The sequence below is a fragment of the Mercenaria mercenaria genome, unplaced genomic scaffold, assembly GCF_021730395.1.
Source record: "Mercenaria mercenaria strain notata unplaced genomic scaffold, MADL_Memer_1 contig_4359, whole genome shotgun sequence".
In the NCBI taxonomy this organism is placed as follows: domain Eukaryota; kingdom Metazoa; phylum Mollusca; class Bivalvia; order Venerida; family Veneridae; genus Mercenaria; species Mercenaria mercenaria.
Window position 1 is genome coordinate 1 of NW_026462580.1, and position 60,350 is coordinate 60,350.

Below are 60,350 nucleotides of genomic sequence, written 5' to 3' on the forward strand. Positions count from 1 at the left end.
ATTCGTTGCTACAAAACCACACATTTTTGTCATTTGAAAGTCAAACTTTTGCGTATAACACCAGTTAATGCGATACAGGTGCTGGTTTCCTTATACACTTAACAAAATTCCTAATTGGTCAGTTTATATTGTATTACTATTTTGTTAATATTGCATGTATTTACAAGAAATTTCACATACCGACATTTGAATAGGTACTGCAGCTAATTATTGATTTATTTTTGGCCGACTCACGGCCAGCGTAACCGCATTAGGCGTTCTGACCGATATTGCATATTTTGCACGTGCAGGGAATGCGCACCAGTATGCACTTGTTAGTGAACATTTTTGGCATTACTGACGAAAGTCCTACTAGAAAAACACATATCATTGTGAAATTGACACAAGAGCAACGCGCCCGGACTGTCGGATTTTTAAAACAAAACTCAAAATCGGTCACTTCAATGAATTGTCCTTGGGTTAAATTTTGCCAAAAGAGCGCAGATGATAGATAACCAACGACTGAAGGTTCTTGTAAACGGAAATAAGGTTAAAAATGGAAATAACCATCAAAGTAACAGCTACAAACAAATTATATCAAAATTCCTTTGAAATAGCAAAAATAATTATACACGTGTCGTAAATGTGTCCCGGCTAGCAACATTCCGACAGCTCGATCGCGTTGCTTTTGTGTCAATTTCACCATGATATGTGTTTTTCTAGTAGGACTTTCGTCAGTAATGTCAAAAGTGTAAACGAACACGTGCATGTTGGTGCACATGCCCTGCACGTGCAAAATATGTAATGTTAGTCAAAACGCCTAATGCGGTTACTTTGGCTGTGAGTCGGCCAAAAATAAATCAATTATTAGCTGCCGTACCTATTCAAATGTCGGTATGTGAAATTTCTTGTAAATACATGCATTATTAACAAAATAGTAACACAATATAAACTGACTAATTAGGAATTTTGTTGAGTGTAGGTCTTTGCCATCTAAATTGAAAATTAGATTAATGATAACTGACAAGTTACATGAATGACTCCTTTACAATCCTGCAAAGCTTTATTTAAAACTATCCTACCGTTTCGGTATCATATACACTAAGCAAAATGCATGCACATAAATTAAAGTATGTTGTTCTTGCAACGCATTTACTCAATGAACTGCATACTTATGGAAAGTCTGCAGTATCAGAAAACAAGAGGATCATGATGACCCTGGATCGCTCACCTGAGTAATATGAACTTAGTCTACGTGTTTCAAATGTAAATGTAATGCTAAAATGTAAGAAACTAGGTTAGTATGTTACATTCATGGTCACTGAAAGTCAGTTTTAAGATCCGTGTACAAAACAGTATATGTCATTCAAATTTGAAGGCTGTATCTTACGAAACAAGAAAGTAGGTCAGTAGGTCAAGGTCACAGTAAACTGATCCTTTTTTACTTGGATTCATCAGGTAATTATAATTAAAGAGTCTAGGAAATATGATCAGATAATTTTTGAAGCATTTTTTCCTATTTAACTCATATAAAAACTAAATGACCCTCGGTCGGGGCCTCTTTTCACCCAAGGTGCATAATTTGAACAATCTTGGTAGAGGACCATAAGGCAATGCTACATACCAAATATCAAAAGCCGAGGCCTTAAACTTTCAGTCAAGAGGATTATTAATTGTTTTCCTATGTAAGTCTATGTAAAACTTGGGATCCCAAGGGCATGGCCTCTTTTTACCCCTGGGCAAAATTTGAACAATCTTGGTAGAGGACCACCAGGTTATGCAACATACCAAATATCAAAAGATTAGGCCTTCTTGCAGTTTCAGAAAAGAAGATTTTAAAATATTTTCCTATATTAGTCTATGTAAAACTTTGGACACCCGGAGCGGGCCCTCCTTTCGCCCTAGGGACATAATTTGACCAATCTTGGCAGGACCCTACAATGCAATGCTACATACCAATTATCAAAGGCCTAAGTCTTTTATGTCGGACAAGAAGACTTTTAAGATTTTTCCTATATAAATCTATATGAGCCTTGGGACCCCTGGGGCGGGGCCTCTTTTCATCCCAGAGGCATAATTTGAAAAATCTTTATAGAGGATAATTAGATGCTATCACACGCTAAATATTGAGGCTCTACGTCTTGTGGTTTCGGACAAAAAGATTTTCAAGGGGTATCTATGTAAGTATATGTAAACCATGTGGCCCCAAGGGCGTAGTCAAATTTAACCCTAGGGGTAAAATTTGAAGAGTCTTGGTAGAAGACCTTGAGATGATGCTACATTTCAAATATAAAAGCCGTATGACCTGTGATCAAGAAGATTTTTTAAACCTTTCCCTTTCGGTTGCCATGGCAACTAGTTCTGCAAGGAATTCAATTCTTTGTTCAATTTTGAAAGGGGAGCTTCCACGGATCATTCTGTGAGGTTTGGTGTAATTCTGCCCAGTGGTGTCCAAGAAGATTTTTTATATAAAATGTTGCTAGCGGGTCAGTTTTAAAAATGATCAGGCAGTCCTTAAAGACAGGCTTGTCCTGGTGGGCCCGAAACAGCATTAACGTAAAAAACACGGTGTCCGAGATAGCGTCTTTTATTTGCGTGTCTCAACGCGGGAACTCATGAGATTCCCGCCAAGCACTTTGGTTTATGAAAGGTTTTTGCCCGACCGTTGCCTACCTCACATGTTAACCGAGGAACAAAAAGGCCAATAGAGTCATACGTGCTAAAGATACGCTGAAAATGTTTTCAAATGCGAAAAGATAACAGTGGTCCAGAAATTGCAAAAAGAACTAAAAGTGGTCATAAGGTTTTTTACTCCATCTTTTTTAACTCAAAGGGTATTTTTGCACAAATTCCTACACCGCCAGGAAAGTCAGTCACTGGAAAGTTTTATAGAGACGAAGTTTTGAAAGTTGTAAATAGTAAATACAAAAAAAAGCTTCCAAGGCCTGGTATCGGTTTTTTGAAACACTAAATAAAGAATCATAAATTCGATTTATTTGTAAAAATAATATCTTTTTAATTGTTTGCTTCGGCGGCCAAAAATTGTTTTAGTTTCCTCTAAATAATGATATAACTTCAGAAACTGTAAGTTTATTATTTCACTTACCCTTTGAACATTTTAAACGACCACCGTTGTTTTCCATTGAAGTCAATATTAAAAGATTTATTTCGGGCAAAATTTACTGCTGCGGACGTATGTGGAAGTCAAGGGAAATACAAGGGAGATAATCTAAATTTTAAGTCTGTACACAGACTGTGAATCATATTCTAGCACGATTGGCATTATGTCTAGAATGGTCCTCATAATAAAGTCTCTCCAAAAGAAGTAAATGATGCGTAATGTCTTTAAATAAAGCGTTGGAAACACGTCTTGAAGTTCTGCAAGGTCGCGACAACGTCGAGTTCAGCTTCAGAGGGTAAAATTATATATCATTCGTAAAATTCAAAATTCAGAAATATACTTTTAGAAACAAATGAGGAAATATAAAAGGTTTTTGATTTTAATCAGAATTACGTAAACGAAAATCTTAATGCACGAATTTACTACTAACATAAATGTAGTCCGTAAGACGTCATTCATGATCACAGCACGAAAGTCATCTTGCACTCCGACTCTTTCAAGTACTGTCTGACATCTTCTGAAAAATAGTCAATTCAAGTTTTTCACTTTCCTAAAGCAGTGTAAAAGCCTCAACGTACACGAGCATCGTACTTGGCTCATTAGAATGCTTTTTAGCTCATTATAGTGTGAGACTTGACGAGGGTGAATTTTATTAACCGAACAAAATTGATAGAATACACATTTTAAGAGTATATGAGACAAAACACACGTGATATTTTAAACGTATTCGAACTGAAGAGAAAAAAAACTGTAAAGATTTCTTTAACATTGAATATTTTCCATCTTCCATATTAGGTAGGAAAATCGAACCAAATCCGTTTCCCCTTTATGAGAACATTCCATTATCAAAGTGAGCATATTATTTGTTCAACACTATATTTTCGCTTTAATAAATATTAACACATTTGTTTTCATACTGGTGTATAGAAGATAATAAAATCAAGTCCGCTATGCTATTAAGTCATACATTGTGGCTGAAATACTAGTTATAATTAAGCAACTCTCTTTAACAATTCGATTAGCAGGCCTATACAGCTGGTCTATTTATCACATATTTTGCGAAGTGGGTGCGTACAGTACGTTACGGCTTGTGAATATCCAATAGTAAAGCTTTTTTTCTCTCCAGGCAAAATCAATCGATTGCAGCTCACGCAAGGTCACCTTGAGTGCGGTTTTCAATGTGATAACACCTTGAAACGTCATTGTGGTAGTTTATGTGTAGGTTGAGGTTGGACAAGGGCTAGATCATTGCAAATAACATCCTGAAAAGAAATTTAAAACATTCTTAAACTTAAACCGGTATAAACTTACAAAACGCATAAATAAACCACTGTAAAAATAACGTAACGATTGTAAGTTCAAGGTAGGCTAAAAAAAGCGTTTTGATTTTATTTTTAGAATTTATGTAATAGAATTACTAGTACATGGTCATGCAATTAGAACATGTTCTCTAATGTGGACCGTGCAAGAATTTACATGGTTGTAATCAATAACAATAAAGAGAAACAATGTGTGTATATATCTTTTACAGATTCGGAAAATGCTTTTTGCCGATTGATCCACTGTGCTTAAAGAGAGTTCACTAATATCGATCGATTAATTTAGCAATACGGAAGGAATCTTTCACCAGTTAGTTTCAAGAGACGGTGGTTTTAGTCACGTCTTAGAAATTCGTGTGGTATATTTCATCACGGTCATCAGGAGTGGAACTATATAATAGATATTAATTTACACTATCGATATTAACGTTTAAAGGAAAACATACTTGACGTTCACGCCTATGTGAATAAAAAATATTTTTATTCTCTCGATATTTTTTTTTTCGAAATTAACATGTGTATTCAAAGAAAAGTGTTCGTTACACGGAGGGTTCCGCAACCCGGGATCGAACTTCTGGAAGGGGCTGGATGTAAGGTTGAATTCTGGGACAGCGATGAAGCGATTCCAAGGGAGGAGCTTATACGGGGGATATCCGGTGCCCACGCTCTGTTCTGTATGTTGACGGACACAATTGATGGCGAGGTGCTGGATGCTGCAGGTATTTATCGGACTTAGTTTAATATGTCGTCGATAGGGCTATGCGGGAGTTTACCAGACCTTATTATTTAATTAATTTTGATTAAAAAGCAAGAAAATAATTAACAAACCTGTATGATTTTTGTATATAATTTCATTTCTATATATTATAAGATCTTAATAACATATCTGCATATATCATGGCAGATCCTGGTTTGTAAGAAACGACGTAATTAAATTTAATACTATAGAAATGATTTCGACGAGCCATGAGACAAGTGGTTTTCAGCTTTCAGGTAACTAAGTTAAAAATCTCGTACCCCATCTGATCCCTAGTTGCCGATCATCATCTCTCAAATCAAATACGAAGGAAAACTATTTATAATGGGTGTATTTATCCGTATGATGATTTTTAATGCATTCATGAAGATAGAAAAAGTAGTTTCTCTATTTGTTCTAATGAAAAATAAAAGTAAGACAAATAACGTAACGAAGAAATAGGGGTACACCTCGAATTGGGCCTGTCTTTTTGTTTTATATACAATTGAGAATTTGATGTCTTAAAATTTTTCAAGGAATGGGTCTGTCTCCTTTTACAAGTTCAATTTAGAGTGTATGAAATTTATCAACCATTCATGTGTGTAACTCTCAGAGTTCTCGTTATAGATTACTAATCGTTCAACTATGTTTAACCCTTACCCTGCTATATTTCTATAATGGACAGGTCTTTCATTCAATTTGGACAGCATATTTTATCTTAGGTTTTTTCTTCGGATGTTGAAAATCCCCATCAAATATATCCATTTTTATGTAAAATATTAGTTACACTGCTTGCCGAGCCTGGTATGGATTTTCGGGGCAGCGTATATCCCGTATCCTAACGATTTTATCTTGACGACTGCTATTTACATCTTCGCTGTTATTGACTAAATTACAGAGTAGACTGGAATCCTGGAATCTTCTCTGGTCATCATGCTTTGATTATAGTTGAATGAGTTGATTAACACCAGCAATAAAATGTAAAATGAACTGTATTTTGACTGAATCACAAAACACAGAAGCTCATTTATACAGGTTATGAACTTTGATGTTTCATCCTTTCGAAAAATAATCAAATTACACGATGTCAGAAATGTCTTAATATTTCGGCTTTTGTCCTGTTTCCTGTTAATTCCTTTATCTTGGAGGTAGATTAAATGATCCTACAGCAAACTACAGTCTTACAAATATTAATGTGTTAATTCCTTTGCTTTACGATGATTTAACTAAAACAACATTTCAACCTGGTGCCAATCGCGGCCGTCCCTTACAGAATAACTGTTCTTCTATTGTCACTAACTTCACGAACCTAATTTAGATAGGAGATCAAAGCATGGAAAATACTGGGGGACGGATTGTCTTGAAATGTATTGTTTCTGTCAGGTCCGAGATCAGCAATGCCCCTTTTTTGTTGCGAGTGTTGAACTAGTAAATGTCTTTTTCGGTTGTTTTTACAACAGTGTAACCATTTCCTTGCCAAATTTCTATGTTCATTGTGAATTTAATGACTAGATATGAACAATGCAGACTATCATTATCAGACTGCACAGATGTGCATGTAGACACATACACACAATTTCAAAACAATCATAAATTTTGCAATAACTATTGGGCAAATATACATTAAGGTCACTTATTATAGCAGGGACGATCAGACTTTTAAGAAATACACATATAACTAATAAACATGTTACAAATTAAAATAGACTGTAATAGCCAAATCATTTGGGCATGAAATATTTTGATTTTGATCTAAAAATAGGAATACTTTTACAGATTTAGCGACAGTCAAGTAATATTGTATTCGGCAATATAACAGATTCCTTTCTCTAAAAATTTCCAAGTATCATAAATCATTGGAAAAGTCTTTGACTTCTTTTGATTATCAAAAGCATCTATCAAAGTTCTATTATTCTATTTCGATTTGTGTTGATTAAAAATAACAAATATCCGAGCTTTTACTTCCCCTACATTCTGAAATTTTAGTACAGCTAATTTATTTGTGAATTCCATTATGAAAAGTCCGTCATCCAGCGATTATAAGAACACTGTCTGGTATATAAAGCGTGCTTAGTTTATTGGTCGGCGGACACATCGTCTGGTCGTCAACGCTAATCATCTACATTCAATTAAAGCGCGCAGTGAAGCGTGGTGATTTCAGTTGTTAGCTAGAGCTGATAATCTGACTTAATTCAATTACGCTAAGGATGCGGCAGCCATTTTGTTTTTAATCAAAATTCATATCTGAAATGTAATAGCATGATATGAAATATAGACCTTTTTACAGGGAGCTACTTCCTTGGCAACGGGAAACAATTTTCGCGCATGCGCATTCTACGTAGGGCAAAAAGACATGACTGCACAGTATAAATAACGTTAGAGTTACATTGTATTTTAATCCATTCGATCAATAATGAGTTTGTTTTATAGTAAATATCCACCGTAAGGCAAAGGAAAATATATGTACATATTTGCAAACCAATAGATTTAACTAATGTGCATTATCATTGATGATTTTGGATTAATGGACTTTTTATTCGGCACTTATGATCTCGACAAATTTAGGTTCAGTAAAATGAAAAAAAAAAAAATTCCATGAATAAAAGTAATAAACAAAGATTTTGTTTTATTTCCTAACGTGATCTCACATAACTTACAACGTGTCGCAGTTACCATACATGTAGTTAAAAGTCGAACTTGAAAATAAAATGTTCAATTAACAAAGTTCAGCCTATGGTTTTATATCCAATGATACTCCAATGGGGATCAATTCATTCAGTATTCAAAAATAACAATAATCATCTTAAAAAAGTTATTTTTTATTTCTGTTGTTTCTAAGAATTTGAAAGTTTTTTTTTTGACATCATCAAAGTGGCCGAATGGTCAATGCAGCGGTAAGATTTAATAGAAAGGGCGGGTAGCGGGGATATATTTATCATATTTATTCTAAATCACGGATAATGACTTCTTTGCGCGGTACATTTTCGATATGAAAATGATCCAGCATGAAAACATAAAAAAAAAAAGAAAAAGAAAATAGAATTTTATATCAGGCATTTTCCTGCAGTGTGTAGTTATAGTCCTTGAGTTGATTCATATCTTACGAATTTAGATTTTTTTGTAACTACAATTACATCTTTTTTAAAAGGAAATTTCCATATATAGCATAACATATATTCTTATAGATTTTATGATACTAGATATCACGTGAAATGTTTATTTTTTGATTCACAAAACAGCTGCGCCACGTGATATATTTATCCGTGTGCGTTCTTTATTATGGCATTGATGACCGAAAGCATTAATGTATATCACATCAAAGCCAGCTTATTTGCTTCAGTAACTTTTATAATCCACCCTAATTAGGGGACACTCTCGAAATTAAGTTACGGTCTTGATTACCCAGGTGACCTATGTTTTATCATGTCATTTGCATAATATTACGCAATGATTTCCGGTATATCTCTTAAAATAGCAACCTCAGTGACATGGAGCTGCGACATGTCATTCAAGGCGGAGAAAAATGTATGTGGTAAAAATAGATATTATGAAAAAGAAAATGAATTTTTAAACGTAAGGAACAAGTTTTATATTTGTATGTGTGGGAAAAACTGGAAATGCTTGTTCTTTTCTGACGAAAATAAGAATAAAGCGGACTTTTCCGGTAAGATATGTTTAATTAACACACATGTCTTTAATCAAAGTATACTGTATGATAAATTACTTGAATGAAATTATCTTTATAATGACAAAACAATTCTTAATATGATAATAATTTTATGTAGGTTTTCTTATGGTTGAGAGTTCTTTTGCCACACGTAAAGAGCGCATGCGCGTTAAAACCAAAACATCCTCCCGTTAGCATAGTTACCAATAACTTGTGTAAAATCATCTATATCCTGTCTTTACGTCACGTCTCTTGACCAATAGAAATGCAAAAATCTTGTAGGAGGAAAGATAAATTGTATATATAGAGCTACATTCATAATTAAATGTTTAACTTTAATGGTAGTACACATTCATACTGCGTTTAGCTATACTTGACTGTATTAATTGTGTCCTATTTTAAATCTAATGTATAGTATTGGTAATACATATAAACTTTGTTAATTTCGTGTTTATAAAAACTGTAAATTGTAACTATCGGAATCTTCAAATACGAAGGTTGGGTCTAGCATACGTTTGAAATGTCGACCAATAGGAAATATTTAAATCCTGACTGTACTCGTATGATTAATTAAGATGATTGAAAAATGCTATTATTAAACAAAACTATTAGTATTACTTAACGTTGAATCGTGATTGCGTTTGCAGTAAATTTCAAGTAAGAGTGATACAAGACAAAAGAAGAAGTATCTTGTGTCTATAGTATTGTTGAATGAAAGAGGACCATTGTTAACAACTCTTATCGTTCAAATAGTTCAATACAATACATAGGTGATCGTCTTATGTATCTGTTTTTTTGAGTATGCCCTTTTAGTTCAGTGGCATAATTCATGCTCAGATCACTTCATATGACAGCCGTTCCAAATAACGAGACGTCGTTAGTATTGGAGAACAAATTTTTTCATTATTTGGCAGTATTTCAAACCTGTGAGAGAAACATACATGTTGATGAATGTATAATAGTAAACGACTTGTTTCATTTATTTTCAGGACCAAATTTACAGGTTGTAGGCACGATGTCTGTAGGATATGAACACATTGATCTAGAAGCATGTCGTGCACGAGATGTTCGAGTTTGTAACACTCCGAACGTGTCCACAGACAGTGTGGCTGAGTTAACAGTGGCACTGCTGTTGCTCACTGCTCGGCGATTACTGGAAGGTAGGTGTCTGTGTTTCGTTGATTGGCTTATGCATTTTATTTTATTGTGGGCTTAAACGTCGCACCGAGACAGTTAGTTTTATGTCAGATAGTGACTTTTTAGCTTTGATGGTGGAGGAAGACCGCAGATGCCCTTCTGTGTATTATGTCATCAAGGGCAGGCACCTGGGTAGAACCATTAACCTTCTGTTAAGTCAGCGACCGTAACCACTCTGCCACGGCAGCCCCTGTAGTGTTTCTGGATTCATTACTAATACTTAGTACCAACTTTAATTCCGCAAGTAAGATTAGGTAGGTCCCTACTGAACCTCTTTCGACCAACACTTCTGAATCTTCTTTTTGTAGTTTATCCCTTAACTTGGTTCTTATGTTTAAATTTGATGCTTTTTGCTCGGTTTCTATGTTAGAACGATAGGCTCCAAAAATTAACAGAGTGCTAGGTTTGTAATAGTCCCTGCGTATCATAAATGTAAATAAGATATCTTCTTTTGGACAAGGGCATGTGATTGTCAGGTATTCTATAAAAATGATAATTTTCGCCTTAGGAGTTAAAGGGTTAATTTGCAAAATAATGTTTAATGTAAATGTAAAATATTTTAATTCTCTGTTGTAAACTAAATTTTCCTTCCATTTGTCAGGGGTTCAAGCCGTTAAAGATGGACAATGGGGGAAATGGAAGCCTATGTGGTTGTGTGGTATGGAGCTGCCGCAGAAAACAGTTGGAATACTAGGACTCGGACGCATCGGGTTTGGCGTTGCTAGGCGACTGAAGCCATTCGGAGTCAAAAAAATTGTGTACCACGACGTTTGCAGGGTAGGTTACGCAGACGATATCGGGGCTAGTTTCGTAGAATTCGATAAACTCTTGACTGAATCAGATGTTATTTGCATTTGTTGTAATCTTACACCACAGACAAAACATAGATTCAATAAATCTGCTTTCAAAAAGATGAAAAAGCACGCCATATTGGTGAACAGCGGAAGAGGCGGGGTGATAAAACACGATGATCTGTTAGAAGCATTAACTTCCGGAGAAATTGCTGCGGCCGGATTGGACGTTACTGAACCAGAACCACTTCCGGCGGATCACCCGCTTGTACATCAACCGAATTGTATTGTTCTTCCGCACATGGGAAGTAACACTTGGGACTCTAGGAATAGTATGTCGGAAACAACCGCAAATAATATATTATCAGTATTTAATGATCAAACTGCCATTGGTCTAGTGCAGTAGAAATTTCTTCGAATAGTTTTACTTCCATGGTGTTTTGTCGTTAGTATCAATAAATACTGTTGTTTCTAAAATTGATACTAGATTCATTTCCAGCAGAGTTGTTTTTAACACTTATGCTAGATTTGTCAATTTAGAAAATAAGCCCGTAATAAATTTCGACAAGGAGGCGCCTTCTATTAGGTACGCCTAAAAATGTCTCCTATGGAGATGACGTCGTTAATTCAGGATTAGTTGTTGCATTAGCTGTTGGTTTAGAGAAGAAGAATTGTACAAAACACGAAATGATTTACTTTTAAACTTTTTTTCCATTTCTTTTTAATGCAGGTATATAATCAAAATTATAATATTACATTGTCAGCAACTTAACTGAAAAATGCAAATATACGGTAATATGATATTTGAAATGATCTTCTTCGCGCAAAATTAGTGAATGTAAATTTTTCTTTCTTAAAAATACATATTGGAGTGCAAGCCTATACAAATTGGTTTTCGAATTTATATGCTTCAATACCCTACGAACAATTATTACCGGGAACTATGACAACTCACGCTTTTAAATAGCCAATGAAAGTCAAGTGTTTCTTCAAGTGATAAAAAGTACGCCAAATCAGAGTCAAAATGTTAAGAGGTATTTTGGGGAATTTCCACTAGGGTTCAGATTTTTTTTTGCCATGTTATAGAATGCAGTGAACTACAGTATCTTCGGAAATGAACCTATTTCGAACATTTCTTCAACTGATGATGGCAACATTTTGATAGAAGGAAACGATTTAAACGCAAAAATTGTGCAGTCAATTCAAAATGGTGTTACTATATTAACACGGGTAGTTGTAAAGGTTATCACATTCTATTGTTTACACTGGTAATAAAATTTGTTTGCGGTTTCTTTGTTTCTCGTTCCCCTACTCCCTCCTTGCTCTCTATAAAATAAAAACACAAAGATAACTGAAAATGTAAAGTTAAGTTTGAGAAAACCTCCACGCAGTGTCATAGCTTTGTTGAATATTTTAAATCATGTAACGAAAGGTATTTTCAATAATTATAACCTTTCGGTTCCAGGTGCTTTTTACGTTTTTGTCAGCATTATGATATTGTCATTTGCTGTTTGAACTTTGAAAGTTAGTAAGTGAAACGGAGTGTCCTGCGCAAACCCTAGATTTCTGTCTCAAATTTTAGGGTCACAGTTGAAGGTCAAAGGTCATGTCAAATCTTGTCCGGGTTTTCAATTTGCTATGCATAATGCAAACTTTCTTATTTGGCATAAATGTTTGCCTCAGTGAGTCAGTGTCGCATGCAACCCCAAGACCCCTTGTGGGGATGTATAGTGAAGAAACAAACTGCGTTGTGGTTTCAAGATTCGACCTTTACTATATGTGTTATGTGTAACTACAAAACAACGTTACGTCGGAAGTGACGTCAACGTAAGCGCGGTACGTCACGTTACATAAGGGCGCTATAAATATGTTATCGATTCCCGACATACTCGGGGCCGCGAAAAGTAATCAGAATAGAATAAAATATTTTAATAACATAATTACCTTAAAGAACCACTATTACTTAAGAAACATTCTTACGTAAATCACATCTTACATGGAACACAGTCTCTGATTCAATTATCAATTTTCTTTGAATTTTCACATTCACTTCATGAAAGTTAATACACTTCTAGAGGATACAGTTTCACAATTGCGCGATTTGTAAGTCCATTTTGAGTTCGAATTTTAGCACTTCGAATACGTCCATCTTTTTCTGGAACTAGTTCTTCAACCACAGCAAGTTTCCAAAGCAAACGAGGAACATCGTCGTGGACCAACACAACGTCTCCAACAGATATCGTCTGGTCATTTCTGCCTGTCGTCTTTCTGTTGTTATCTCGAACCAGTAATGCCCCAGTAAAATCTACTCCTGTGTAGGTAAACGGCTTGACGTCAGAAACTCTGCTCTTTGGTAGTGGAGGTGGATCAGGTGATGAGTATGGTTTACCAACGATCTTCTTACAACAGGTACATTTACGTAGTATGACCTTCACATTTTGACGGATAGACAGAATCCAGTATTTCTGTCTTAATAACGTGATAGTTGAACTAACGCCGGCATGTAGTAATCTTGATTGTGCGTCCTTGATAACCAAGTTGGTGAATGGATGTTTAGCTGGTAACAGGTACGGGTACTTGGTCATTTCGTCTAGTGGTGCATTGTGGATACGTCCACGGCACTTCAAAATTACACTGTTGAGAAATAATTTAAGTTGTCTAGATAGTGGGAGTTTGTATCTCTTGGTCTGTATATCTTTCACTTATGCTTGATAAATAGACATCTGGCAGCTTCGTATGCACACCTTCTCTGCTCTGTGAAGTTCCTCTGTAGTTAAAGTTTCTTGACTTCCAGTGGACCTCCCGCCTCGACAGTTATCAATGAAACGCAGTACATAGGCTGTAACTCTGAGTAACTTTGCCAACGAGCTGAATCTTGACATGTCGACAAAACTGCTGTTGTTCACTGGTAAAGCTGTATTATCCGATTTGCTAGTAGGTACTGGATCTGTAATCGTTGCCATAGTAACATAAGTATCTCTTTCTTGCCAAACTGGCCGACTGTCATGTGTAGTGAGCTATTTAGGTCCGTAGAACCATAGATTACTGATTTTGAAGTGCGATGTAGAAATTCCTCTGGTGAGTAAATCTACGGGATTGTCCTTCGTCGGGCAATACCTCCATTTCCGGTTTTCGGTCAGCTCGTGGATTTCAGTCACACGGTTCCTAACGAATCGCTGGAGTGTCTTGGACGACTGGAGCCAGTACAACACAATCTGACTGTCTGACCAAAGGTGTATCTGTATTATGCTGGTGTTCTGCTTCAGGTGCTTACAGAGTCTGGAACCAATCACTGCAGCCATCAGCTGTAACCTCGGTAACGTTAACTTTTTCAACGGAGCAACACGCGTCTTAGCCATCATCAATGTAGACTGGTTGTCTGTGCAGACGTATGCCGTAGCACCATAAGATAACAAACTAGCGTCGCAGAATATGTAAATACAGGTGTAGTTGGATGTATGCGGTGTATTCTCAAAGTAGTATCTAGGATACGTAGTGGTTGTCACTGAATTCAAGTCTGTAATTAAACTACGCCATTTTTCTTGTATGTCGTGCGGTAAGGGCATGTCCCATTCAAACTTCTGTTGCCATAATTCTTGGAGAAGGAGCTTCGCTCTGATGGTAACTGGACTAAGTAGACCTAAGGGATCGTAGAGTCGAGACGTATGCTGCAATATTTCTCTCTTGGTAATAATTTGGGTAGTTGGAATGTTTTTCACTGGATACAGTAAAACGTCACTCTCTGTGTCCAATCTCATGCCGAGTACCTTAGGGCATAGATCTGAATCTAAGACTGAATCTTTGATTGCTTGCACACGTAGTTTGTTACTGTTAGAACTCCAGGACCTCAAGTTGAAATCTGCAGACGACATTAGCTCACGTGACTCGCTGTAGAACTGTAGAAGCTCATCTTCCTGTTGGAAGCTTGAAATAACGTTGTCAACGTATAGATCTTGTCGTAAGTACTCACTCGCCTTCTTGTCGCTGTTGAGTTCAAGGTGCTTCAATATTGTTGCGCTCAGAATGAAAGGTGATGACGTAGCTCCGAAAAGGACTGCACGGAATCTGTATGTTGTCAAGTAGCTGTCTGGGTTGCTAGGGTCGCTGAGCCATAGAAATCGCGTGACATCTCGATTCTTCTCGCCTAGACCAATATTAAGAAAAGCATTCTCTATGTCTGTTGCTATGGCGTATCTATTCATTCGAAAACGAAGTAGAATTCCAGTCAAATCATTCATTTCAGGTGGTGTAGACAACAGGCAATCGTTCAAACTAGGCTGGTCACGTGACTTACAACTGCAGTCACACACGATACGGATAGGTGTTGTGTTTGACTCCTTCTTTACGTGATGATGTGGTGTAATGTACAGGGTGGGTGGGGGTGGCGTCTGCATCACATATCTCAATAAATCCGCGTTTCCACTGATCGTCTATGATTTGTCCATATTATTCAGTAAATCCGGTTCTGTTGAAAGTCGTCTAATTGTGTTCTCTGTACGTCTCTTGCAAACTTCGTAGTTGGTACGAAGCACGGGGTGATCTTCTTTCCAAGGCAGCTTGGCCACATAACGCCCATCTTTGTACGTGATACAGTTTTCTTTATAGCTGTTTAGTATACCGGAAGTAGATGTTTCAGCCTCATCTTCAGATATCCCCATTGATATATATCTCCGACGAGTTGTCACAGTCGGAGAAGACAGCCCTGCTCGAAATCATGGAGGAGAAGGCAGAGATCATTAAGAATCCGAACGAGAAGATTGTAAATCATCCAGATGTTGACGATTTGGAAACCAAACTGGTTGATAGTGATGAATATTCCATTGACTTACGTTTGAAACTACGGAAACTGAAGGAGGACATCAAGTCTTGTGACGCTAATAACGGCAGTGTGATCCGTGATTCGCAGGATTTTAACGGTAGTGCTAGAACAGTATCAGGTGAGAACGTTTCTCATTCTAGTAGATCTATTCATAGAGTACAATCTGATAATTCTTAATTTCATTGACTACCTAAACTGAGCTTACCGACGTTTGATGGAAATGTCGCACAATGACAATCATTTTGGGACTCCTATGAGGCTGCTGTACATTTGAACCAAACTCTGTCTGATGTTCAAAAGTTTAACTACTTACGTTCCTTACTGCAAGACACTGCATCTACCGCCATAGCAGGTTTTCCACTGACTAAGGCAAATTATCAGAATGCTATAGATTTGTTACAAGAAAGATTCGGACAATCTCACAAGATAATAGATACTTACATGCAGTCACTTCTAGATTTGCCGATTCCAGACAACAGCGTGGCGAGTGCACGCAGATTTCATGACAAAATGGAGAATTACATCCGGGGATTAGAGTCTTTAGATGAATGTCAGAACTCTTACGGAGATTTACTTGTACCTATAATTATGAATAAACTTCCTGCCGAATTACGACGGAATTTAGCGCGAGAACACGGAAACGCACGATGGCAACTGCAAGATTTGAGAGCAGCTATAGCCAGAGAAATTAACATTTTAGAAGTGGGTCAGACCGACGACAATAGAGAACCACACGTGCCAACGGCGTCCTTATTCACTGGAACCGGAAAGAAAAAACATATAAAGAATCATCCGCACACAACTAACAGTAATAACAGTAAATCAAAGAAACTGTGCCTATTCTATGGAGATCAACATACGTCCCTAAACTGTGAAAAAGTGAAAACCCTTGATGAAAGACTTTCTATCGTAAAATCTAAACGCCTATGTTACAACTGCCTGGGAAAACACCAAGTTTCGGATTGTCGTTCCAAATTCCGGTGCAGGAACTGTCGGCAAAAACAACACTCCAGTATTTGTGACCAACCATCATCGGTGCCAGGTTTAAATCCAAGTGCATCGCCGTTCGTGAGTTCTACTTCCGGTCCAACGGAAACGCAGGGAACCGCTATTCAACTTCATTCAACTACACATCAAAGGTCGAAAATTCTACTCAAGACTGCAGTCGCTCAAGTAAGTTCGCAAGATGATATTACAACTGCTACAAACATATTATTAGATGAAGGCGCGCAGAGGTCTTTTATTACAGAAGAGCTTGCTGAGAAGTTGAAATTAAAACACACCTGTTCGGACGCTATATCTTTAGCATCTTTTGGTGGCAAATCAGAACAGTGTCGTTATATAACCACGGGCAGAGTGTTTCTACACGTCGGACAGGGAGAGACCATACCGTTAGACGTACTTATTGTACCGACCATTGCTGTGCCATTACCAAACTAACAGCAAGAAGTGAAATGCATGAACTATATTAGAGGTCTTAAACATGCGCATCCTATTTCTGACGCTGACGACGATTTCGAGATATCAAAACGTTGGAAGTGACGTCAACGTATGCGCGGTACGTCACGTTACATAAATGCGCGATAAATATGTTATCGATTCCCGACACCCCTACCTCAAAGTTCAATGTCATACTTAAAGGTCAAAGGTCAAAACTTAGTGCTGTTAGTCCTTTATACATTTGGCGGACTCGACAAGTTGACCAAGGTCATCTAGTTTGAGTGTAAGAACAATTCAGAATTGCCATTGGATCCTTGTATGGCATACAGAAGGATAATTAGCTGATATTTTCACCCGGCATGAATAAATGAAGTATAAATTTGAAGTTTAGAAGAGATGGAACCTGAACATTACCATGCACAAATCATAATTTTACAAGGTCCTTTTTATAATCATTATACTTCATATACACTTTCCTTATTTCTATGTTTAAGACATTCTAAGGAACAAAGATATTGCGGCTTCTTTGGTGCCATGCATCAAAAAACTCGTCTTGTATTTTCGTTCGGCAGTTTTGGATTCTTTGGACGTAGATTGACCTAAATTAGTCACGTGACATATGTTTACTCACATGTCAGTTAATGATGTTTTCCCCTTTGTCCCTTATTCAATCGTACGGGTTAAAGTTTAATAACGAAGGTTAATAAGGTCACCAGGGCATTCGCTCCCATCCCAGGGCCTCTCTCGTCCCAAACACCTTCTATCCTTTGAAACATGACCTTAAAAGTATTAATAGTCAAACTGTTTATTATTAAAATAAAAATACATTTATGTAGCAGACAATGTTCACTTGCTTAACTGTTATAGAAATTCCGTTTCATGTGAAAAATGTTACAATTCATGTCGCTTATACTCAGATGTTTCATAATAATTGAATCAATAAAGTTCTGTTCTGTTCTGTTCCTTAGATAAATAACGAAAAATGCCGGAATCGCATTCTAAGGAAACGTTATTTGCCGATTGTTATTACAGGTCCACTACCTTAACATGCATTCACTGATGTGTTATTCATAATTAAGAATTGTCAATTAATGAATAAAATGCACCGAAAACGAATGTTTAACATAAAAAAGATTGGTAAATTTGCCAGCTGTGAAAGAAAGATGGGTGGATGGGTGAGTGGGTTACTAAAATGTTGTAGTTTCAATAAAACACATATCTTGTTAACTACGATCACAGTGTAATTTATATCACAGCCAGGCTTATTAATACTACGTGTACATTTATATTTTGGAAACAAATGTTTTTTTTTAAATAAGAGACTTTAAATTGGAAGCAACATGTATATATTATAGCGGTGTGTAGTAATCTAGGATGACCAAGAAAGCTAGAAAGCTTTTTTCCAATGGAGTCATTGAAAGAAACAGTTGTTAATTATGCTATATTCAAACATCATGCTGAAATTGGTCTAAAATGTATACATGTAATATATAATTCCCACATCGTACTGTCATTCATATGTTCCAGAGACTATAAATGTTTACGTCTTTGTGATAGACCTTCATATTAAATTTCATAAAACTGCATTTCTTAGATGAAAAAGTATTCTGCATATAAAAATGAAAATAAAATCTATTGCACACAAAGCATACGGAAGATATATTTTTTATATCAGGTTGTGGTTGACTGCAATATCTACTTCCTCCTTGTAACTTATTATACATGGAGTGATACTAAATTATCTTCATTGAAATCATTGTTATTTTCGCAATAAACTAAATATGACACGTGAGAATCCTAGCGTTGACTGCAAGTAAAACTTCCGCGTCCAAAATTCGTGTCAAAAACCGATAGGTTTCTACGTACTTACGGTTAGAAATGTTCGTTATGTTGGCACTACGTTCAGTGTACTGCTGTTCACCCGTTCGATATCACATTTCAAAAAGATTAGTGACATTTGAAATTACATGTACCAAGCTACAAGATGATACTTCTAACTTGTATTTCTACTAATTGCAAGGTCCATGATATCCACGTGTGGGAAAAGTTATATACAAGCACGAATGATAAAACCGCAGAATATTGACATCAGAAGGGGTGAGGCGGAATTTAAGTACATTTTGTATTTTAAAGACTAGTAAAGAATGACTTTACTAGAGTGTGAACATGGTGAAATATATCACTTTCTCATTGATCAAGAGCACATAACTCTGACCAACTAATCACTCTGTACGCGTACTTGAAATTGAAAGAGATCTTATTGATATACACATTTTATATGTGTGATGAAATGCGAGGAATGCATAAACCGGTCATAGATATCTGACGATGCACTTTATTTTGAGAACTTAATGTAAGATACGATTGTATTTGTGTATTATGATTGTATATGTTCCATTCTTGCTTAATACAGTTTGAGCTCATCTAAACTCGTGGGGAGCTTTTACGATCGTCGGATGTCCGTCGTCCGTACGTCCACAATTTCTTTAAAGAACATCGACTCCTAATTCGCCAAGTCACTGTCAATCTGGACTTCACTGGAATATTTCATCGGTAGTCTTCTACCAAGAAACATAAAAAGAATTCCATTCAATGCATATTTCTGGTTGCCAAAGCAACAAAAAGGTAAAACGTAAAGATATTTTTGAACCTCTTCTTGTCTAACACCTCAGAACATAGGGCTTCGATATTTGGCATGTAGCATTTTGCAGTACCCAATGTAGGGTTAACGCACGTTTTTTTTGTGTAACAACATCTGCAGAATCCCAAGGGATTGGTTGGTGCACGAGCCCGTAGGGCGAGTGCACCAACATAGCCCGAGGGATTCTGCAGATGTTGTTTCACGAAACAAACGTGCGTTATCGCTATTCTTGCATAAAACACAACTTAAGTGCTGGAAATATCGAAAAAACAAGACTATCCAGCTGACATTAGCCGATCGAAGTCGGCCGTTTCAGGTTGTTATGGACATATGTTTTATTTATGCAATTCTAGGGCATACAGAAACAGTGCGTATTTTATACATGTCGAACGGACATTCTTGTTGTGGTAATTTCTTTTATATTAAATATATGTAAAATAAGCATGACTTCCCCTTTTTCCGATATATCGGTAGGAACTTTAGCTTTAGAGGCTCGGAATTATGAGAAAAGGGCATAACCCTACACGGCATCCTGTCTTTACACAATTTGCAGGTGAGGTGCCGACAGAACACAATTCTGCTTGGTTTAAATTAATAGTCTGCCCCTTACGTTTTTTAAATGTAAATATTATCGTTTAATAGAAACTGGTATCAATACCTATATTCTTCATGTCGTTAAGAATGAAATCTCTAGGCCTATAACTAGAAAATTTTGCTTTGCACCCCACCCCATCGCGATCAAAGTTTGATAAACACAAAAATTTGAATTTTTCCAACATCGATATAATCAACTTAGATTGGATTTATAAACTCAAACATGATTGGTGAGATCTACAAATAAATTGAAAAATATATAATAAATACCTTCTGTTCATCAAATGTTCATTAACTGTGGAAAAATCCTTCAAACTTTACGCTTCGTCAATGTTTATGCTTTACATTACACACCATCACTGTATCAGTAGACTGCATAGATGTGTAGACACAAACATTTTTTTTAAAAGTTTTAGTGTAAGATTTAAAGTTAGCATGTCAACTTTCTCGACTCAAATTAATTTGGAAAACGAAATTGTATTTTTGTAAATTGTTGTTTGCCTATCATTTTCAGGGATTAAATCGCGGCGTGTAAACTTACTTTGAGTTTAATACGCGTAATAATACAATAATAAGGAACGTCAATTCAGTCGCGTATCAAGAGAGGTAGCGCTTATTACAAGTTAAAGTAAAGTTAGGTTGAAAAATGATATTTTTAATAAATATGCAGATGAAAAGATTTCATAAATCTCGGACCTTTCGACTTCGGCCAAAATTTATTCGGGATCCATAATTTGCTTACGTTGGACCCACAACAGCATATTCAAAACGTTCACCAACAGCGCGTGCTCACGAGAATCTCCTTGTTTGTACACGTTTTTTCCCTGTTTGTGCATGCCCAAAATCGGCAAAAAACAAAGGTTTTATGCAAGAATACAAGTTTGTTCAAATTATGCCCCTTGGTTCAAAATTGGTCCTGCCTAGAGGTGCATTATTAATTACATAGACGAATAAAGGAAAAAAATCAAGGCCTGGGGATTAGATATTTAGCATATAGCATGGTGTAGTGATCCTCTGTCAATTTTGTTCAACGGCCTGGGTTTCACTTTCTTTAATATACTGATAAAGGAAAACAATCCTCTTTTCTAAAGCCTCAAGCCAATAAGATTACGTATTTTGGCGTTTAGCTTTGTATATTACCAAGTTTATTCAAATCATGCCCCTGGGGTCAAAAATGGTCCTGCCCAAGTGTCACTTGTACTTATAAGAAATACTTTTTCGTCTTCCTAAGTCTTCTACTTAAGCTACAAGACCGATTACTCAGTAAATCATTTTGTATGTAGCATCGTCTAATTTTTCTATACAAAGTTGCTAAAATCCTGCCCCTAGGGTGAAAGGTTACCACAGAAAAGGGTTATTTGTTTTAGATAGACATTTTAACAAAACTTTGCAAATTTTCATGTCTTAAACCGCAAGAGCTTAGATATTAACTTTGGTATATAGCATTATATACAGTGGAAATCATGCCTCTGCCCTCGGTTTGCCTTATTTTACATTTACATATACAGGAAAACTAATATAAGAATATCTAGTCTATTTACTGTCTAGAACTGCAATGCCATAAAATTAGATAATTGGAATGTAGCATTGTCTAGTAAATATCTTTAAATTTGGTCAAATCATATGTCTTTTTGATCAAACCTGGCCATGACCTGTGGGACATTTGTTTTATTTTTACCTTACCATTTGCTCAATTTAAAATTAGTTTATACATTTGTGGGGGAGGGTGGGGTCAAGGTCAGTGCTACGATGATAATTGGACTATATCAACATGTACCCGCTTATGTCAGGTGAGCGATATGATGTTCTTTTAGTTAACAAATATAAACACGTTTAACACTGCCAGATGGAACAGTTGATAAGCATATAAAATTGTTTAACATTCATATTATTAGTAAAAAGGTTTTTGATAATAAAATGTAAACTATAATTATAATGTGCCACTATTAACCACGTAGCGAATCATTATACTAGAAGATGTTTTGTCACAAAAACATATGTCTCTCCCCTATGTATACCTGTAGCTCTGGTGGCCGTTTTGTGCATCAAAGCAGAACGTGTCGGCGATGAGCAAAACTGGGCTTGATACGTTCTATGCATTTTGTTTGCATTTGCACATTTATTTATAGGATCATATCTTAAAGGAAGTCCTTCTAATACAAAACAAGTACATTCTTTATCTGAAATCCGTAGAGGACAGATCGTTTACAAATATTCTAAGAGAAGAATACGGCGGAAAACTGCAGTGCTACTGTTTTTGAGAATTCATAATTCAGATGAGTATACATTATATATTTTCTTTAGATGTCTGCGCTTATAATTTTGATTGAAGATTTTTCTGTTTATACGGCATTTGAATATGTCCTCTGGAAAGGAATGGAGACACGTGTTTTGTCGTACAGCCAGCAAGATATTGGTTATTTGGTATTATTCAATCACTGACTGAATCAGTCTGAAGTGAATATTATTTTAAAAATAAACAGGCATAGTGAGCTGACAAACACTCACAGGGAAAACATGGGTGTGGTCGAGCGTTTTTGTTTGCATGTACATGCGCTTGAAAAATGCAGTACGTTAGTTCCTGTACATTATTCTCGGTCATAATCACGGGAGGGGATCCAACATATGTATTCCCAAATGGGCACCTCTTAAATTCATATGTTGTGCTTCCGGTAGTACATATGTGGTAAAAATTTCGCAGAAAAACAGGTGAGGTTTGTATTTGTGATTGAATTCTGCGGAAATGACATTGTTTTGCCAAAAAATCGCGATGCAGTGCAACCGAGTATACATTAACTAGCACGTAAGTGCATTTACCGTACCTGTATTTGTGGAAATGACAGAGAAAAACGTATCCTCCGTGAAGCGGTATGACTGAAAATTAGAAACATTTTTATCAAGAGATGGAAATATGTTGTAATTGCCCTGCGCTTGCTTAAATTTTGCCCTCGAAACCTTCCGTATGCAAAACCCCACCCAGAAAAAGAAAATTATGGTGATCACTTTGTTAGAAAAATGTTTTGGGGCGAAAAACCGAATGGGATACATATGTTGTGCATGGGATACATATGTGGTGCATTAGACTTTTTAGAACTCCACAGATCTTGAGCTTAAATGGTACCTGGGTACAGAAACGAACTGGAAATACTTGCCAAGTATATGTCACATTATTCCAAAAATTATATATATGTATATTAAAGGGATAACATATTAGAAACGAGCACAGCACAGCATGTATAGTTTGGTGTATAGCATATTAGCTGCCGATACGGTCTGCGTAATTATATGTTATTCAACCTAGTGTTCTTTTCCTGTTTGTTTTACTCGTTCTTGTGCGCCTCTGTATATATCTTAGGCGGTATTTTGCATCGTTAACTGTGGAAATTGTGTCTTTGAATCATGTACGTGAACTGTGTTATAGAGCCAAATATCTGTGTCTCGGGCAACGGACTCAAAAAAATAAAATGTAATAAATACTTTAGGGTCTATTCAGGAAGTAATTTTGGTTTGCCCGATTCAGAACTATTTGCCCGGCCGCTCCAATACATCAGATATTGTGGACCTGGCACTTACTTGTGTTGAACCACGCAGTAACTTCGCAAGCTAGACCTATATAGTTTGTGGCAATATAGGAGGGAGGATTATGATATACTGCAAGGTATCAGTCAAAAATTGTGTGAATATAATTGAGCATGGTCATTAAATTATGAAATATGTCCTGGGCCCTTAATTTGATTAAGTTACCTACCAGACGCAGCTATGTTCTGATTACTAGTATATAACCGAGTACCTTGCAGTATATCCTCCCACAAACTATGATAGGCCTAGAATGTGGAGTTGCGGTATACATGTAACAACGTAGTTTTACACAAGTAAGTGCCAGGGTCCACAATATCATATGTACATGTAGTGGAGAGGCTGGGCCAGTAGTTCTGTATCGGGCAAACCAAAATACCTCCTGAAACACTCTGACCGTAAAGTATTTATTACATTTTATTTTTGAGTCCGTTCGCCGAGACAGATATTTTACTCTATAACTCAGTTCACAGACAGACAATTTCCACAGTTAACGATGCAAAATACGAAGATATATAGAGAGGCGCACATGAATGGGTAAAGCAAACATGAAAAGAACACTAGGTTCAATAACATATAATTACGCAGACCGTATCGGCAACTAATATACTATATACACCAAACTATACATGCATATTTCCGACATTCACAGGTCAACACACATAAGCATCGGATTTAGGAGAGATGCGTTGACTCCTGAGTGAAAATGTTCTACAACATCTAATATAAGCTTAAAGCTGTGCTCGTTTATAAGTTATCCCTTTCATACACATGTATATAATTTTTGGACTGATGTGACATATACTTGGCACATATTTCCTGTTCGTTTCTTCATCCAGGTACCATTTAAGCTCAAGATCTGTGGAGTTCTAAAAAGTCTAAAGACCACATATGCAGCCCTTGCACAACATATGTATCCCATTCGGTTTTTCGCCCAAAAATATTTTACTAGCGAAGTGATCGCTAAATATTTTTTCTTCTGGATGGGGTTTAGCATACGGAAGGTTGCAAGGGCAAAATTAAGCAGGCGCAGGGCAACTAAACAACATATTTCCATCTGTTGATAAAAATGTTGCTAATTTTCAGTCATACCGCTTCACGGAGAATACGTTTTTTTTTTGTCATTTCTAGAAGTACAGGTGAGGTAAATGCACTTACGTGCTAGTTAATGTATACCCTGTTGCACTGCATCGCGATTTTTTGGCAAAACAATGTCATTTTCACAATATTCAATCACAAATAAAAATCTCGCGTACTTATCTGCGAAATGTTTACCACATATGTACTACCGGAAGCACAACATATGATTTTAAGCGGTGCCCATTTGGGAATACATATGTTGGATCCCCTCCCGTGATAATTATTTATGAACTTAAATCATATGTATAATATGCAAGTACTGGTTTCACCCGAGGTGTATTGAGGTTTATGCATTTCTAACGTACATTGTCTAGAATACACGTGTTGCAGAAATATTTTGTAACATGATTTAGTAACGTTGGAATGAATCAAAGAATTTTGCTTTGTAGCCTAATATAATTTCAAAAATTTACAAACTATTACGTCATTAAATCAAATAGAAATATACATATGGTTGTTTCTTTACAATTGTCAAAATTATACTTTAAATATCTTGCTTCAAACGATAAAAAGCATGCTGTATATTCTAGTTACAGCTTAACAGATCCGATAAGAAAGGAGCGACATACACTTAATTGTTTCTATGCCGTTTTTAACAGTATTTCAGTTATGCAATGGCGGTCAGATGGTTGAAGCGTTCGTAGAGACTGCATAGAGGAAAACTGACGCAGTTCTGGCCTGTATGCTTTGATGCGGATAATCCATTACGTCAACAACTGCAACACCAGAATTAACACAACAACAGCGACCAATTTCTTGTATAAAGGGCTGCAGAAAACTATAGTATGTCATCAACCGGCTATTCTCCTAATGACTTCAAACAGTTTAGCTATAAAAGCGGCGTGACATGGTTGGGATCGGCAGCTATTGTGGCACCTTGCGTTGAAAGGTAACTGCTCTACCTGGTTCTATTAGATCCGTTTTATCTAGGTCCAATGCATGCATTACTTAACTGCCTGCATATAAAAGAATAAGTTATAAAATTCATTGATATTGAAAACGAAATATCAAGAAATACCGAAAAATAGGTGTAAAACCGATTCGAATCAGTTATGAGAATAATGATAATAATAACAATTATAATAACAGTAATGATATGAATAATAATTTCGATAATATGAATAATATGAATACAGAGCTAGAGGACGTCACAGGAAATTGTTCAAGCATATACTGTTTATGACGTAACAAGTTAGTGGCAGTAAGACTCTTCTAGTTGAAAGTCTTTGGGCTATTGGTTTCCTATTCGTCCGTCCGTCCGTTTGTCCGTCTGATGTTAGATAATACATTTTAACTGAAACCTCTGAGGGTATTTTAACGAAACTTGGCATGGTAATATGGAACTTAAAGAGATTATGCATGCCATTCCATTACTACGTCAAAACGTTACTGTGCAGTCGTGCCTTTGGTAATTTAAACTGATTTTATAAAAAAAAGGTACACGGATGGATGTTATCGTTGAATCATGAACATAATTCATTTTTTCTGCACTTCACCGTTCGTACGTCCGTCATTTTCATGATATCTATTTTAATAATGGACATTTAATACTTCTAATAGAATGTTGTTTTTTTCCCGTCCGTCTGGTCGCGTATATAACGGTCAAGTGCAACAGACCGATATAGTTATAATCTTCCTAAGTAAAGCAAAATATTTTTCATTCTACCTAGCACATACTTACAGGGCTCTATAAAAATTATTCCATTGCTTCCTTTGTCTGTCCGTTTGTATGTACATCTGTCCTACCATCATCAGTTATGTAACAACTTTAAGGGCAAAAGGTTTCATGATGACCCTGGCTGATAGTAATATAACTATTGGATAATATGTACATATGTACATGTACCTGAATGAAATTGTAACGTTAAAAGATATACAATACGTGAAATATGCAGCGAGTTTCATAGATTTTGATACATCTTAAAAATTAAGGTACTATAACAAAAGATGTTTTCTAGCTGTAGACTTAAACTGTTTGTCAATGATCTGCTGTACCTATTAAGTAACGTGTACTTAAAATTCACTGCATATCTCGTTTTGGCGAATTTTATTTTCATAAAATGTTGAGTGGCCCTCAATACACGTAATGTGCATTTCGGTATGGCATATTGTAAATCTTACTAGTATTAAAATCTAAAATGCATTACATTCGTTGAAATATATAGTTATCATCTCATGTCATAGAGATCTCTGAGAGCATCTTTGCCTCGTTTCTCATTAGTGCGATTTACTAGAACCTACAATTTCATTTTATTTCTGGTATATTCTGCGCTTATTTTCATAGTTTTCTGCACCTTCGCGCTACTTTGTTGCTTCCATGCATTTTAACTGGAGCTTTGTCCTTCATATTTCCTCATCATTTTCTTATATACCATGCTATATATTTACAATATGCCATAATTTTCATTTAAAAATTTATAATAAAGTCACGGCCTTATCCCACATAATCTTGTTTTGTTTTTTGTTACATTACTTGGTAATTTACCCTTGTCTTAAGAAGCGATGAACTCCATTATGCAGTCAGACCCGTACTGTAGACAGCCTCCAAATACATATAACCTGCTTACTAAAGTCACACTTTACCTGTCTTGAAAAATTCAAGTTATCACAAATACCAGCATATCAGTCCCCAAGGGAGGTTTTGCGTTCAGTTTTTATGGTATATATCTATATATATACCCTAGCACCCACCAATAAATTAAATAAGTTTGCAATGCCTTATATACAAATGGTATAAGTTAAAGTCAACGAAGCCGATACTGTTATAGTCGAGATATAAGACAATTAGATTTCTGATCCCATTAGTAAAATTAAAACATACGCCGCATTGCTTCTAAGGCCCATTTCTTTTAATTTTTATATAAAATGAGTTATATTGATTAGTAAATAAATCGGTGAACACATTGACCTTGTAATAGCGTAGACGACTCTTTATATTAGGTGCGGATTTCAATCGATCGATTGTTAAGTGTATTGTACACTTTATTTGGCCTGTCAAAATTTGTTCCCGGCTTTCATTATGTTCTGTTCACCCCTATATAAGATTAACATGAAAGCCAGAAACATGTTTTGACAGGTTAACTAAATAGTACAATAATATGTATAATGTTATTTAAAGTAGTTTTAGCCATTTTGAAAATTTTTCAGGCGTTTGCGTTGGAAATATTTTTATATGTGTACGTGCATGTAATATTAGTGATACATGAAAAATATTCAGGCATTCAGTGCAACATTAATTTTAACTTGCTATTTTATATCAATTAAAACAAACTTATATATCTAGATGGTTTGTATTTTTGAGCATGATGTGTATTAAGTGTTTGAAAAGTAACATTTGACTCTACAGTTAAACAGGAAGAACACAGACCCCACAGGAATAGTCAAATTCCAAGAACACAGTTTCTGTCTTCCTGACTGAAGGTAAGAGTCGGTAAATACTAATCACGCGTAGACCTGTTTTTCCACAATTCATCAAATAAGCTTTATCAGTCGATCCGTATCAATAACCTTTATATGCATCAATCGATTTCCTAAAATCCGGTATTATTTAACTTTCTATTCTACTTAATATAGTTATTACCTTTGGCTGGTGCACTCGAATTCAACCACTGTCCACTGAATAAATCTGACTTTATAAATGATCAAAATGAGCATTTTGTTTCTTACACAGACCACACATGTAAAAGATAGTAAAATATAGCTGCTGGGTTTGAATGCATGTTCAGAAAGAATAACACATTTCATTCTTTGGGAGGGGAGAGGGGTGCCAGTTTTCTAGTTAATATTTCCGCTTTTCTTAACACCTAGAAATTGATTAAATTAGAAAATGTACTTCTCGAATCACTTAGGTAGAAATTAAAGTTAAAATCTATTATGTACAATTTATAGTTCGCCTCATTTCACTGTCGAATTTTAGTTTAGTTTAGTTGTTTTAGTTTGCTGTCTGCGGAAACGTACGGTGTGTTTCGGACATGCTTTTACTTTTTCAAATATTAGATTAATTGTCTCTAGCGCACAATGTCTTATCTCGAGCTCGCGACATCTGATCTTGTGCATACAACATCTTATTTCGTCCGCTCCACATATCATGTAGTGTGCAGGACATCTTATTCCAGACACTGGACGTCATAGCTTTTGCCCGCAGCGTCGCATCTCGTGCGCACGACATCTTATCTCTTGTGCTCGACATCTTATCTCGTGTGCACGACATTTTATCAAGTGTGCTCGACTTATATTCTGGTGCACACGACAACTTATCATGTCCGTGCGCATGACATCTCATTTCGTGCATTTGACATCTTACCTTGCGAGAACGACATCTTATCTCCAGCGAACGACATTTTTCATATTTTAAATCATTTCTTTCCATAATTGTCTATTTACAAACATTGTGCATATAAATTTGCATGAATCATAATACATGTATATATAGTCGGCAACTAAAATATAACATATATATTCATTACATAAAGCTAGAATCACACTGCCCCGGGTGGACTTGCGGGTAACCTCGGATTCCCATCCCAGGATTTCTCCGGATGTGTAAGGAAAAATGGGTTTTACGATTTTTTTTACGTTATACATCTCTAAATCAATCGTAACTGAACCTTAATTAATCTTATTAGAACAGAAATAAAACCGTAATAGCTAGTATTATTTCATCATAGTGATTGTCTTACGGACTGTTATGATCTTTTAAGATCTGTTACGATCTTTTCAGAACTACACCATAACAGATTTATTACGGATTATATATATCATCCATGGCAAAATTTTGAGCATGTTCAAAACGTTGCACCCTTGCCCCCGGATACCCCCGATTTCTGAACGGATACACCGGATGATTTACGAACGAGTTTTTAGTTCTATGGATATGTTACGGATGCTTTCCGGAACTCATCTGCAAGCCCATCCGGGGCAGTGTGATTGTAGCTTAAGATCATGATCATTATGAAAAAGAAAAACAAGTGCAATTAATGTGTAAGTGTAAGTTTATTTGTTGTCGTTGTGGGTGGGTGCGAGCGTTAGTGCGTGGTGTGCGTGTGTGCGTGTGCGTGCGCAAGCGTGTGTGTGTTTGTTTGTGGATTTATTTGTTGTCGTCGTGCGTTTTATGTGTGCGTATGCGTGCGTGCGCCTACATTGTAAATTATGTTTATGTGTGAGCGAATATTGTGAAAAATGGTCGTGGTGCTGGTGGATGAAGTGAAACCACCGTAAATGTAGATGTTTTGAAAAAAAATGTTTTCAAATTAAGAATTGACCCCATTTTCAGTTGTGCAGATTAAATTAATGTTTGTTACGGTTATAAATAATAAACTGACAAAAATGCAGCAAATTTCAGTGATGACGCAAAGGAAAAAAATAAGCCATTGACAAAATAAAGATTCAAAGAATTTGCCTGTTGCATGCAATTTTATAACTTTTGTGACAATGTGCGAATTGATACTATTAGTGGAACAGCGATTTGTCGCTGTTAACTACTCTTCAGTATGTTTTACTTAAGACAGGGCCCTTATAAAGCATAAAGTATAGATAAGATGTCGTGCGCATGAGATAAGATGGCATGCGTTAAAAAAAAAAAAGACCGTAGAAACGGTAGACAACCGAGATTAATTCAAAATGTGTTTTGTCCCACAGTGTAGTCCCTTGTTCCGACTATTACCTTGACATAGATTATTTATAAAAGGATTAACGCATGCGTGAAAGAAGTTTTCAACAGTTGAGCCCTGGAATAAGAAAATTAGACAGTATATTAAGGTAAATAAATACTGAAAAACTTCACTATTTATAAATGTTCATGAGATATAAAAGAAAAAACTATTATACAAATAAGTAATGGATTTATTTTGAGATATGAACCTGTTATTTATGATTTTGGTATCTCTTGAAACCGAAACAAGAAAATTTAAACGTCTTATCTGCATTTACTTAAATGAGGTCAGTACAAATTCACATACGACTGTTGCTTTTAATATCCTAATGCTATGAAATTAATGAATGACCATGTTTCAATGGCATATGGCAAAATATGGAATGGAGTCTTGGAGTAGAGTTATGGAGTGATATTGGAGTGACCTTTGAATGAAAAATGGAGAGAGCGTTTGCTGTCAAAATTCATATCAGATATCATGATTACATGATGAAGGTCATTAAGAAGGCAATTGGTGGAATGAGGTTGTTGTTGGAAATAGCGCAGCTATTGATGAAGATGATGATGATATTTTTCTGCGTTATCTGATAATGATGTTCATGTAGAGACTTACCCTAAGCCTTTTTTACACAAGGGAAACAATCCGTTTATATAGTGAAATTGTTGAGTGAACACCCTCTCTTAATCCTAATCATGCCCATGTTATATCAGTGCAAAGGAAAAGTAACCTATCTATGATAAATGCCATGTATGATAACACAGTTATGCATCCAACAGTCTTGAAACTGATTTCTTCGATTTTCTCATATTTCTAGATATTTTCCCCATACTTTGACGCTTATGTATGGGTAGTTGAGATTGTTCTCTTTCAAGCAGTAGCCTTTTCAACACATTTCACCTTGTGAAATTCTGTGGGTTTTGACTTCGTCTGTTTGATGACAAATTTCACCACAAAATATGTCCTTCTTTCCCCAGGGCATTCAATTATTTGATCTTTACATAGTTCTGTATTCAGGTTGCTAATCCGTGTGGCAAGTATGCATGCTTTTTTCATGATTAGAGGTAAAAAGTGCAAAGTTTGCATGAGGTTCTAGGTCAATAGTCACCTAAGCCTGTCAAATATTTCATCCAGGATCATTTTTTTTTCAAATTAAATAACTCGTTTTCAGGAAATGATATTTTAATAATTTTTTCAGTCCTTGTATTTTGATGCAGTTAACTATACATATATTTAATATAGATAGCTCCTACTTGAAGTTTGTATTTTCAGTTACAATGCCTAGTTCATGCAAATGATATTGCCTTTGCCAATGTTTTTATAACGCTGATGATGAAAATGCAGCTGATGATTTTAACGATGTTAATAGCATTGTTGATGATGAACTTGTTATTTTGTTAAATTGATAAAAAGAGGGAAAAATTACATGTAATTATGCTGTTTCTTTGTGATAATATTGATCATATTTTTCATATCGTTGCTGCTGTTTGTGTTGATGATAGTGAAGGTGATGATGATGATTTTGATAACAGGATGTTTTTTATGTTGATGTTGATAGCGAGTAGGATATTTTCATTATAAATATTGTCAGTGAAATAAGAAAAATCATATTGGTGTTTTTGATGATAAAAGTGTAATTGAAAACACTTGTTTTGAATTGATACTTCAATTCAATGTAATAACTGTACATTAGGTTTTAATTTTTAAATCACTAACATCAGCATTGGAAAAATCCTTATGGTCTTTTTAGCAATTATATTGAACTAGAAAGTTTATGATTGGAACTTTTACATTTTTCAAATTGTTTTAATATCAGATAAGAATTTCTCAACCAAAACAAAACTCATGCCAATTTGGACGCATGAAAACATTAACCTTTTTTATACTATACATCGAATACACTGGGCTTATCAGTGCAAGTTATAGTACGCTGCAAGGGTATGTTCTAATCTCTGGCCTGGCCTGGCCCGATGAGCCCAATTTTCGACTGGGCCGGGCCAGGCCAGGCCATGCCATAGATTTCAGTTTTGTTAAAGGTGAAAGTGATTTCTACAGAATCTTTAAAATTTGACTTTTGAACTTGTAATTGAAGAATATGTTTGGATATTTCAGACATTATATAAATACATTTTGACTTGCTACTCATCAAAATTATACACCTGGGAATAAGCCTGTAGCTAACAAAACTATTAAGTCTAATTTAAAGGTGATGCCTGGATTAAATGTTATGAGTATTATCTGGGAATCTTCCCCTCAATTCACTCTTGACTGGTGTCTTGGTTTTAACCCAATATTGAATAACCTATATACACGTATTTTTCAGTATCTATTGAGGATTATTTAGTAATGTCCGAAAGTATTGGCCTTCACTCAAGAATATTCCGTATGCTTCCGTAAATAAATTTTCGGTACCCAAACTTAAATAAAAATTCAAATATTGAAAACCAAATAAAATATAAACATTTCTTTATCACCAGGTCGTATGCAGATTATAGTTGTGCTGACAAAACGTTCAGCTACCAATCTCGGGGATGTGAGTTCGAGACACCTGTTTGACCATTTTCATTTTTTTTAAATTTCATCTGTAAACTTAGCATGCAGGAAAACTGTCACACTTATCGTGATTTATTGTTCATTTATTGAAAGAAATACTCAAGTTTTTAACATTCTGCTACGTACAATTTATCACCAAGAGTGTTAGATATATTTGATAAAATGTTGTAAGAATAAAAACAGTATCGATAAAATGACATTATATCGAATTAATGAAAACAGTCTGAATTGAAATCGAACCCCTGGTAACGTGCGTGAAAGTCGGAGAACTTATCACTACGCCACTGTGCCATTAGTAAACTATGCAGGTTATTTTGGTCAATTCAGATATTTTCAGGTTACAAATATTGTGTAAAATAAACAAAACGCCCGAAAATATTGGCGAAGATTAATGAGTGCCACCTGTCAATACTTATAGACAACAACTGCTATCCCCGTTCCGGGATCTGGGATAATATGATGTGGGGAAGTGATAAATAAATTTTGTAGTTTAGGTTATATACATACTGAATATTTTTTGTAAGACTGCTTTTATATCGCTCTAAGTATGTGAAGAAAAATCCTACAAAGTTTTATGAAACAGGCTCAAGAGCATCTTTTAGCGTTTAAATATATCAGTTAGAAATAACATAAAACACACTGATAAATATTTTTGTAATATATAACATAACAACATATTACATACTAAAAATCATATACATGCATATACTAATCAAGAATAAAGATTACGTTGCTTCACATATCAACCACTACTTCTCTTTTATAATTTGCAATAAAAAATAAGTTCTCCATTGGCAATGAACATGGGCCACAAAGATGAAAAGACTCTGAATGGCAGTTATTGGGGACGTGTTGTGGATGAAGTTTTGGTGAGTAAGAAACAATACTGAGAAACTATGTCAAGTAAAAGTCATAAAAACTGTCAAAGTAAAATACAAATCAGGACTCATCTCAAAAAAACATTAATAACTGAAACAAAGATGGCAGGGAGTTATGAAGGGACATTTAGAGACTAATTGAAAATCATTACTTCCTTCCGGGCAGACAGATGAACAGACAAATGTCGGCGCCGGTGGTGGGGTGGGGGAGGGTTTCAGCTCTTTAATAGCTCTCGTGACTTTATCACAGGAAATGAAAAGAAAACTTAGATACACCAAACTATCAAATAATCTAAATGCCAACACCCAGACCTCTTATAAGAGGCCCCACAATGAATATTAATTTTATTACTCATCCATAAATTGAACATCAGCTTGATTAAACCAAACACTCATTAAAAGTTCAACTGAACAGTTAAATAAGAGGTCAGCTAAGGATAGTAGGGACACAACCTGTAATTACAATTCCCAAAGAGATGCATTCACTGCATGCAAATATTCAGCTATATTGCAGCAGGTAAACTTAATAATGAAATTATCCATTAGTTTTTAAAAGTGTTATAGTTGACATTAAATAATTTGATTACAGAAAACCCCAGTAGTTATCATTTAGTTACACCATTTTCTTCAGTGCAAATCCGTATTTAAAATCAGGTGAATGATGGCTAATTAATGATTCTCCAGAGGACTGGTTCCTCATTCTGTTAGACCTACAGCAAGTAAACAATACAGGTTAATACTGCCTGGTACTGTAATTGTATATTTAGATTTTATGCCATTTATTTCTATATGTACAATAAAATCTAGCCTGGCTTGGCCTGGCCCGGCCCAGACGAAAATTGGGATAATCGGGCCAGGCCAGAGATTAGCACATGACCGCTGCAAGACTGGGTACTCCTTTATACCGATCTTATTATCCCGTTTTCTGATCAGAAACGTTCTTGAAAGAAAACATGCAATAATAAATAGAATTTGCTCTTGACGTGGAAAAAGGACAGTTTGAAGGTTTTAAGGTCAATTATTTTGTCATTTGCCACACGTTTCAGTTGTTACACCTGCAAATTGTCTCTTTAGTTTGTGCCTTATAAAATCCATTCATTTTCTTATTCTTTATGCTTAGGCACATTGAATTGTCACAGTGACTTGAATGACATTATTTTATCTAATATCATCATCATGATAATCGGCATCATCACCACAATCACCACAACAGTCATCATCATCACTACCACTACTATCAACATCATCATCATCTCTATAATCACAGCCATAAGACAATCATCATCATTACAAACACTATCATCACCAGCAGTACCATCATTATCATCTTCGTCACCACCACTTTCATCGTCGTCATCATCATCATCATCATCACCAACAAAAATCGCACAATATGATCATTGAGATTATAACAAAAAAATCAGCATTAACATCGTCATCACAAACACCAGTCATCACCAACACTACCATTATTATCATCATCATCATCGTCATCATTATCGCCGTCGTCATGATCATAATCACCATTAGTTTTACTGAAGTGTTTGCTGATGAACAAGATAAAAACAGTTGTGGTCGAAAAAGTAAGGCTTTGTTTATGTTATTGTTGTTGATGACGACTATAGGTGTTTGTTTTGTTGGTAATGATAACGGTGATGATTGAAATTTAGACATTTCCTTTCTTTAGGATTTGATGATTTTGTCTGTAAAGGGTGATAAATTGGTTTTCAGAATATCAGTGATGACGATAATGATGACGGTAACATAATTGTTGATAAACATTTTCATCCTAAAGACACGAACATCAATTAATAGTTTCTGTTGTAAACATAATTATATAACACAAATTATCATCTTTCCCATAATCAAAAGTATAACTACCAGTCTCACGTCATATTAAATTTTATTCTTCATACCAACAGTCACCATTCTTTTTATAGATTGCAACAACAACTGCAACATATATTAATCATTATTGTATTTCGTCTACGAAACTTCACCGTTAATACCACTGCCTTTCCTCTTAATAACTTTTCCAACTCTAAATGAAAAACCTTAATTAATTTGACTCCAAAATCTCACTCGAAATTAGACACCAAGGTCTCTTCAAGATATCACTCCAGACTCCACACCAAGACTCCAAAAAGGGAAAAGAAAATGTACTATTGATTAACAAATAGAAACAGTGCTGCTGGCACTGAACTGCTCAATGGTTGGAATGAAGAATATTTCAGGGACTTTAATAATTATCCTACAAAAAGAACAATTATATAAAATAGTCACTGATATCAGAAATTAACCCATAGGACAGTGGATGATAATGAAGTGATCTCATTGTTAGACTAATGGTGTTTAACTGAAGTAATATATTCTTTTAGCGGTTTATGCTGGTAATTAGCCCGATTAATTGTGAGCAAAGGGCTCTTTGATATATAATTATAGACTATAACCTCTCTGTGGAACGCCACAGCTGTCTTATGTCGGAACATTTCCTGTTATCATATCGGAGCGTGTTGTTAACTTGTCAAAACAGTGTCTTATTATATCAAAAATCCTGTTATTATATAAAATTGTTATTTTATAGTTCGACGTGTTTTGAGCCGTGACGGAATGATACACTTTTTCAATTGGGTTATATCGATATTTGCCATACCTGGCTGACAAGTCTCTCTGGACTAAGTTAATATGTGTGTTTTCTTTATCATGAACTCAATTATATCGCTGGTGCAATTGGTAGAACATAATGGTTATAAACCGTGAGATACAAGATTGATAGAAAGTAATGGCTATAAACCGTAAGGTGCGAGTTCAATCCAAGTTTACGGTCATATTTTATTTCTACTATACGCTTTTTTTTCAATTTTATTTTAATTAAACATTTTTGAAGACTCTTTAAAAAACACACACATTACATATTTTAGTCATAATGTTTGACTGTTTCTATATATTTTTTTGTATATTTTGCTACTTATATTTCAATTTAACTCATATCATATAATTTCAACTTCACTTGCTGTTTTTGTTGAAAACCCTTCAGCCGTGTCAGTCTCTCAGTCAGACGACGTATCGTAATCCGGGTAAGCTCGATGATTGATGGAAGATCATTAACTTATCGATTCAATGAACTGCATAGTTTTCTCGAGCAATGATATCCTTTGGACCATGCTTTCGTTTACATTCAATTCCGTAACTTATACCGTATTGCTATGTATTACGTATACGTCCCTATCCTTTGTTTGCGAAATTAACTGTCCAGCATAAATTAGTCACGGCTGAAAACACGTGGTCGACCTATACCTTGTCGAATCAGTGTCTTATTATATTATCTAGCCATGTTATCTTAATGCGCGTGGTGCTAACTTGTCGAAACAGAGTTTTATCATGTTAAAAAGCTATGTAAGCATGTCAAGTTGTGAAACATGTCAAACTTGTCAAAATAGAACTGACTAGTTAACATTATAAGACACTATTTTGATAATTTCACACCATACTTTAACCTGATAACGTAGCATTTTAACATAGTAAGACACTGTTTTGACAAGTAAAGACCAAGCTCTGGAATGAAAATATTAAATGTCCCAATATAAGACAACTGCGGTGTTCCATAGCCCTTCGCGCACAACCCACTACTACCATTTAAAACAATGCGGAACATTTTCCTTACAAAGTGTAGCACACAAATCGCGTCGCTAACTTTTGAGGCTTCAAACAAATAAATATTTAAACCTAATTTTTCAAAGTATAAATTACATGTCTGGAAAACTCATTCCAAATACAACATGTATAATCAAGATATGTCCTAACTACTGAGGAAACCTTCGTTTTACATGTTTTCCACTTGAACCGTTAATTTACTTCCTCAGTGTCAGTGTCGCTTGGTGCGTACGGAAGTGCATAAGTGCCAGGTGCGTTTTATTTATTTACTCGAAAATTCGACATACTAACTCGAAATGTCAAGATACTGAAATCGATATTTGAGTTACGTAACTCGAAACGAAATTTCGAAATACTATCCCGAAATTTAAGCTTTAAAACTCGAAATTTCGAGCTACTATCTCAAAATGTCGTGTTACGTAATTCAAAATTTCGTCTTACTAGCTCGAAATTTCAGGTTACTAACTCGAAATTTTGGGTTGGTATCTCGTGTAAACACGATTTATATCACAACTTTCACGTTGTCAGTACCTGTTTACGAACAAAATATGCCAGAATAGTTGAGGTATGAATCATTTATTTGTCTTTGACCTTGAGCTGAGAGACCCGGATCATAAGTGCGACATACCTTCTAAATATGGTTAACATTTGTGTCAAATTATTTTCAAATCCCCTTATGAATGTGGAAGTTACTGCCCGGACAAGAATTTACACGAATGCACGCACTGACACACAACGCATACACACATACACGTATGCAGGCAACCCCCTTTCACTCACAAGGATGGACAATGCGATTTTAATATCCTCACCTTCGGGGGCATATTAGGAATGTCCAAAGGTGAACTTCACCTTTGAGCTAGGTTCTGATCTTGCACAATCATAATAAATTAACTCATTATGGGGAACATTTGTACAATCCCTTATCGACCAGACAAAAAAACAAACCATGTTTAACTTATTCTTTGACTTCTAAGTGTGACCTTGACCTTGGAGCTAGGGTTCTGGGTCTTGCGCATGACACGTCATCATTTCATTATAGGGTACATTTATTTATTGCTGAAACCGAATTAAAAATACTACTATATCTGATATTTTCTAAACTTTTGGTAAGTCTTGTTAACTTTTTTGGAAATTATAGTTACTAACTCGAAATTTCAGGTTAGTGTACCGAAATTTCGAGTTCATAAGTCGAAATTTCGGGATAGTTAGTCAATATTTCGAGTTACGTGTGGAATTACATGATCAATAATAACCTCTAAACCCAAAAAAAATTATGAACAAAATGGGATAATATTGAAGCAACTTTTGCTGTAAAACTCAAATATAGCCTATCATATGGCAACATAGATGTATCCTAAAACTACGTAGATTTCAATCACAGTCATCTTCTGCTTATCTGTAACACTTCAAGAAACTGAGACTTCTTTTTTTCCTTAGTGTTTGTAATTACAGGATATCTATCATTATTGACAACAACGTAACAGCTTAACAATTTTCGTTCGTCATATGTTAGGCTATGTTAACATTTCATGTCTTATCACGGTAGGAAATTTATTCATGTTCTTCAAAGTATAACTTAAAGATTATTTTGATAATGTGATTCCCCGCAGTGAAATTTCAAGTTAAGTATCTCAAAATTTCACACAAAATATCGAGTTAATAAATAAAACGCACCTGGCACTAATAATATTGATCATGAAGTTTAAATCGCGTTGATTTCTACCACAGTTTTGATCCTAACTTCTTGAGATGCCAGTCTTTGAAATCGGTCTGCCTTGACGTCGAAAAATTGAGACTAGTTGGCAGTATGATAATACTCTTGTTAGGGAATAGGATGTTTCTTTCTTGCGACCTGACGAATTTCATATACCAGTCCCAGTTTGTAATTGTTTTAATCTCATCTTGTGGGCTTTTGACTATTTACGGAAGTAAGTCACATGTATATTGGAGTGGAATGTGCAAAGAAACAAACTTCGGACTTAAGTATTTGCGGTAGGATATTTACGGGCGAAGACCTCCGGTCAAGAAAACTTATGAATATTTAAAGGTACTCGCTACAGTTTTTCCGGACGGGTCGATATTTACCCCAACACCGTGCCAAATTGGTTTCGATGTAGCTTACTGCAGAGCTGGTGCGGTCTTCTGCGCATGCCCGGAAGTGATTATCTAATGTCGCGTACGGCAAAAAAATCGCAAATTATTGTATGTTTGCATGCATTTAATGTACAAACTGTGTAATATACTGACTAAAGTATAGAGTAAGTATCACCATGATTACAAAATATATACATTTAAAGTACTTTTAGTTCAAATTGCTTCAATCCGACATATACTGGAGTCTGTTATTTATACCAGCGCTCAAACTCTGCATTGAGTCACAGCTGTTTCTAATCCCGTACCGTACCCGTACCGTACATTCGTAAAATATAGGTTTTGTTTCAAAAAAGAGGCGGAAACTTTCATCGCTCTATGCCATCAAAATGCTTCAGAAACTCCTTAAAATCCGCTTATTAAGAAATCTGCCGTTTGATAATTATATATATATATATTTCTAAGTCAATTGCTCAAACACTGAAAGAGTATATCGTACCAACCTGCGTTGTATAAATGCCCGCTACACCCCCACCTCGTTGTAATTTGATTTAAGCGAAATCTAATATGTTGACCTATCACATTTCTTTTTGTTTTAGATTAGGTAGACATAACCAAAGGTATATGCGGAGTTTGATTAAATTCTGTTATGCGAAACCCGATAAAATAGCAGAAGTATTAACTTAAAACTGACAAAAATATGCAAAAATAGCCCTTGGGTCTGCTGAACAAGTATTCCTTTCTTTACAAAATCATGTTCTTTTGATTTCACTGAGCATGTTTCAAATAGATATATTGTCTTCCGTTATAAAAATGCTTAGATAATTAAATTTATGCAGATTATTGTACTTTACTGAAATATATTTTAGGATTACAGAAATTTTGAAAAATGTTTAAAGTATCACCATATCTAGGGGCAAATTAAATTGAAACAAAGCTGGTGACCTAGTATTTTTATTTCATTTTTAAATACATCATAACATGATCTTTTCATACAAAACATTTCATCAAAATCTATTATCGAAAAAAAAATTACAAAACTATAGCGAGTGTCCTTAACTGAACTGTTACCCTACACGGGAACGATCATCTGTGAAAGAAATATTAGAATATAAGGTTAATATTAGAATCTGGCAATAAAAGAGGGAAAGGGTCTCGGTAACAACCTTCTAGTTCTATTTAAATGATTAATATCCTGCATGTTTAATACTGAGTGTATTTAGAGTGGGGAATCACGTGACTTAAATCGATGACGTGCAGGGAAAAATGGCTGACACTTTCTCTCACAGACACTTGGGGTTCGGACCTTCACACACCCCATTCTCCTACGCCCCTGGTTAAGTTAAGCCAATATATTTTAGCATTTTACCATGTATTGAGCATAGGTGACGATAAAACGCATTTTGTAACATTTCAGCGTGTTTTTAAAAAATGCATTTTACCATCAATGCTCTCAATACTAGAAGATATGCAACATCTTACGAACACTAGGGAAACAATAGCCAGTTAAATGTTTAAATGAACCCCTACCAATGAATCACTGGTATCAATCGTCAGATCTGTTACCATTCTGTTAAATGACACCGGACCCGACAACTGTCGTTTGTATTCCGACGAGAAATCAATAAATAATATAAATCAATCTATCTAAATTCTATGGAACACTTCCTTGCGAATAGATCCCTGCTTTGAACTGCGCATATCGTTGCCGGGTACCAAAATTGATACCGTTTCGACTGCATTATACCGGATTATCGCTTCACCACGTGTTACACGAGGTTTGTTTTACATAAAGAAGTGATGATCTGGTTTAACATAGCCGTAAGGGTAACAATTTTGGTTCCCGGTTTATGACATGCGCTACACAAAGCGAGGGTCCAGCGCAAGCAAGTGTTCCCATTGTTCGTGCAATTTTGCATGTCTTCTAGTATTGAGAGCATTGATGGTAAAAATACATTTTTTAAAAACACGCTGAAATGTTACAAAATGCGTTTTTTGATCGTCACATATCCTTTATACATGGTGAAATGCTAAAATATATTGGCTAAACTTAACCAGAGGCGGAGGAGAATGGGGTGTGTGGAGGTCCGAGCCCCAAGTGTCTGTGCTTTCTCTCACTTCTGAAGGACAATCAAAGTATCTATATAGATAAACATTGTGTCGATATCATTACATACCATGTCATATGCCCCTTACAAAGAACACTCGGGGAAATTTGAATGCATTTGTCATTTATACTTTATTTTGAAAGAAAATGCAATTTTTAAAACATTAACAGCTTTTAAAGTAGTGCGATAATATGGAAATTTGAATGAGCATGCAATCGAGTTAAATATTTCCTGAATATTCCAGCTGTTCAATAACTGGTAACACAGATCTTTTCGGGTAAACCGCGGATCTCAACTTCATATCCAGTTAATATCTAAAGAAGACAAATAGCTCAAAATAACTGGTGGCAGCTCTGGCACTCTAAATCGGAAACAGATTTATAAAGATAAGAAAAATGATATTGCGTATTTTATTTTTATTTACATGAAACAAGTACATAAAGCAAACGATAGCTTTCATTTTTACTTTCATTGAAATACATTTGCTTTATGATATATTTTTTTGTACTTTGATCTTGGAGTGACCTTGGAGTTTAATTTTGGAGTGAGATTTTGGAGTCAAATTGAATATGTTTTTTTTATTATTCAAAGTTTGAAAGGTGGTGAAATTTCATAAGACGAAAAAATGGTTAATATATGTTGCTGTTGGAAACTGTCATAAGACTTGTGATTGTTTATATGAAGAATCAAATTGAATATAACGTGAAACTGGTAACTTTTGATTATGGGAATGATATATATATATGTTTAATATATAATTATGTTTACAATAAAAACTATTGATTATTGTTTGTGTCTTTAGGATGAAAATGTATATAACCAATTATGTTACCATTATCATTGATACCCTGAAAACCAATTTATCAACCTTGACAGACAAAATAATCAAACACCCTTAAAGAAAAAATGTCCAAATTTCAATCATCGCCATTATCATTAACAACAATATAAATCATCATCATTATCATATGCATGTCATTCTTATTTCACTGACAACATTATAATGAAAATGTTTTCATCACTATCAACATCATCATCAAAAATATTCTGTCATAAAAATTATCATCATCATCATCATCATCATCATCATTACCACATTATCATCATCATCATCAGCAGCAGCAGCAATAAAAAATCTAAACAAAATCATCATAAAGAAGCGGCATAATTACTGTTTTCTTTTCCCTCCCTTTCTCAATTCAAAAAATAACATCATCAGTGCTATTAACACCATCAGCTGCATTTTCATCATCGGCATTATAAAAACATTGACAAAGGTGATATCAGCATACTTCGTATAAACATCATCATCAAATAACGCTACAAACACTATCATAATCATCATCACCATCATCATCATCATCAGTATCTTTACTATTTCTAGCAACATTCACGTTCCACCACTTTCCTTCTTTATGATCCTCAACATGTAATCAATATATCTGATATGAAAAAAAAACCCGAAACATAATTATGATTTTAACTCTAAAATCTCACTCCATTTTTTCACTCCAAAGTCTATCCAAAATTACACTCCATGACTCCACTCCAAAACTCCACTTCATATTTTGTCGTATACCTGGCCAGTTATGCAATATTCTTTTCAAATGAAAAAGTCTTTATTTAAGACCGATTTAAATTCAGACATCGATAACTAAAACGTTCTTCGCAAGTAATTACTTCCTCCTTCCATAACAAAGAGTGTCCTTGAATACATGTAATTAAAGCCCATTTATATTTTGGTACGTAGAAGCATGATGTAACGGGACTACCCTCTTTGAAGGAGTTAAAATTTTCCTCATTTGACAAATTATGAACTTCCTTGAAGATATCAAGTATAGATAAACTGTCTATCTGCACTTTTTGTGGTCTGTCCGTGTACGATTACATGCGTGATCATTCGAGTAGTTACAGTTCGATTACTAGGTCATACGTGTTTACACCTTTCAACCCAAAATTTCTCTACTTAAAAAATGACCTTTCTCCTTTTTGATTATGCTTTGTTTTAGCTTGAGCTCACGTTTTTCTTATACAAGACACACTAAAATATGGAACCCTGAGTTTAGGTTAAAAAACACAATCTCCGAAATCGAACTGTAGGATGAGAATAGAAATATTTATAAACGAGCACGAATCAAACGATTATAGCTTTTTCTCTTCTATTAAACGTTTTTTCAGAAATATTATTTTACCGATGATCCTTTTTTCACTTATCCATATCTAATTTGCAAATGTTGTCACATACGCCATAGTTCAGCTAATTTGACGCGATCCTAGGAGATATTGAGATAGGTAGTGATGGGCCGACAAACGAATAATCGTCGGCGTTGCATTCATGACCGCGATCGCCGACTTCACTTTTCCGTGACGGATTAATTTCCTGGCACCCTAAACGGATATTTGAGTTGTTTCTTTTAATTTTAATTTCTGGTATTTACGGTTCTTTGGGGCATTTACGCCAAGGGAAACTACTCTACGTAAAAATGCCTTTCCTCCAAAGTCTCGAAAGAAATTGAGGTCATCTGTGATCAACCATATTTTGGAAGATATATGGCTTTAACAAAATTAAGCCGAGAAACCATCAACCTAAACTCTTGGCATTAGTATGGCAGTATGCATAGCATGCCGTAAGACTTACGCAAGCATATTAGCAAAGGTATTTTCTATTTTTGATTTTGTGGGATTGAAATTATTCCCATGCCATGAATATGCTACCACTTTAGATTTCATACAGTTTGCCGGGTTTTAGTGATGAATATAGCCAGTCTATCCCTCTGATCCATGACATTCCGTGCAAAGCATGGTTGCAAATTCATTCCGCGCAAAGCATGGTTGTAAATTATCTAAATACATGTACACTGCTGACTAGCGTACAAATTAAACCAACTATCAGTCAAATCGAGTCTGCAATATTTACTATTTGTTTTGTCCTCGTTGCTATTTTTCAGATTTTGTTAGGGCCTAATATATTATGTTGTTATTAAGTGATTAAGTATATATCTATTTCAAGAAGTTTAAAAAAAGCATTTGATAATTTTAGGATTTTATTTAATGATAACATCCTTACATCCTTAAAAGATGTTTCAGCAAATAACTTTTTATTTGCACTACAGTATGTTCTTTGATTTTAATGCCCCCGAAGGTGGCCATATTAAAATCGCGTTGTCCGTCCGTCCGACCGTAACTTTGTAAATTCTTGTCCGGGCTGTAATTCTGTCATCCATGAAGGAATTTTGAAATAGTTTGGCATAAATATATTAACCTTAATGAGACGACGTTTCATGTGTAACACTCAGACCCCTTTCTACAAGGTCAAGGTCACACTTGTCACAGTCTGTTTTGTGTCCGGATCGTAACTTTGCCATTCATCAAGAGGTTTAAAAAGTACTTAGCATAAATGTTTATCAAAATGAGAATCCTAGCTCCAAGGTCAAGGTCAGACTTCGTGTTCAAATGTTAACAGGGTTATTTTTGTGTCCGATCCATATTTCTGCTATCTATGGAGGAATTTTGAAATATCTTGGCATAAATGGTAACTATAATCAGACAATGTGTCACTCGCAAAACCCAGATCCCTTGCTCCAAGGTCAAGGTCATATTTAGAAGTCATATTATAATATTATATGGTTTGGTTGCTGTGCCACTCCCCCCCCCCCATGTCAGCCCCCCATCCCGTCTAACAAGACATATGCATCCCCACTCCTATACTCAGATCCTCACTCCCTGTAATTATTATAAGTACTCTTTCTTCCCAGCCACCATAGTACTTTCGAAATTAATTAGCAGAAATATATTCCCCGATAACGAGTAAACGTGTCGTGCATAACAACCAGACCACTAGCTCCACGGTCGATGTCACATTTAGAGGTTAACGGTTTACATGGTGTGTTTCTTGTCAGTTCTATACCTATTCCGTCGATGAAGACATTTAGTAATTACATGGCATGAACGTTCCCTATATTGAAATGACGTGTCAGACGCAAGTCCAAAATCTCTAGTTTCAAAGTCAAAGTCAACAATAGCCGATTAAAAAGTTAACATTTATGTTTCTTGTCCAGTCAATAACTCTGCCATCATCAAACATTACTTGTCACATTTTTTCCCTATGATGAGTAAGTGTTTCATGCTCAAGACCCAAACCCTAGCTCTAAGGTCAAGGTTACCTTCGGAGAAATATTTTCTCTTGTCGAAAAATTAGTCATACCTTAACTATTCTGGCATATTTTGCGCATCGAACTGTAGCATTCTTGGACAAACCTCGGGGGCGTTTGTCACTAATAGTGCCATCTCTTGTTTGAGCTTCAATTCTAACTTTGAGAGTTATATATATTTGTACTTATCCCTTTAAAATGTCAAGGTCAGTTGTGGCTATTGTCAAGTTACCTTAAAGGCACACCACTAACTAACTGTAACCTTTTGTATTTCCATAATGCTGTCTGACTAAAGTACATCTCCTATTACGCTATACTTAGGATCTGAAGACGTGCTATTGATAGCCTCGTTCTGACGACCATTCCTTTAGCCAGTCAGAAGGCTAACTTACAACATTTTGTAAGAATAAAAAATCTATATTTAGACTGGGTTTTTGATAGTTACATTTTTTATGACGTAAAGTGTCAGATAGCCGGTTAGCTCTGTCAGTAAAGCGTTAGCTCTGTCGGTAGAGCACTTGCTCTGTAAGCGACTGGTCCCGGATTCGAGTCCCTGACAGCCTACACATTTTTCTTAATCTTTGACATTCGAACAAGTCGTCTGATTGGTTAAAATAAAAAAATAGATTTGCGAAAATAAAAATAGCAATTCTGGAAATCAAAAATATACAGAAGACGATTAAGAATGGGTCCTTCTCGGATCTTCGTTTAGAAGATCAAATACTTCAGTCAGATTGTTCCATAATTGTAATTATACATTTTGGTATGGAGAAATGAGAAATAGCAAGTGTCTAATTACAGTTTGACAGTAAGAGATATAAAGCTAAGACAATGTATTACTAAATATATTATTCAATTTATGTAGTAGTATGCACGGTACTTCACGTATTAAGGTGAGTTTAGATCACACTTTGTTTCTATATACAGTGTAAGATAGTTATTATTCTATTTTTTTTATAAAACTATACTGAGAAGAGAATGACTGAGTAAGTTTGCAGATGTAGTTATAAAAACCGGACTGAGCTTGTCCACCTGTCATCTTGTAGAATAGTTGTATGATACCAGTATTACCAGAATTATTTGCACAAAGTTCATGTGGGAGGAAAAAGTAGACCACTAGGTATTGGTGGGTCTTTAACTCTTCTGATTTGTTAAATACCGATGGATAAAAATAAATGCTATAGCCTATAATTAACGGTCAATGCGAATACGTTAATGTTACACACCGATAGCCACACGAAAACTACATGCAGATATAGACTTGCCACAGTTCTCTACTGCGAAAATCTAAAGTGGTAATTTTGACTGGGAATTCACGGCATGAGTCGTTAACTAAGAATTAATAAATCTTTAATACTTTTTTGTTCCATTTTTTTTTAATTTGATAACACGTACAATATCACTGGATAAGTCCCTAGTGAAATATTAAAAACAAAGAAAAATATAAAACAGGGAATGCCACGCACCAAAAGCGCAGCCTCCTCAAAACGAACCCCCCAGCACGCAAACGCGTGCACCACACACACACACACTCAAAGCTTACACATCAGGACAAAACGAACAACACACACACACACACACACACACACACACACACACACACACACACACTCAAAGCCAACACATAAGGACAAGACGAACAATAAGCATACACACACGCGCGCACACAATGTCAACACACAAGGACAAAACGAACAAACAAAGGAACACAGTGGGGCACCGCCTTGGAACGGTCAGTGGCAAAAACACCACTGGGGAGCTTAAACCGGTTTATGGTGCGCACCCAACCTCACTCTTACCCCCACCATGTTCCAAAGACATGGGACAGTGTAAATAAAAGTAATCCCCTCCAGGTGAATCTCTAACACACGTAATGGAAACAAAAAGGCATGGCATGTAAAACACAAAAATGCTCGTGTATAAATATATAAAAAGCAAACCTTAAGAACCAAAAACGTATGTACTCGATGCCTTTTCAGAAGACAGAGCAACAAGAGAAACACCCTTAAGGGCCCGACGAAACAGGTCAGAAGACAAATATCAAAACAGTTCAGTCCTGGTAGGATTTAAAAACTGCTCATCATAGAGTCCTCCCCCTCTTCCGTCAGACGCAATCAAAGAGGGAAGCGTAGTGTCCAACTGTAAACGGGTTGAACACTAAACATGCGGTATGTCTCAAAACAGTTGGGTCGTAACCTCTTTTAATAAAACGTTTGATAATCTTTCCAAATACATTTGGAAAATTACCATGACCCAAGATCTTACGAAGTTTGTAAACCACATCCCCATAAAAAAACGGGTTTAGAAATACCTTCTCGCAGAAGTGTCTTTAAATTACTATTGAATTTTAAAACTAAATCAGAATTACGATAATAAAATTTAGTAAAATATTTACGCAATTTGTAATAACGGTAGCCTTGCTGAAGAAGTTTACTTGTAATATATTGATTACGTTCATTGAAATGCTTGACATGACTACACGCTCTGGCAAACCGAATTAATTGAGAAATATATACCCCATAAGATGTGGCCTGAGGTACATCCCCATCCAAATGGGGAAAATTTACAATACTAAAATTAAAATCATCCTTCTTGTCATAAATTTTGGTATGTATAATATTGTCATAAATAGAGAGATGTAAATCTAAAAATGAAGCATCAGTATCCGAATTGTTAGTTTTAATTAACTGAAGCTCCCTAGGATAAATAGTACCCACCAAATGACAAAAAAACGGATTATCCATATTAAGAATATCATCCAGATAGCGTGATGTATTATTAAATGCAGTTAAAATATCTGCTTGCGTATCTGGAGAAAGGCTCAACATAAAGTCTCTTTCATAACAATATAAAAACAAATCTGCGACAAGGGGTGCACAATTTGTTCCCATGCGAATACCAACAACTTGTCTAAAAACTGCATTCCCAAACCTGATGTAAATGTTGTTCAATAAAAAGGAAAGGGCTTTACAAACTTCGTCACAGGTCCACATAGTATAATGTTTAATAATATTGCTAGTAAAAAAAGCTTTATCAAAATTGCAAGCGATAAATGTAGCATTCTCTCTGGCAAAAGTCTTTTGAATTAAGACGAGTACCTGATTTAAAGTTTACTATCTTCACAAATATTTTACTTTTATGGTGTTAACTCACTCTTGTTTATGAAGGGATACAATAAAAGTAGGATATTTGATGTCTGTGTGGTTCATTTCTTAAGTAATGACATAAAACATACACTGTGAGGTGAATTTATAGATATGCAACTAGAGTAACCGATTATCCGATTATATCCGATTAATCGAATCGGTTGGCTTGTCCGATTATGCCGATTAATCGGTTGGCAAATCTAACCGGTTTGCCCATCACTAGAGATAGGGCAATATTACGACTCACGTCAAACACTTGGAAGAAGCAATTTCCGATGAAATTTTCACGCTATAGGTTTAAATGCCGATTATTTCACGAATAGGACGTAAATTCAAATAACCGTTTTTAAATTTGTACCACGAATTGCATAATAATAATTCTCCGAGAGTTGGACACTATTTTTCCAGAATAAATTTTCGACAGAAATTGCTTGAAGTACAAGTTTGCAACAAAAAAAGAGCTTGAACAAGATTTATTTTGGTTTAGCACTATCCTTAAAACATGCAGAACCAAACTCGTGTATAGAATTCTTCACAGTTAGCTGTTTTGTCTCGTTCACGGGCCCCAAAGGTGTTTGATCATTAGAATGTAAAAACGGCAAGAAACGACGCCATTCAAATATCAAAACATGGACATGACCATTTTATAACTTCAATAACTTTGAGAATTCGAAATCTACGACGCTGAAACGCAAAACCGAGTTTGACGTAGACATAGAACTGATGCATGCACATATCCATAGAGTTCAAAATACCATAGAAACCAACTAACCTGATAAAAAAAACAAGCGAACACACGATAACTTCAGAAAATATTCGCCATTTTGTAAGTTTGCAACCGTTTTGCTCGCTTGAACCAAGTGTGCAACCACTTCACGTCCGCCCCTTGTGTGTATTCTGCATTAAATACTGCAGGTCAAATTTACTGTATGCTCTCAGAAAGTATCAATACGTGAAGACATTGCGGTAACCGGAGGGAAGCGGATTGCAAGAGGCATATAATAGGCTACAGAATTTTTTTTTCAATATAAAATACCTCGATTTTCTTGCCAAAGCGAGATAAATGACTGTCATATTTCCATGCACACCGTCATTCAAAGTCACGTGATTCCCCATACTGATAAGTTTATTGGTTTATCACAGAAATTTGAGATTGATTGTCATCATATGCGAGTGTAAATGTCTCTTAAATCACTTTTATGAATGTGATCAAGGGAGTCCATAAAATATTAATTTAGTAGAATTCCACTGCTTAAAATGCTTCTAGTGGACGTGGGAGTGTTGCACATTTCATTACCTTTCATTAACATACTCAATCGAACCGTCAGTTTGCTATTAATTTAATTGCATAGTATGTTTCCAAACTATTTTTTCTTACAAATATCTTACATATCACAATAGCAGTCTTCAAGTGCATGTAGCAGCTGTAAAAACTATCACCGTATTTAGATTTAGTGTTGGTATACTTTTTTTATTGTTTGTGATCATGTATTCTTTTCAATTGTACTATAGAAATCTGCTACGGGGTGTGAGGAGTGCTCTTGAATAGACTGTCAAACCAAATTAGCTGCATTCTATTTTTCTGTAGGAATTTCTTATGGATTTTGAAATTTATTTTAACAATGCAGTTTCTACGATCACAAAGGTTTATATAGAGATCTAGCAGTTACTTGAATGTCGATCGTTCGCGTCATCTGTCTGTTGAAAAAGTTTATGGCACAATTTTTTTAATGCATTTAAACAATGAAAGTTCATACACATGATCAGAATGAAGTGTAGGTGTGCATTACATATTATTTCAGAGTAAATACAAGCCTTGGAGTGATGAGCACCTTTGGACATAGATAAAATGTGTACAATAGGTATATCGAAATAGATCAAATATGGTCCATAGATTTTTTATATGTTATCCAAATGAAAATTTTTACATATTATTACAAGGACATGTAGTTACGCGTGGCATGTTTAGGATCAGCCAAATGATTGCAGAAGTATGTACCCTTGGACTCAGACCAAATATGCCGACATGCATTTATATGTGCATGGGAGTTTGTGGCTTGAGTTTTTTCAAGTTTCTAATTCTAATAGATTCAGAATAAAAAGTTTATAATAGACGACTTAGTTTAGATATGCGTGACAGGTTTTTAACGTTGTTAAAAGATAATAAAAGAAAATAAAAAAAAACAAGCAAGCTTATGAGCCTTTGAACATTATTGATAAAAGAAATTTGTCCAAATAGAGAACTTTTAAAGTAGACCTGAAGTTTCCATTTACTTGATAAAGGGTTTACCAATATTTTATATTTCCTAGATTTCCAAACATGTAATGGCCGGTGAAGACTTGAAAAAGGATCTGTATAAAAATTGGGTCCGTGGTGCAAAGGGTTTAGAGTACTTACAGGAAGGACTTCAAGACTTCGTTGGAGATAAAGTGCAGCATTGTCGTAACCAATCTTTACAAAAAATAACAAATGGCTTGCCGACAGGATCAGCGCATCAATGTAATCAGTGTACGTCTCAAAATCTGTTGCCAGAACACGCGAAAAAGAAGACCGCCTGTAACAGAAGCACGTGCATAGAAAGAAACCCAAACAACTGCTTTGGTAGTAAACCACATGGTCGTAGAAAATGCCCGAACGGAATATGCAGTAAATTATATGATGAAATCATACTTGACCATTCCTCGATAGATCCGCTGTGGAAGAACACAGATCCAAGTACTTGGTGTTCAGATCCGCTCGGATGGAGCTTCGGAAAATGTTTTCAAACAACAACAAGCCCGGGTACATCAGCTAGCACAACAGATGCTGCCGGACTCCTTAGCATTCTTATCAATAACATATCAATACAGAACAACTGGCTAGCGTGCAATGACATGTCTTCAAAAAGAACGTGCCCTTTTAGCAGGGTAGGTTTAATATAGTTACACATAATATCATTACATCCTCGGCATTGTACTTAATCGATTATCGTCTACATGTACAATCAATTTATTTGATTATATTCTATTGAGTGAAAATTTTATCACCTGCAATGATTTTCCTCATTTGTTTTGTTTATGGTCCAAATCCTGAACTACGTATCAATTTAGTCCAAGTTTGAGGAATTTTAACCAAAGCATGATTAGTCATGATGCGATACTTAACCTAATACACAACATAACTTTTCACCCTCGTAGGCTGCTAGGTCTTTAATCAACAAGGATATTTCTTATTTACTAATAAATAAAGGTGGTTTCATTTATTTGTCAGTTAAACAAACACAGTAGTCAAGCGTTGTATTTTCTGTAGCAGGACTTTGTTTGTCAGCATTCCAACATGTAATATGCCTGATTAACTACAGTGTATAATGCTTTACTGCCCCTGATTGGAACGACCTTTTTTTTTCAAAGCCTACTGGGAAAGGTATGTTTATCATGAGTTATAAGTCACAGTTTTGAAAGAGTGCTAGTTTAATGTTTAACTTCATAAACTCGTTTGCAAAATATGTTGTGCATTCATAGACAGATCGTGCACCATGAGGATTTGATAAAATCAATATCTGTCTCGATATTAATATCGATATATCAAGTATCAGTTGCAGAGAAATAAAAGCGAAATAATCTAGAAAGATTCTCATATCTGACATTCATCCTAGAGTGAAATAGAACTTAAGCATTTTAAGACAGACAGATTATTTTGTTTAAATACTATTATATTATTTAAAAAGTGAGCAGTTTCAATTTTTCATTTTATTGTTGTTTGTATTAGAAACATATTATTTTAAAACGTTTTTTAAACTTCGAAAACATGTGCATTAGGATTATTCTGTTTGTTTCATTAATCGGTAACTTGCTTCTGAATTTATAAGATTGCTAACCCAACAATCTAAATAACACTTAGAATTGCATGACGTTTGTTAAAAAGAAGGCCTTTAAATACAGCATCAAAGATGTTCTCTATTACAGATAGGCTCGTGATTTAAACAAATAAGGATATGCATGAAAAACATATACAGCCAGTGTAAAAAATATGATCAGAATATAAATGTGTATATTCCAATATATTTTCGTTTGTTTGTCGTCCGTCCGCAAATCTGGATCCTGCGATTACTCAAAAAATTTTCAAACTAGGTTTATATAACTCGTTATGTATATAGAGGGCAATATATAGATTATGCACGTACATGCCTTATGCTTGTAAGTCAAAGGTCAAAGTTACTATTGAAGATCAAGTAAAAATCGTTTCTGCTCCATAACTTTTATATGTATTGATGGATTATCCCGTTGCTACACATAAACGTTCCTTATGATGAGACAATGTGTCAACGAATTAAATATTTACGGAACATTAAACTGGTTTATGGCAAGTCAAACGTTGCTAAATTATATATGTATGTTATTATTATTGTATGTTTGTTATTATTGTTCAATGTTTTGTCATTCATATTCTAAAAGTCATTATTGTTATTCTATATTTTGATATCTCATTGTATCTTTGATATTGTTATTTAATGTCGTGTCATTCATATTCTAGGTCGTACCATTGTTATTGTATATGTCGTTATTGTTATTGTATGTTCGGTATTCTTATGGTAAACGTCATTATTGTTATTCAATATTTCGTTATTCTTATTGTAACTTTGATGTTGTTATTCAATGAATGTCGTGTCTCTCATATTCGAAGTATTACCATTGTTATTGTATATGTCGTTATTCCTATTGTATGTTCGATATTCTTATGGTAAATGTCATCATTGTTGTTCAATATCTGACGAGTCTATTTACAAAACGTGCCATTCTTATTCTGTGCTACTTGTTTCGCGGGAAATCGCACATACAATAAGAATATTAAGCTTACAAAAACAATAATGAATATACAACAACATAACGTCTATTACAATAAGAATATCGAACATACAATAAGAATAACGGCATATAGAATAACAATGGTAACACTTAGAACATGAATGACACGACATTGAGTAACAATATCAAAGATACAATAAGAATAACGAAATTTAAAATAACAATAATGACTTTTACCATAAGAATATCGAACATACAATAAGAATAACGACATATACAATAACAATGGTAAGACTTAGAATATGAATGACACGGCATTGAAAAACAATATCAAAGATACAAAAACAATAACGAAACATAAAATAACAATAATGACTTTTACCATAAGATTATCGAACATACCATAAGAATAACGACATATACAATAACAATAGCAAATTTTAGAATATGAATGATTAGTGATGGGCCGACAATCGGTGACAATCGAATAATCGTCGGCGTTGCATTCATGACTGCGATCGCCGACTTAACTTTTCCCTGACCGATTAATTACATGGCACCCTAAACGGATAATTTAGTTGTTTCTTTTAATTTCTGGTATTTACAGTTCTTTAGGGCATGTACGCCAAGGGAAACTACTCTACGCAAAAATGCCTTCCTCCAAAGTCTCGAAAGAAATTGAGGTCATCTGTGATCAACCATATTTTGGAAGATATATGGCTTTGACAAAATTAAGCCGAGAAAACCATCAACCTAAACTGTTGGCATTAGTATGGCAGTATGCATAGCATGCCGTAAGACTTATGCAAGCATATTAGCAAAGGTATTTTCTATTTTTGATTTTGTGGGATTGAAATTATTCCAGTCGTTAACTAAGAATTTATAAATCGTTAATACTTTTTTGTTCCATTTTTTAAATTTTATAACACAATATCACTAGATAAGTCCCTAGTGAAATTAAGACGAGTACCTGATTTAAAGTTTACTATCTTCACAAATATTTTACTTTTATGGTGTTAACTCACTCTTGTTTATGAAGGGATACGATAGAAGTAGGATATTTGATGTCTGTGTGGTTCATTTCTTAAGTAATGACATTAAACATACACTGTGAGGTAAACTTATAGATATGCAACTAGAGTAACCGATTATCCGATTATATCCGATTAATCGAATCGGTTGGCTTGTCCGATTATGCCGATTAATCGGTTGGCAAATCTAATCGATTTGCCCATCACTATGAATGACACGACATTGAATAACAATAACAAACATACAATAATGATAACATACAGATATAATTTAGCAACGTTTGACATGCCATACTGGTTAACATGGTACCAACTTTTGAAACATACATATATATAATATGTTTCAAAAGTACATGCGTAATTGTTATTGTATATGTCGTTATTCTTATGGTATGTTCGATAATCTTATGGTAAAAGTCATTATTGTTATTTTATGTTTCGTTATTGTTTTTCGTCATTGAGCATTTATATATCGAACTATACAGGCGGTATTTACGCCGTTGCTGTGTTGTTTTGATTTATGCTACCCTTGAAAAAGGCTTTTTTAAAAAGCCGAAAGCGCTCGGGTTTATAATTAAACTTTTGACACTGTTTGAACATATATTTTTTCTCATACTCTATAATTTTATCTTTATGTTCTTGTATCCTTCCGGGATCCAGTGTGTTTGAAAGGCATTTCGTTGATGTTTTTTTCTTTAATATCTCACTTATGTTTAGAGTCTTTTTCAACATATATCGAGTTTTTATCAGCACTTTGTTTTAGATTTGTTGAGATTCTGTTTTCACGTTTTTACGCATTTGAATTTCTGCCATCACTTTGTTATATAAATATTGCATTCATGAGAGTGTGATATGAAAAAATGTTCATCGCGAGATATTCATATTTCGAGGGGTGAACATTTTTCATATCACCCTCTCAGGAATGCAATATTTATTTTATTATAACGAAACCTGATAAGGGTCAAAGCATTTACTAGAAAATCAACATAATGATTTATATTATACCGAAAGCTTATAAGGATCAAAGTATTTACTTGAAAATCAACATAATAATTTATAACATTAAAAGGTAATTACTAAACAAATAATGAAGACAGAATTTCTTTTTTTCTAAACGAAACATATAAGTGTGAGCACTCATTTTCTTAGTTAGATCATTATTGTGGTAGTTTCGATTCAATATTTGATGATTTTTTTTTTCGAAATATTTTGCACGTAGCATAAAAAGAAACGGCTGTGATCGCACATGCAAGAGCACCAGAAAAGGGTAATTTAATCTTAATTTATAATTATACAAGCGCCTCGTCTGAAAATTTATCGACTCAGTCTTTTAATCAATGCGAAAGTATCAGTCTCTCAACGGGTGATATGAAAAAAATAATGTCACATGCGCAGAAAAACAAATTAACACTGTTGCGCATGTGATATGAAATTATGGATCATATCACCTGCGCAGAAATTGAAAATAACGATTTTGCACATGTGATATAAAATCTCTGGGGAGTATAATATATTATTCAAGTTAAACTAATGGGAAGTTTGCATTGGACATTATCTGAGGTATAATAATAAAGAATATCGAATCTCTGTCATCAATTTGATTAAGCACACCGAATTTCTGCCATTTCTTTGTTTAAGCATATCACGTTTCTACCAGCTCTTTGTTTAAGCATATCGAGTTTATGTCTACACTTTATTCAGATATGTTGAGTTGCTGCTAGTTATTTGTTTAAGCATATCGAGTTTCTGTCTGTTTTTAATTTAAAAATATCGAGCTTCTATCGTTACTTTGTTTCAGTATACCGTGTTGCTGTCTGTATCTTATTTATACACAGCGAGTTTCTGGCAACACTTCAGTTGATTCTTTATTCGATTATATCGATTTTTGAATTGACTTTGTTTATAATTATATATCACAAGCATACCAAGTTTAAACATTTTGATTTTCTACCATAATTTTGTTTATCATAATTACTTTATTTATTTAAGGAGATCAAAATTCTGCCATCACATTGTTTAAACATACCGGTTTCTGTTTGCACTTTGTCTAAACCTATCGATTTTATGTTTATTCTTTTCCAGGCGAGAGACATACGTAATGCAATTATGCATAGTTCAAAACTCGAACTTGATGAACCAGTTTTAGGCTATTATTTAGATACATTCATAACAGTCCTTCAAGATGCAAGATGTCTACTCAGCTGCGATGAATCGCAACAAGCTGTTAATAAACTATTACAGGTATTAATCAGAATGTTTTAATCAGTTTAAGGTATACGAGGGGTGTTTCATATGTAATGTTTTCATTCTTATCTTTAAAGTATTCCTCTTTGTTATTTTTTACAAAGTTTTAGTAATTATCCGATTTTGAATGCATTCTCATAGATTTAAGTATACCCAACATACAGTGGTAAACAACATATCCAACTGTTTGCAATAAACCAAACCATCTACCTGATAAATGATAATTTAGCCTTAGAAAAACGTTCCATGGCCCCAGGTCTAATGAATAAGGTGCACATGGGACAACGTTGATCCTTTCCTTAATCCGAAATCATTCTAACATGGCTCGATTTGATCTCTACCTAAACAAAGAAGGAAATCAAGCTCTGTATATTATGCGATAAACAACGGCTAAATCGCGGACCGGTAAGATAGCATTATAACGTCAATTATGACATCAAATTGCCACATGACGTCCGATACATTTCTCCTCGGGTAAATGAAGTCCGGCATAATACTTATCAAAATATGCCAATGCGCAAATCAGAATGAAAACAATCAATACCTTCTTGTGATTTTTTGCCTTTTTTTACCACGATTTATCGTTCAGATTTTTCAGTATTTAACAACTCGGGCTGACGCCTTCGTGGTTCAATTCCTACGCATCTGAACTCAAAACCGTTGTAATTACACGATAAACCACTCGAAGGCCTTGATTATTTCTTAAATATATTTGCAAGAAGGGCGTAACAACAGAGAAATACTCTTAATACTCCAACAAAGGCTCTGCTAAGCATAGCATTTTTAAATTTTTGTGGCACGTGATTCCTGTTAATTTTCAACTTAAGATTTTCCAGCACGGGTATCGTTTCGTTGCCCAGAGTTTGTAGTGTACTTTTTGCGTTTGCCAGAAACAGTGAATACACGTTTCTACGAAAGACCCGTAGTGACATTTCAACTTCATTATTTCACGATTTCTGCTTCTTGATTTCACGATTTCCACTTCATGAATTCACGAATTCACGATTTCTGCTTCCTGATTTCACGATTTCCACTTCATGAATTCACGAATTCACGATTTCTTGATTTCACGATTTCCACTTCATGAATTCACGAATTCACGATTTCTGCCTCCTGATTTCACGATTTCCACTTCATGAATTCACGATTTCACGATTTCCACTTCATGAATTCACGAATTCACGATTTCTTGATTTCACGATTTCCACTTCATGAATTCACGATTTCACGATTTCTGCTTCATGAATTCACGATTTCCACTTCATGAATTCACGATTTCACGATTTCCACTTCATGAATTCACGATTTCTTGATTTCACGATTTCCACTTCATGAATTCACGATTTCTGCTTCCTGAATTCACGATTTCCACTTCACGAATTCACGATTTCACGAAAAAAACTTCACGATTTCTTGATTTCACGATTTCATGATTTCACGATTTCTTGATTTCACGATGTCCACTTCTTGAATTCACGATTCCACAATTATACTTCGCGATTTCATGATTTCTTGATTTCACTTGTTCTATTTGGCCTATCCATTCCGTTACTCTGCATTCAATGAAATATAAACATAATGAATGGTCTGGGTTAAAGAGGATGAGTTTATACTCCTGCATACGTCTGTGTGGAGGTTGGGGAGGGATATTGGTGCCCGTACCAACACAGTATTGGGTACTTTCAACACTAAAACATGTATGAACAAAATAAGATGCCCAAGTACCTTTACTGTTTTAGACAATTCCAAAATATATAAGTATGTTTATTATGCCCACGCCATGTATGGCGACGGAGCATTAAGCCTTGCGGTTGTCCGTCCGTCAGTCCGTTATTTTGGAATCCGTCTTTCCGTCTATAGACACATTGGTTTCTGTTCATTTAAAAGAGAATGCTTGCATGGATTGAATTTATATTTTGTATGTATATCCTTTCCACGCCTGTAACGTCTAAGCCGCTTTTTTACATTTTAAACGGCCCTACTCTTGATCAACTCAGTTTGCATACCATTTACACAGCAGGTGGAGATAGCTTACATGTGAATAAGATGCATCGCTTTTCATTTAATAGCACAAAGATGAGGAGCTTACTAAAACCGAAAAAAGGGACTGGAACAATTTCACATTTTAAGCAATAATGCATTCTAAAAGTATTGTTTGTAAGTCTATTTCCTCATCAGTTGAGGCATTTTCGGCCAGTTTTCACTTTCAGTACCTAAACCTGGTCGTACAATTATATAAAACGCCATCTTACATGTAGCGAATATCACCCGCGGTTTTCTACGTCATACATCAGTCATGTGACTAATAAAATCCCGAAAAGTTGAAATTGTACTATAATTATGAAATCGTGAAATCGAGAAATGGTGAATTCGTTGAAATTGTACTATAATTTATATGAAATCGTGAAATCAAGAAATCGTGAATTCGTGAAGTTTAATGGTGAAATCGTGAATTCATGAAGTGGAAATTGTGAAATCGTGAATTCGTGAAGTGGAAATCGTGAATTCGTGAAATCGTGAATTCATAAGGAGAAATCGTGAATTCGTGAAGTGGAAATCGTGAATTCATGAAGTGGAAATCGTGAATTCAGGAAGCAGAAATCGCGAATTCGTGAATTCATGAAGTGGAAATCGTGAAATCAAGAAATCGTAAAATCATGAAATCGTGAAATCAAGAAATTGTGAAGTTTTTTCGTGAAATCGTGAATTCGTGAATTCATGAAGTCGAAATCGTGAAATCGTGAATTCATGAAGTGAAAATCGTGAAATCAGTAAGCAGAAAACGTGAATTCGTGAATTCATGAAGTGGAAATCGTGAAATCAGGAAGCAGAAATCGTGAAATAATGCAGTTGAAATGTCACCACGGGTCTTTCGTACTACGTACGTTTCTTTCCAATTTCTTTGTACAATTTTGGATACAGTTTTAATAATTGTTTGGCGGTCCAGACGCTGGTGTGTTGGAAAACATGCTAAACCTGAACACACGCACTACATCAACACACGCTTCTATGGAAGTGCGCTCCGACCTGCTATACTG

The 60,350-nt window shown here is 35.1% G+C and overlaps 4 protein-coding genes across 4 annotated transcripts; 3 read left to right on the forward strand and 1 right to left on the reverse strand.

Annotated features, from left to right (window-relative positions):
- The first annotated feature begins 4,524 nt into the window (after positions 1–4,524).
- LOC123527469 (glyoxylate reductase/hydroxypyruvate reductase-like) lies at positions 4,525–12,099 on the forward strand. The gene is made up of 3 exons (XM_045306937.2): positions 4,525–5,138; positions 9,812–9,982; positions 10,621–12,099. Exons 1-3 carry the CDS (start codon positions 4,934–4,936, stop codon positions 11,214–11,216), a joined length of 972 nt encoding a protein of 323 aa, XP_045162872.2. The 5' UTR covers positions 4,525–4,933; the 3' UTR covers positions 11,217–12,099.
- Positions 12,100–13,827: 1,728 nt separating this feature from the next.
- On the reverse strand, positions 13,828–15,204 carry LOC128553825 (uncharacterized). The gene has a single exon (XM_053535012.1). The coding sequence runs from the start codon at positions 15,202–15,204 to the stop codon at positions 13,828–13,830; it is 1,377 nt and encodes a 458-aa protein (XP_053390987.1).
- Positions 15,205–15,524: 320 nt separating this feature from the next.
- On the forward strand, positions 15,525–17,069 carry LOC128553826 (uncharacterized). Its single transcript, XM_053535013.1, has 2 exons — positions 15,525–15,747; positions 15,958–17,069. The coding sequence occupies exons 1-2, from the start codon at positions 15,525–15,527 to the stop codon at positions 17,067–17,069; spliced, it is 1,335 nt and encodes a 444-aa protein (XP_053390988.1).
- A 13,612-nt stretch (positions 17,070–30,681) lies between these two features.
- On the forward strand, positions 30,682–57,309 carry LOC128553827 (uncharacterized; the record flags this gene model as incomplete). The annotated part of the gene is made up of 3 exons (XM_053535014.1): positions 30,682–30,777; positions 51,563–52,159; positions 57,151–57,309. Coding segments are annotated over exons 2-3 (741 nt in total), but the record flags the coding sequence as incomplete, so codon positions are not given.
- Between the last annotated feature and the right edge of the window lie 3,041 nt (positions 57,310–60,350).

What these genes read in the sequence shown, in the direction of transcription:
- LOC123527469 (XM_045306937.2), top strand. Translation starts at nt 4,934, where the DNA reads ATGTGTATTCAAAGAAAAGTGTTCGTTACACGGAGGGTTCCGCAACCC. An exon ending in CGAGGTGCTGGATGCTGCAG is followed by an intron (nt 5,139 to 9,811) that starts GTATTTATCGGA and finishes ATTTATTTTCAG; the next exon opens with GACCAAATTTACAGGTTGTA. An exon ending in TGCTCGGCGATTACTGGAAG is followed by an intron (nt 9,983 to 10,620) that starts GTAGGTGTCTGT and finishes TCCATTTGTCAG; the next exon opens with GGGTTCAAGCCGTTAAAGAT.
- LOC128553825 (XM_053535012.1), bottom strand. Translation starts at nt 15,204, where the DNA reads ATGCAGACGCCACCCCCACCCACCCTGTACATTACACCACATCATCAC.
- LOC128553826 (XM_053535013.1), top strand. Translation starts at nt 15,525, where the DNA reads ATGGAGGAGAAGGCAGAGATCATTAAGAATCCGAACGAGAAGATTGTA. An exon ending in TAGTGCTAGAACAGTATCAG is followed by an intron (nt 15,748 to 15,957) that starts GTGAGAACGTTT and finishes CCTTACTGCAAG; the next exon opens with ACACTGCATCTACCGCCATA.